The sequence below is a fragment of the Vicia villosa genome, linkage group LG2 (assembly GCF_029867415.1).
Source record: "Vicia villosa cultivar HV-30 ecotype Madison, WI linkage group LG2, Vvil1.0, whole genome shotgun sequence".
In the NCBI taxonomy this organism is placed as follows: Eukaryota; Viridiplantae; Streptophyta; class Magnoliopsida; order Fabales; family Fabaceae; genus Vicia; species Vicia villosa.
The window spans coordinates 127,203,762-127,275,850 of record NC_081181.1 but is presented as its reverse complement, the minus strand read 5'-3'; the positions used below and the strand labels follow the sequence as shown (position 1 = coordinate 127,275,850).

Here is a 72,089-nt window from a genome sequence, read left to right as displayed (position 1 = left end):
AATAGGTGTGGTTTTGTTGTTGAGATGGTTGTGTCAGTTGAATTTTCGAGGACGGAAATCTTTTAAGTGGGGGAGAGTTGTAACATCCCGATTATTTTATTAGTATTTTTATTGATTATATTTGTAATTATATTATTTGGTGTTTTTAATAATAATTTATTTATTTAGTTATTATGTGATATAATGATTATTTGAATATTTAATTGTATGTGTTTTTGTGTTATTTGGCTTAATTGGGTTATTAGAGAGATTTAATGAATTGGGCCTATATAGAATATAAGATTGGTTTGTGGGTCAAGCCCATTAAGAAAATAAAGAGATAGTAAGAATAGAGATTAGGGTTTTAGAGTCATAACTCATTTAGGGGAAAAAGAAGAGAAAGAAGAGAAAGAGAAGAGGGAAGTAGATTCTTGAAGAGGGTGGACTAGAGATTCAAGGTAAGGGTGTGAATCCAAGTCATTATAGGTTTATATGATTGGGTAATGTTGTGTGTAAAGATATGTTATGTGTATGATCTCTTATTCTCTCAATTTCATAGATTTTCACATGTTAGGGTTTATGTTCAATTCATGGGATTTATGCTATTAATTATGTTTGATAATGTTTGTATGTAAACCCATGATTAGGAACATGTTTAGGAGCCTTTTATGTGTGTTAAATTATGGTTGGAAAAAATCAGATTTGAGTTGGTATTGAAAGTACTGAAAACGTATAGAATTTTGCTGTCTGGTGTCTTCCGTCAGGCGAAGTATTTCTTCCGCCGGGAGAGCGTGCGCCGGGAGAGCACCGGGCGAGTGACCTTTTTTGTGGTCACGCTACTGCCTTGGAGCGTCAGGCGAAGGATTTCTTCCGCCGGGCGAAAATGCCCTATTTTATGAAAATTGAAATGATCATAACTTTTGATACGAACTCTGTTTTATGTGTCACTCGAAGCGTTAGGAAGCTAATGTAATTATCTATATGATAGGATAGAGTATGTTAGCATTTGATGAATTAATTATGATGTTGTTGTGTGAATAAATTATGTTTAATCTTATGTGTTTTGTAAATTAGTGAATAACGGTGTAATACATGTTATGTGATGAATTGTGGATAACATGTAATTAAGTTTGTGTGCATTATGGATTGATGTATTGTGGATAGAATTAGTGGATATGTTATGGGATATGATATTCATGACATGTATGCTTTCAAGTTGAACTGACCGTGTTATTTTGTTACTTGATTTGTGTAATATGATGTTTGTTAATAATATGAGAAATTTGTTGATGTTTGTTGTTAATGTGATAACGTTGATGTTCTTGTTGTTGGATTTCAATATTGATTATGTCGTTGAAGTTGATTAAGTCGTTCAAGTTGATAATGTCGTTTAAGTTGATTAAGTCGTTCAAGTATGAATGTAGGTGTGCATCATTGAGTCGCATCCATTGCATTGTATGAGACGACCCAAGTGGCAACTATTTGAGATGGCCTAAGTGGCAACGGTTTGAGACGGCCCAAGTGGCTAATGTTTGAGGCGGCCTTAATGGCAAATGTTTGAGACAGTCCAATGGCAATTGTTTGAGACGGGAGTTTTACTCCAACGGTACCGCATGCATATGCATAGTATTGAGTCGCATATTGAGTTGAATTTGAGTCATTGTAATGATGAAGTGGTTGCCATGATGCGTGAATGCATATTGCGAAGTTGAATTCATTTTACATGAATTGTTAATGCGTTGTGGATGTGACATGTGTGATTAAAAATATAAATAATGAGAATGTGAATATATATGTATTAATGATATAAGTGTATGTGTGGAATATTTGAATCATGTCGGTTGATGATAAGTACATGTGGTAAGAGATGTGATTACTTATATACTGGAAATATAATTACACTTATATACAATTGTTACTTTGTGAATGTGTTAGAAGGGTGATGTACTTAGAATCTTTATGTTGGTGAAATATGATTATGTACATTGTTTGGTAATTATGTTTGATTACTTGGAATTGTGGAGTTGTGTCGAATGAGTTAAACATGTGAATCCTAAGATATTGTATATGAATGCATGTTTATGTGAAGAGTGATGAATTATTGAAATGTATTCTTGTTGTATTTTACATTTCCCATATTATGTTTATTTATAATGATTTGAATTCTCACTCTTCTGTTTGAATGTTACCCTTTGTTGGTAACGTGTAGGTATTCGAGAATTGAAGGATTAGTTGTCGTTAGTCCAAGTCGGGTTGTCGCCCTGATACATAACACTCGGGGGAATGAACGCTAGTTATTTAGTTGTTTGATTTTGTTGTTGAATAACTATGTTGATACATGGAAAGTAATTGTTGATTTTAAAATGGTTTTAAGTTGAAAGATGTTATGTTATCAAAGCTGATTAATGTTATTCCACTACTTAATGTTAATAAAGTTGATTCGTGTGATTTTAGTTCATCAGAGTATTTGTTTTATGTATCTATGATGGCATGATATGATTGTTAAGTTGAATTGTAATACTCCAATTGTTTGTCGAAATAGAATTTTATAACTTTGATTTTCTTAATAATTATCGGGGTAGAATTGGGGTGTTACAATTACACCAACATTTCTCCTTATGGTGGACACACTGTCCTGGACATCCTCTTCAGCACCTGTCTCAGAGTCACTTGATTGTATAAGCTTTCTCTTTATATGCTTATTCTCTTTTACTCTATCAACATATTTTTCGACATAATCATCATCACTACCTGAATCATTCTTATAGTTCAAATTATCATTCTCCTTATGATTGAGACTATGTCTCCAACATGTCAGACTAGATGTCTAACACATCTGTATCAGCATCTTGTTCTCCTAGATCAACAATAATATTTTGATTGAGAAGATGGATTCTTACAGGCCTATACATGAGTGGGACATCAAGAACATTCTCACCAACAACCATATTAGACCCATCAAAATGAGGAATATTATGGGGAACAAGGTCTAAGACATGTTTCCTGGCATACAACTTATCATTGAAATTCAACAGACTAAGTTCAACACAATCTTAAGCGTTGCCAATCGTAATATCATGTTTCAAAATTCCATAAATATGAGAAGGTATCCCAATAGGAAGAATTATGCCATGATCACTAATCTTCTTCAGCTTCTTCTTCTTCTGAAATACCATTGGTTGTTCAATGTTGGAAGGACCTCAGCCCATCCATCGACCTTCCCTTTAAGGACAACTCCTTGCACGAGTCTCATAAAGTCCATAAGTGGTAATTCATAAACACATGTAAGATGTTGAAGCATCTTGTACGACATATTAGTTTTTTTCCCCAACTTGAAAAACGTCATAAATTTTACATTTTCACTTTTGAGATCATATATACATATGACAACTTTCTCTATACCAAAGTTCCTTGTACTCCCAAGCTTTATGCCATAACTTAGTTTATAAAAAATCACCCATGTTAACATGAACATGTTCTTCAACATTCTTGTGGGAGGAACAAGCAATAATATTAGGCTTGTCATACCAAACTTGTTGATGATGCCTTTGATACTTCTCATTCCACTTGAGATATATATTTTGATGATGTGGTTGTTTACCATACAATTTACAACAGTATGGTGGAATGGAGTAGAATAAATTAATGCACTGGTATTGATGTTTGACAGAATGTTGAGACATGTTACATGGCATTCTGCATTCTATTTTCTGGTAAACATGTTTCAAGGGATGCTGAGACTTGTTACCTGACATTCTGCATTATGTTTTTTTTAATAGGAGTAATACATAAATTCTTTGAATTTGATGGCTCACCAGTATGTATAACCTCTTTCACGTCTTTGCGAGTCACAACACTATTTGCTTGATCAAATCCACTTTCTTTATCTATCTTATCCTTAGTGACATGGTAGTATACCTAAAATTTCCGGTATTCTATGGTAAATTTGAAATTTCCTGTAATTTACAAATACCAGAAATTTCAAAAACACTACCGGAAATTCCATCTACTCTACCAAAAAATTTGTTTGGAAAAATTGTCCAATTCACATAAGAGCATTTTTGGAATAATTCAATATAGGAGGTGCGAGGTATAATTTGGGGGTGACAGGTTAAATCCTCCTTTGATTATATGTAACGAAAGGTGGAGATGAATGTAACCTGTGAATTATGTGTTTTAATTTGAATTTGAATGAATTTGGTTTGTTATTTGATGAAATGTTAAATGTTAATTTGAGATGTTTGAAATTGGAATGAAGTGTGAAACTAAAAGTATGAGTTTGTTATACTGTATGTGAAAACAACGAGTTGTCAAGTGACAAAATGGTCCCCAAATGACTAAATTTTGTCTTGAGTTTGGCTTGAGAAAACTTGATCATGGCTTGCAAAATATGGCTTGAAGATAAGGCTTCTAACTAAAATTGAAATATGGCTAAAAATGTGACTTAGAGAAAATGATTTTGGCTTGATAAAAATTCAAGTTAAAAAACCTCTTAAATTGAATCAGAATAAAAACCGAAACAAATTAAATATTGAATAAAAAGAAATGAAGAAAAACAAAGTTTGACCAAATAAAGAAATAAATGGAATTGACCAAGTTGACCATGGATTCCATCATTTGACTTTTGACTTATGAACACAAATGATGACTTTTAGAAAATGACCTAATTGAAACGATGCATGAAACATGAATGTGACTTGACTAAAATGGCGAGGACCAAAAGAAATGGTTAACTTTGACCCAAAAAAGTTTGATTTTTCTCAAAAAAAAGTAAAATGCGTCAGATGAATGTATGAAATGGAAAGGGACGCAAATGAGGTATGACAATCATCAATTTTTAAAACAAAAACATAAGCAATTTTAAATACAAAAATATGAGAGGAGATCAAAATTTTTTAAATTTTAAATAAAGAGACTAGTTTAGTTAATTATCTAAAATATGTCAACCAAAACTACGATCAAGCCTAAATTTTGAATAAATAATTTATATTATTTTTTAAAATGTAAAATAATATTATAAAATATTAAAAGTGGTATAATAACCTTTATTTATCATTTTAAAATAAAAATATTTATATTATTATTTTAAAATATAAAATTGTTCCGTTGAGGAACAAGAAATGGTGATCATCGCGGAAACTACGGCGAGACAGAGCTTCTGATGCACTATGTTGATACAACACCATGGATCAAAGATTGCGATCAAGGTACTTTTGGAATCTATGGTATCGAGATCGTTGTGAAGCCATTAATCAGTGTTTGTTGTCTCCAATATGGTGGACTCAGGGGAGATACCTGCATGGTTAGCACTCCAACGCCTAAGTTAGGCTAGGATTAAAACTTGAAGGTAGTGAAAGTGGATATAAGAGATTGTGTACCTGTGAACCCTATACGAAAGTATTTATACCTTGGCATTGACAGAGTAGGCTAGGTAATAGGCCTCGTGTCATTGTACCTTTGACCGATCGAGGAGTAATGGAACTAAGCCTTTGGTAGGCACGGATCCAAAGGTTCTAGATTTTGGTTAGTACAGACCGGTAGGTCCCTAGTCTTTGACTGACACTGAAAAATTTCCCTAAGACTCGTCGAGCATGTTTGATGTTGGGGGAGTCTTTCAATAATAGTGTTCGGCCTCAAATGAATTTCATTCTAGTGTCGGTTGGCATGTGCCCCTCTAGTTTTGTCAAAGCGTGATGAGAATGTGAATATTGAAAAGTTTCACTGTTTTTCTTTGACGTGTGACTTGAAAAGGTACGGGGTGACCCGACACAACTTTTTGAATACTTGAGTACACTCGAGTATGGTTTTCTTCCCCATATGAAATCTAGCTGTCATTTTGTCCTTATTACATGTTTTCAATCTGATCCATTCAATTGTCTTTGCATATATAAGGATATAGAGATGACGTGGGAAATATTTTTGCTCTTTCACAGATCGAGTTTCTCTTGTTTCTTTGAGCGCACTTACTTCCCAAAGTAACGTTGTTAGATGTTCATAAATTTAAAGCGCTAAAGCTTCAATTTTTTAGCTTCCTTCCGCGTTTCAGAGTCTTGGTCTTCATATTTCAAGGTACCTTGTATTCTCCTCAACTTTTACTCGATTCTTTATCACATTTTTATTACAATGACTGGTAACCCTATTATCATCGAGAATGACTCGGAGGGTAGTGCTTCTTCTTCAAAGAGGGGAATGATTTATGAGTCACATTCCTTCCCCTTTGTCAATGGGGGGTTTTGAATCAAGGTTAATCATTTTAAGTGATGATTAAGAGATGGAGGATTCGTCTGGAGAATATCTATATGATTAAACTCTTTCCATGAATACATTAGAATCCCTATTCTCTGTGGAATCAGGTGGGGGTGAAAACCTTACCGAGAGAATGATGTCTACCCCTATTTTGATCGAGGCAAAAATAGAGGTTGCTCATCAAAGGAGGGAATGTGTTGGTCACTTTGTTCAAACATACCGGGAGTCAATTGGCTATGATCCTAACGATGCAGAGATTTCCCGTCACCCGGAGTGTGAAGGGTAACATGATGTTGTGTCTTAGGTCAATACCAGCGATCATCATAGAGTTGTCATGTTAGCCTGTAAGGGTATTCTGTTAAAAGAGCGGGAAAATGTAAGTAGGTACCATTGGATGGCTAATAAAATAGTTGTGACTCCTTCTGCTTTGATTACCATTAAAGTTGTAACCCATGTCGACATCACATTTAGCAATTCCTCAGATTAGACACTTCTACCGATAGGTCCAGGTGAGAGGGTATACGGCTCTTTAAAGGGTTGCTTGGTTCCCTTGCATGAGCGTCTATTTACCGAGTTAGGGGTGCATATACATTTCTTTTATTTTGAGTTGCTTGTGAAGAACAACCTAAAAGTTGCCCCTTGCAACTTCATTCTGGAGCCTGTGCATTCACATTGATGCTTTAGCTTAGTGTCGGGTATAAGTCTTGGAAGCCTTTGTTAAGGATTTTCTTTAGCCTCTTCTTTGTGGCTCGTACTTCGTTTAACGATGCTCGTGATCAAGGACTCGTCTCTCTCCGTCCCCAAATACCTTGGTTCCGCCCTTTCAATTTTGATTAGAGCCATTTTTTAGAGCATTTCATATTGGTAAGATTCTTCACTCACGAGGCGTATATGGCCTTCTGCTCGGGATCTGGTGGGAAACACCCTATCTTTTTGATGCAATTTTTAGAAATATTGAATTAGGGCTCATTTTAACCATCCAATCCCTTTTTATCACTCCGGTTCAACTTCTCTATCTTTTGCGGAAGTAAAAATGAAGGAGGATTTGCATGCCTAGTACTAAGGGCTCATATATGAATAAGAGTTTAGTCTTAGTGAAGTGCTTTTCTTTCAATAGAACAAGAAGCATATAGATACCCATGTTATCCTTAGTGCTTCTGAACATTCTGAGAGACAAAAACTCTTTGGTGAGGACGGGGGTCAGAGAATATTTGTTTAACCAAAGTGATTTATGCTTTTGCATATAACATGAATCAATTGAGTCAATTGCATAAAGCTCTAGAGCTTGCGAATGACCAAAGTCTAGCTGCTGACCCGTCTATCCCAAAGACAATGACACCTGATGTTGCTTCTATTTTTGTCCCAGATGTTTAGGCTCCTGCTATGGTGAATGCTCCAGAGATAGTCTTGGTTTTGTCCCATGAATTTGGTCAGCCGGGTGGTGATGCACCTGATTCATCGGCTTAGGGATTTAACCTCCTTCCCTTTCTAAGAAGAGTAGGGTGACAGTTCATCCACTCCTGCTGAAGAAAGTTCTCCCAAAGGGGCTCATTTGGCGAAGGAAAGTGAGAGGGGTGATTTGAATCCTTTCTTTTAGTTTCCTATTGTTTTTCCTTCTCGGGTACCTACCACCCTGGAGGAATTTGCTACAGTCGTGGCCACTGAGGAACTAGATTTTATTTAGGGTCTATGTGTGATTGATAGGTGAGGCCTTTTTTGTAGATGTCTTATGTACTTTGTTCATGGATGGGTCACTTATTTCTATTGTATCTACCGATCAGGATGACGTTTTAGGTTCTAGCAAGCTTTCAAGGGAATGAGATGAGCTAAAGGAGAGGTGTGAAGTTCTCGAACAACAAAATTATGATGCTGAGAAGGAATTGGTTGTGCTTTTGGAAAATATTGTTGTTCTTAGATATTTGTAGGAGATGTGGATCGGTATGATCGACCGTTCATTTTAGATGCTCGGATAGAGGAGTTCAAGGCTTCTCTAACTGACCAAAAGAAACGTAATGTTATTTTTTATGCAGATGTGGCAGAAGCATGCATGTTAAGCGTTCGAAGCGGATTGGAATGCTATTTAGTTGAGGAATAAGGATCAGACCAATGCTTTGAGGAGTTTCAAAGAACAATATTTTTATATATCCATTTCAATTTTTTATCTTTGATTGTTTATGCTTTTCAATATGATATTGTTCCCTTCTCAGCCGTCGTAACTTTCAAGCTAGGATTCGAGGGAAATTTGGATTCGAGGATAGATAAGGGTTTCTTTTAGAATCCTGCAATTTGCATTATTGTTTGTTATAAATAAAGATAAATAATAGTTTCTTAAAGTGTAAATGACCTTAAGACTTTGCGGAGCCGTGTAAAACTGTTTCGCTCATAGGAAAATTGAATTAAAATGCATGTGTCGTGTCGGTAGAATGCTGAGATAGTAACGCATGGATATGCTCAGGATGTGCTTACACAAATTATGCATTTTTGGGGTCTGGAGTATTTGTATGTTGGACTAGCCTTTATGATATCATTTGTACCAGAAAGTATTTCGTGTCGAACCAACTAGACGCAGTTATGCCTTAATCATATTCACATGGCCTGTTAGTCGTGGCAGTGTTTTGAATTATACTTACAGATGAAAGGCATGATGTCTGCTAGATGTGACTCTTCTTTAAACTACACTCGGTGTAATAGAGGGTCTTACCCAGCTAGGGGTATTCAAAACCAAACCGGCCCAATAGAAAACTGCAAAACCGAACCAAACCAAACCGAAACCGCAAAAAATCGCATTTGGTTCAGATGTGCTTGGGCCATTTTTTAACAAACCGCGCGGTTTGGTTCAGTTTATGGTTTGTATTTTACAAACCAAACCAAACGAAACCAAACCACATTATGTTACAACCCCAAAACTTCAATTAACTTATATCCAACCCAAACTCAAACCTATTATGCTTTAGCCTTACAATTACGAATGATTTTCTCTTCCTCACACTTAAGGTTTTAGTTTAAGTCTTCTCAAATCTCTCCTAGCGGCACATTCTTCTCATCTTCTTTTTCAAGTACATATCACATAATATTTTCTAGTCTTTCATCTCTTAAGTTCTTTCTTTTTCATCTTATTATTTTTATTCTACTGTTCTCTCTTCCAATTACGTTTTTAATGTTCCTCTTATCTAATCGCATCGCATCTCTTCTGTTCTTTCTTTTTCATCTTCGCTAATATTTGATCTCCTCTTTTTTTCTATTTTAGTATAATGTTTTTGATATTATTTTATGCTACTATTTTATATTTTTTTATTCCACTTTTATCTAATATTATTTTTGTATATTAAATGGGAAGTTGTTATCCAAATATGATGAATTTCGTTGTTATTTGATAACACATAAATGACTAAATACAAAGTTATGTTGTCATCAATATGTGTATGTATGGTTCAATAAATTTTTGTAAAAAAAATCGAACCAACCGAATCAATCCAAACCGCATTGGTTTGGTTTGGTTTTATTTCTAAAAGTCAACCGAACCAAACCGAACCACACACTTTTTCCTCTTGCAGTTCAGATGATTTTTCATGTCAAAACCGCCCTAACCGCACCGCGAACACCCCTATACCCAGCCAAAGGTAGAGAGTCCTCGTCCCTGCCCCCGAGGCTATGGCTCGGATCAAGGTGGACGTCACCAGGCTTGAAAGTGTGTAGATCTATACACTTGAAAGTGTGTATTTCTTTGACAGAGATTATTGGAATGTTGTAATTTGGACGAGCAAAGCGCCTCCGATAGCTCCCTTAGGGGAATTGGTTACTGCAGTTGGAGGTGCGAAGCATCTCCGACATCTTTCTTGAATTCTAAAGGCGTGCCGGACACTGTGGGGAATTGATTTATGTAGTTAGGCGCACGAAGCGTATCCAAAGCACCTTGACTTCTGAAGGTGCATGCGGCACTGTGGGGGATTGATTGTTGAAGTCGGACGCTCGAAGCATTTATGATAACACCCGTGACTTCTGAAGGTGCACGAGGCGTCGTGGGGATTTGATTGTTGTAGTCAGGCGCTCGACGTGTATCTAACAACACCATTAACTTCATGCATGCAAAGTGCTAGGAGTTTTGATTGTTGTAGATGGAATCTCGAAGCGTATTCGGTAGTACCCCCGGATTCCAAGGACATGCATCAACTATATCGGTTGTTCCTTGATTCACTGCAACATACATTTGCATTTTGGTGTCCTAAAAAAGGAACAATACATAAAGCACAACAATAACTTCTCTTGGATGTGGTATTAAGGTGACTTGGTGCTTCCTTGGCCCTAAAGAGAGGGACCCTAGAAGATCGAGCCTTTGGTTCGAGATGCGTTCGAACCCAACTGCATATTTTTGACTTTTCTTTTCCTCGGGGTTGGGATGATCCGGTTTGCTTGGGCTCAGATTCTTTTGGAATCTTCCAGACACTCCCTCGACTGATCGCTCTAACTGGAGGTCTGTGGCGAGATCCAAGTCTTCGTGGTTTGTTCGGCCGATATGCCCGTCTGGCGGCAATGTTTGGGCCCTTCTTGGCGGTCCATTTATCCTTAGAAGTTTTTTCTAACCCCGCGTCACCTGCCCCGTCCATTTTTTGTAACGTTGGGCACTGTCTCCCTGCTGGTAACTTGAAGTTTGGATCTGCCTTACCTTCGTCACGATTTGTCTCTGGGATTGTCTGTGATCTGATACCAGACGATGTCGGGGCCATCAAAATATATTTACGATGATGATATACTCGACACTAATTGTCTGGGGTGGTGTCGGACCCAACACGCTTCCTTGGGATGAATATTTCCAACCTAGCCTGTGCCCGAGATTTATTTTCCCTCAAATTTGATGAGACCCGGGTGTTTGTAAATGGTGTGTTTGGCAAGGCCGAATCCATGTTTTTTCTTGGCCGAGGGCGTCATAGACCCATATCGACTTCAGATTTATGAATTTGAATCTAGATATGAGGGTGTCCCTCGACCAACTTCCTTTATCGTTCGAGGATGATGCCCTTGTCGACGAGGGAGTCCCTGGATGAGATCATGATCCGAGGCTTCCATTGACGTTGTTTCGATGTGGCTCAAAATAGACGTAACATTTTACTCGGTGTTGAATCGGAGTTCAATGGATCCAACTGTGTAGACTTGAGATTTTGGCTTTGTGAAACTTCGATTTCTTCGTCAAAGACCTCTTCGGAGCTCATATATGAGAATCAAACACGAAGTCGTGAAAATCGCAGGAATTAGAAGTCGATTTCCACAGACGGCGCCATTGTTCCCGTTGCAAAACCAAAAATAGTGATGATTGCAAAAACTACGGTGGTACGAAGCTTCCAATGCACTACGTCAATGTGACACCATTGGTCAATGATTATGATCACGATGCTTCTTGAACATGTGGTAGCGAGATTGTTACGTAGCTGTTAATCTATGTTCATTATCTCTGATATGGTTGACTCAATGAGTACCTACATGGTTAGAAGTCTAATGCCTAAGTCAGTTTTGGGTTCAAGATTAAAGATAATGGAAAAGGAGATTAGAGATTGTATACCTGTGAAATGTGAACCTTTTACGAATGTATTTTTACCTTGAGCTTGACGGAATAGACTAGATAATAGACCTCGTGCCATTAAACCTTTAACTAGTTGAAAAGTAATGGAGTTGAGTCTTTGATCGACACTGACCAATAATAATATTATAAATATCAAAAAGTGATCAAATATAATATTACTCATTCCGTCTCACAATATGAGTCATCTTTCTTATTTTTATTTGTCTCAAATTATTTGTCCTTTAGAATAACAATGTATTATTTATTTCAAAACTTACTCTTATTTATTGTATTTTAAATCATGTATTTACTCCACTACTTATTATTAATAAAAATATTTTAGTAAATGACATTTATTTTATCATTGAAACCAACACAATTAATCATTATCTTAAAAAGTATGAAAATTTTAAAGAAGACACCTATTGTGACACGGAGGAAATATTTATCATTTAAAAATATTTATATTATATTTTAAAAATGCAAATAGTATTATAAATATTAAAAAGTGGTCAAATAAAATATTATTTATCATTTTAATTTTTTTTATTATTTGTAATTCTAGATAAAAAAATTGTTTAAAAAGGAATAAAATGAAAAGGTGTTTTTTCCATAAAAAAGAAATACTTTTTCCATAAAAAAAGAATACTTTTCTATTAAAAAAAAGCATTCTAGAAAGAATGAAATCAAATTAGTTGAATAATTTTATTAATTAGTATTTATTTTCCTAAAATAATAGTATATAGTAATATAAAGTAGAAGTATACTAGAAGAATAGCTCATGAAATGGTCGGCAAAGTACAATGAATCCAAGTAGATTTTAATAGAAGTATTATCTATTATCTATATTCTATACAATATATAAAATAAATAAATAAAAAATCTAAAAGATAGTTTACCTAACTACCACTAGTGGGAAACGCAAGACCAAAAAAATATAGTACTCCTAAATAGAGAAAGAAGGGTATGATTTGGATCATGTTTATGTCGTGGATGAAAATAGAGTAGTGGGTCCCGCATATGTTGAGGGTGTGATCTTTCCTCTGATGACAACTAACCACGTGCATTTCGAGAGACCCAGATTCGGACACGCTCAATCCTCGCCTTTCTCCACTCATTCAACTGTTGTCGTTGTTTTTTTGCAAATTCATCATCATTATTACAAACAGTTAAGATATTAGAATATTATATTTTTGTTACAAAAGGTAAAAAGATAAAATACTTATACACTTTGACTATGTATGATAAAAAAGTGGAAAATTAAATAAGGTAAGAAAGAAAAATAAAAAGAGTAACACCAACATGTTTTGTTACATCATCTGCACTTAGTCCATTCACAAATTTCGATTTTATTTTAGTTTCCGTGTTGTGTGTCCACTACTTGCTTAACCATATCAGATCAAATCAAATCGCCGATTCCTAATTATTAGGGTTTTGCTTTCGCAATTCAATTCAATTCAACTCGTTTTCGTGAGTTGTGTTGAATTTTGTTTTTGTGAGTTTGATACTTTCGATTCGGAGAGAGAGCATGACGGACGAACAGCAGGTGCAACCGATTTCGCAGCCGGTGACGGGAGATGTTAGGGTTTGTGAGAATTCTCAAATGATCGGAGTCAACGTTGTCAACAGTGAGGCTGATGTGACGGTGACAGTTGAGACAGCTGTGAAAAGGAAGCGTGGTCGTCCGCCTAGAGGCTCTATTCCGAGAACGACACAGCCTCCTAAGAAGCAGGTGAAGGATGAAGAGGATGTTTGTTTTATTTGCTTTGACGGTGGTTCGCTTGTTCTCTGTGATCATAGGTGAGTTCGTGTCGCAATCTTGATTTTCTTAAAGCAAATTCAGCTATATACTTGGTTTTAATATATTTGTTTGTCTTGATTGTTTCAGGGGTTGTCCTAAGGCCTATCATCCCGCATGCGTGAAGCGGGGTGAGGAGTTTTTTCGTGCTACCGAGAGATGGAGCTGTGGTATGTAGATTTGTTCAATTTCCGGTCTATCATGAAAATGCAGTTTAATGTAGCCATTTGCATGGTTGTTAATGTGTTCCAATTGAAGTATATTTATAAGTGGGATAATGTTATAATGTTTGTTTGTCTAAATGATATAAGAGAAATTTTATTTTGAATGTTCAATGGTATTGGATTGTTTTATCACTTGAAATGAAAGCTGATCATTGTTTTTACTAAGTATGAATCTGATCATTGTTTTTAATGAGCATGAATCTGATCATATTTTTTGAGTTTGAAATCTGATCATTGTTTTTACTGACATTGAAATCTGATTTATAAATGACTTATGAATTCTCTCTTTTTGAAACTATAACTTTTGTGTCTCTGTCTTGGTGGCTGAACTGAATTGATAAATTGTTCAAAATTTTCCTTTTGCTTGTGTATTTGAGGGGTGGGGGCTTGGTTTCCCCTCTTTTGGTATTCACTGTTTTGTTGTTTATGTAAACTGTTGAGGATCAAGGAATTGTGATTGTAGTTGGGTGGTGTAGCCAGCCCTATTTATCTCTTCCTTGTTCTTAAAGTTTGCTTTTCAATGTTTCTGCTCTTTTCATGTCTGGTGTACCTGTCAAGTATGTTGATCCCGGTGAGTACTAAAACACGTAATGAAAAGTAGGGTTGATTGATTGATTGATTACATGTATAGGTTCACAAAACCTGAATGAAAAATTAGGGTTGATCAAATGATTACATGGCTGTCGAGGGTGCATTAATTTAGAAGAAAAATGATGAATGTGCTGGTGACATTAGATCCCTTGCATAGATTGTAGATTGTGTTCTATAGAATAGATTCTTATGCATGGCTTATTAGTGTTTTTTGCGAGAAACGCGTGGATAGATTCTTAGATTATGCAGAATCAATTCGATATTTCCTAATGCCATTAATTTATTTTCTCTCTTGCACTGGAATCTCGAGATTATTACCTTTGCTAATTAGTGCTTCACTTCCTTTCTTGCAGAATTTTTTTTTATCGAGTGTTTAGCGGCATTAACTAAACTTTATTTTTGAACTGCTCAGGTTGGCATCAATGTAATGATTGTGGAAAATCTTGCCACTACATGTGCTATACTTGTACATATTCCTTGTGCAAGGGTTGTACAAAAAAAGAAGTTGATTTTGTTAGTGTTAGAGGAAACAAAGGTTTGTGTGGAACATGCATGAGGACTATAGTACTGATTGAAAACAGTGCCCGGGGAATTAAGGTAATGAATGGCTTGATGAACTTTCTTATTAATGCAGATTAGTACTAATTTTCCCTCCCTCTTCCATTATCCTGAATGTTAGGGAGAGAAGGGAGGTGGGGGGATAGTGTGGCACTAAATGTTAATGATAGATGAATGCTTAATGGTCTAACTTTTATCTTTTTATGTCCTTGTGCTACTTTTTTAGTGCGAAGTGGATTTTGATGACAAAACCAGCTGGGAGTATCTTTTCAAGGTGTATTGGATGTACTTGAAAGGAAAACTATCTCTGAATTTCGATGAGGTCCTTCGCGCTAAAAGTCCATGGCAAGGTGCTGTTCATGTAAGTTGCATGGTTCAACCTCCCCAAAATTTGTTAGGAACTCGCAAAGTTGACAACGGTTATGGTTCCGAGAATTCCTGTATAATAAATTCAAATAGTCCAATAAACAAGAAAGCTAAGGGAAATATTGGGGACAGTGGATCGTCTAGTGTTGGACGCAATGTACAAGACTTGTCCACTACCGATGAGCTAAATGAGAATAAATATGTATTAAGGAACCAAATCACTCCTAATAAAATGGCAATCCATGGTGACACTAATGCGGGAGATTTGAGATTAGCAGAGTCTAGTGTTCCAAAAGACATTTTATTCTTACTTCACTCTTCAGAGATGGAACAGGCACTTTGGCATTATCAGGATCCAACTGGGAAGGTTCACGGTCCTTTTAGTATGTCGATGCTGCGCAAGTGGAAAGGAACTGGATATTTACCTCCAAATCTCAGGATATGGAATGAAAAACAAGAGAAATCTATATTGTTGACGGATGCACTGAATTGGAAGTTTTCCCAAAATGTATCATTGCCACTCAACCATGAACAACAGTCTTTGGGGGGCAGTGTTTCATTGGAAAATAAAGAAAATAGTCAGGATGGTCTTAACATTGCAACAAGAAGGGAAGTTTGTGCTAACAACCAAATTGTCAAGCTGATTGGGGATGAAAAAGTTGCTGATATTCGTACCCAAACTAATGACAAAGAATCCGTTAAGAGCAATGGTGGGCACACTCCGTCTCCTGGTTTGACTATACAAGGGGATGGGAATATTTGTACCCAATCCAATGGTAAAGATGAATCTGTTAAGAGCAATGGTGGGCTAACTCCGTCTGCTGGTTTGACTATACAAGGGGATGGGAATATCACTAATATTTGTACCCAATCTAATGGTAAAGACGAGTCTGTTAAGAGCAACAGTGGGTACACTCCGTCTCCTGGTTTGACTACACAAGGGGATGGGAATATCAGCAATAGCGGGTACACTCCATCTCCTGGTTTGACTACACAAGGGGATGGGAATATCAGTGATGGCCAAAGTGGTCATTTTGAAAGAAGGGAAGAGTCTCCCAAATGTGAAGTTTCTTGTCATGATGCTACTAACGTGCAACCTGCACTACCTTCAACCGTCTTTAATGAGAATTTGAATGAAAAACCGTCTTTGGATAAAGTGGTGGACGGTAATGAGAAGGAACAAAAATTGGAAGAGAATGTAAATTTGGGTTCCAATAGGTCTTCTGAGGATCCGAGTAACAGTGGGCAAAGTGATCAAAAACAATCTGACAATGAAGTGAATTCAGGGCAATCTTCTGGTCAGAACTGGAGAGCATATGATGTAATTCACTCTGATGTAAATCACTCTGATGTAGTTCATCCACCAATGGACGCACCTTCATGGCTGGCCGCGATCTTTGGCGAAACCGATTGCTCATTAGCTGATGACTCAGTTTCAGATCTGTTGGAACAAGTAGAGGCAAATGAGAAATGTGGTGAATTGGAGTCTCCCGCAGAGTGGGATGAAGAGTTGACTGAGGGTGTTATAACTGATTGTTTTAATTTTGCTAATGCACTAAGCCCAATGCTTGATGGAGGTGCTAAATCTGATACTCTGACATCCTCGAGTGATTTACATTTACCCTCGATTGATTTACATTTATCATCTCAACCCCTACATTTACCCTCAATTGATTTACATTTATCATCTCAACCCCAACCCATCGTACCAAAGGAGCCTTTTCAGCATGTTGATGTACATAATCATCAAGTTACAAGGGGAGAACAATCTTCAAAACCTCCTGAAACTGCGGTGCGTACAAAGAATATGATTGTTATTCGTCTGTCTTTATAAAATATACTTTGAAAATTTAGTTAAAATTTACATTTGGTTTGCTTCAAAGGAGAAACTAATCTATCAGTTGTTTGCAGCCTACTTTCTCAGGTATTAGCTGGAATCAATTTTCATGGGATCCAACTCGTAAGCGGTTTCTCGACCATCTTCATTCATAACTATCTTTTCGAGTACTATCATATCGTGTATATAATTACTATTAGTCTTCATCAATTCAGAGTTCATTTAATTTGGATATTTTACGTCTGTATTTTCAGGTTGACATGGCAGATGATTTACATTGGAGGCTACTATATTACTTTAGTCATTAGGCTGAAACAAATTTTAGACCAACTTGAATCGGATACTTAATATCCTGTTTATAACAACATTCTTTTACAACACAGCGACCTCTCACCTTCCTTCATAGTTGAGGAAGAAATGGAAGAGTGTCGTTCTTCTTCGTAGTAGTTAAAACTCTATTTCGCTATATAATTTTTTTGAACGTTTAAATGCGAGAAACGGATCTCGATAGTTTACTTATAATTTTGATGTGGAAATTTTATAATTGGCGGTATATATTTCTTTCTCTGCTCTATATATCAGATATATTATTCATCCTGCAGTGACATGAGCAACACTTGATGTGTTGTTAAACCTAAGTGTTGTGCATTTGAATGTGCCAACATCTGCTTTTCTTAAGGGTTGGGAGAAGAAAACTTTGAAGAAAACCGAAGACGTTTTCTAATGTTGTCATTGTTAACTTTGTCTCACATAAAATCCTTAGAGTTTTTAATCCACGGTGATTTACCAAGTTCTCAAAGTTTCTTTTCTTTTCTTCATATACAAAAACATTGGCTTTTTTCTTCATATATACCATATTTTAACTATCGAGATTAATGCAACAAACGACATAAATAACACTACATGCTTCACTTTGTTCAAAAGGTAATCACTTACTTTTGCCAACCATTTCCGGACACCATTTTGTCTAGAGTGCAATTTTTGTCAAAGTTGTTTTTCATATTCATTGAAGAAGTATTGTATCTAGACAATATATAGATTAATATATTAATTATTGAATGAATTTAAAAAACAAATTTTTTCAAACCATATTATTAAGAAAAATATCACTACACCATATGGGGTGAGCTGTTTGAAGTTCATGCACATTATTTTGCAACCAGGAGCAGACAAACCTGCCTCTACTGATGATGATTTTGAAATATGGACAAACCTTGATTCCCCAGTGCTCAAATGGATTTATTCCACCATCTCTCTCGATCATCTTACCACTATTTTGGAAAAGGGATCCACCGTCATGGCTGTTTGGTAGGGTTTAGCTTACATTTTTTAGGACAACAAAAACTCACTCACGTGTCGTTGCTCTTTAGTAGGACTTCTCATCCACCCGCATGGAGGATTTTCCTAGTGTCTATGCCTATTGCCAACGTCTCAAGCAACTTTATTATCAATTAAAAACGTTGGAGCACCTGTTAGAAATCACTATTTAGTTCTTCAATTAGTTTCTGGTCTTTTTGAGTCGTACCGTGGAGTTGCTACTACCATGATCTGCCAAACATGCAAAAGCAATGTTTCTTAGTCAAAGTATCTACGCCAATCACATTATTGCTCAAGTAAGCATGACCTCATGCAAACCATCCGCTACTTCAATTGACACCAAATAGAAGCTCAGTACCTCTGTCGGTACTCTATATGATGATCCTACATTATATCAGAGTCTTGTCGGTGTTTTGTAGTATCTTATATTTACTCGTCATGACATCTCTCATGTTATCCAGTAGGTGTGTCTTCACATGCAAGCTCCCTGCACTGAGCTCATCTTGCACTGAAATGGCTCCCACGTTACGTTCAAGACACCTTACAATATGGTTTGATTCATTTTCCTATTTCATAGGACGCTCTCGTATACTATGACAATATTAGTGCGATCTACCTATCTAACAAGCCAATCCAACATCAGCGTACAAAACACATTGAAATGGACATTCACTTTTGTTATTTCTATGAAATTATGATTGACATGAATTTTGGTAAAATTAATTTGGCAGCAACATGTTGAAAGAGATGTTTCATGTTGCAGACTCAACATGTCGAATGCGATGTCCTAACCAGAAGTATAGGACATATGGTATGTCACAATTTACAGTTTGGATGCAATTGTTTACTTACAGATTATTGAATATTTTATGAATATTAATAGATCCTATGTGGCGTCCAAGACTGATGAATCAGAGACTTTTTTTGTTTATTTTGTTTTCTAAATGTTGATACATTTTAGGAATGTTGAGACATTTTAGGAAACTCTAGATTGAAGACATATTTGGTTGCAGATTCCACTGACTAACATTTCTGCTAATGTCTCTGATTGTGTGAAATCTCTGGTGTATGTGTGTTCTTAGCTGGGCGGAGAATTATATATGTTTGATTTCTTTTCAAACACATATGGAGAAACATGTCGAGTGAGATGTCCTATGCAGGATCATACGACATCGTGTCTGTGTACAATTGGGCTTTGGAGTCTGTTTAGTTTGTTATAGATACAAAATATTTTGGGAATATTATGCAATCCAATGTGGTGCGTAATTTAAGGATAAAATATTTTACCTGTTTTGAAGATGTATCCTTAGTTTCTAAATATTGAGAATATTTGGGAAACTAAAGATTGAAGACCTATTTTTATGGGGAAGCTTTATCAGATTTTTAGCAGCCTCCTTGATGCATTTTGAAGCCCAAATCCAGACTAAATGTGTGCTTTAAATAGAAGACAACAAACATAATTGAAGAGTAGAACTTACGGTGTAATAGGTTAGGGTTTGTGTGTTAATTGTGAGCCTCTCTAATATCGTTATTGATAGAAAAATAGGATTATTTTTTATGTTGTTGTAAGTTCTGTCATTCATTCACAAGCTTTTAATTATTGAATGTTTGTATATCACTTAGGTATCGTTGATACATAGTTCAAAGTGTGTTTTGCTTAAATCTCAAGCTATTGTTCTTGATTGAAGATTTTAAGCAAGATCAAGTATTATTCTTGATTAAGAGGTTCTTAATCTAGTATCGCTTGTAATTGAAGATTGAGGTAAAGAGCCGTCAATATCAGTAAGTTGTGATTGTTATTATGAGATATCACTGCGGTAATTGGAAGTGAGATAGATTTCCCATATCTAGGAGGTTTCTAGGTAGAAGTTGCATTGGATAGGGATTAAGTGAGAAGTTGTAAATCGGAGGTTGTTTAGCTTCGAATTGATAGTACTAATAGTGGATTTCCTTCCTGGCTTGGTAGCCCCCAGAGTAGGTGTTGTTGTTCACCGAACTAGGTTAACAATTCTGCGTGTTTAGTTACTTTCAAATATCAACTACCTAACTAATAATAAAACATACCACCAAACACCCAAAATTACCCTTAATGAAAAAATAAATTACCCTTACAAAAGCCCTTTTATTGTAATTTGGTAAATCAAAGTTTTATTCCCACTAATCACATATCTCCATTCTTCCAAATGAGACTCTCTTTTCATATTCCTTTTCATTATTTCTTAATATACTTATTAACTATTGGAATTTTGCCTCCAACCTTTCAAAATCCAAAAACTTTTCCATTTCCCACACTTCTCATTCTCTCCCCCTTCTCATATATAGTTTTGGTTTCATAGTAGTAGGCTAAGACATATTCTTTTTTATTTTCATTTGAAGCTATTTGCCATATAGGAAGAAATAAATGAATTAAATTATGCTTGTTCCACGGGTTTCTTCATTCCGCCTCGGTTATAATAATATTACTTGACAATGCATGTCACATTATGGACTCCAATATATTTCAGCAATATGTTTAACAGTTGAACAAGTAATAAAAACTATTGGATAAATAATTAATTTAAATTTATTTCAGTTTAGAAATTTAAGTATCTTTCTTTGTCAGAGATATTCGAATCAAAATAAAATATGAAGTTTATAAGATTGTTTATGCTAAAGACAAATTATTCAAAACAACTCACTGATTATACTTTTACTTGCTTATTATAATGGCCAATTTCTTATTAAAGTTTTTTATTCAATATATTAAAGTCTTTGACTTTTGAATCTGTATAATGTTCATGACATGTCGTAACTTAAATGTAATAGTTCAAGCATAATTTGCTAAAACGTGATATACAAAAATTCATTTAAGTCTCACGGCTATATTAATTTCTGAATCTTGCTGCAAAACTGATAGAAAAAGACCCTGCAAATTCCATGAAAATTGTGAGGTTCATGTGTTTTAAAAGTGGGACATAAAGCTTTCATGCAAGACAACTCAACAAACTTCCCTTGAGGAGCTTAGGTTCTAATAGCATCAATAAAAGAATGATATATTATTTTTATCATATAGGCCTAATCCAAGTCATTGAAATTTTTTGTTTTAACGGGTCACTATCATCCCAATACCTTTTTTATTTTAATCAACAAAATGTTTAAATATTTATAGTTATTATACATACTGGATTTATCATGTTGGTGATTTACTATATATTTATTTATAAATATTTACATTTATTAGTGATTTTATAATAACAATTATATATCAGCAACAACCAAGCCTCATATGAAAACACTCTTCACTATTGATTTGTGGTTCATATGCAAATATTCATCACAGATTTCTACTTCTTCTATTGCGTTACTAATATACTGTTCACCTTATAAGGTCAACTGATTCCAAACTTCGACTCGATCATAATCGTACTTGTCTGTGCAATCGTCATTTGAAGCATACTTCGTATTACACATCGACTCAACATTCCCGTTACTTTTCTCACCATGCAAACTCCAAACTGTATAACTTCTATCAATTCCAAACCGTAGTAAATGCAATGCCAACTGATTCTCGTCAACCTTACCCCCATAACAGCAACCCATGCAAGGACACGCCATTCGAATCGGATCTTTGGAGTGCGCAACCGCAAACTTAACGAATTCCCGTACCCCTTTCTCGTACTCTTTCGACAATCGGTTTGAATTCATCCATGTCTTATCCATGTCTTAATTAAGCTAAACAAAAACGATCAAACTTTCACTCTTCACAAGTAACCCCTATAGCGAATTCACAAAGTTAGTAAGTTCATCACTTAACGATTAACGAAATTGACATCAAGAATATTCCACATGTCGGAATAATGAGCAAAGCTCTTGAGCCTCTTTCATTTCTTCTTTGAAAGTAGATAACATGACTATAGTTTATGTTTGTAGTTTACCATTAAACAAAATATTAAAATCAAGTGGTTACAAAAAGTAGGTGCATGTGATCATATTATAAGACATCATAATGTCAGTATAATGCGTTTCTGTCAAAACGCAAAGTATAAACGGAATGAACCCGGAGTAATAAAACGCAACATATATAATCACACAATTTCAGACAAATTCATCATAATACCAGTAATTTGAGAAAGACAAAATCGATTGAAAGAAATTTGAAATACTAACTTTCCTTTTAAATTTCAATCCAACAAAAATAAATTTATATGTATAATCGATTGAAAAAGCATTATAATCGATTAAGCATCACTATTATATGAAAAATATTTTTACAAGGTAAACTGTTAAAACAAATACAAAGCAAATACAAGATATCAATAATAACTCACCTTTCAACAGAGGAGCTATATAAGAGCCAATGAACCTGTATCTACGAAAGAACCTGCAGAAGACAAAGAAATATGTCAAAAATTACTAGTTGTGTTGAGTTGTGTTGAACTTAATTAGTGTATATGTTTGTGGAAAATTTCACAAAAACATATACTATTATAAGATATAAATGAAAAATGGAAGTTTGAGTTTGAAAGTTCTTTTCTCAAAACTTTTTCGAAATTTTGTTTCGGTTAATGTTTGCAAGCAAAATCTAATTAAATTTTTTAAGTAAGTAATGCATGGTTAATTATTTCCACATCCTATCAATTCCGAAAACTAGTCTTGAACTTATACAAGCTATCCACTTAATTAACCACATAGAATAAGTCATGCAGCTAGCATAACATTACTCAAGAATCAAGAACTTAAATAAAAGAAACAACAAATAAAGTTAATCATAAATTTGGGAACAAGCTGTCCATTGAGAAGTCTGAAATTTTTTCCTTAAGACTCAAATAAAATATAGAAACATATGGCATAAATTAATCATAAATTTAGGAACAAGGTAGAGATGGTAGACTTCTATTAAATAAGATGTTGATTGTCAATTTTTAAAATTCATAACTTGAAGCTTTTAGATATGTAAGGGTGCACTTCAAAATTTGTTAATGCATTTCATCAAGAGCTAACACTACAAGAGTTATTCAAATGAATATTCTTTTAGATTTTAGATTTTAAACTATAGACTTGAACAATAGTGCAGCAACTACTTTGAAGTGTCCATGGTTCTTTGTCTCTTACACATGCAAGAAGGCTGTTAAGATTAAAAGGGCTGGTTGTGAATTGTTTCATTGGTTTTACAGTGGCAAGTATTGCAAATATTAGTACGAATTGTGCAAAACATTGGTCTAGTTTTATAGATTGTTCAGTTTCTTATAGGCTATAGCATAATATCATATTATATGTATTCAAACTAATGATAGAGCTGTTTACCAAGAGCTCAATGCATTGATCATAGAGAAATAAAAGTACAATTTTTCAAAATAAGCTGTTGAGGCATGACAAGTCATTTGTACTAAATCATAAACATGTCTAATTTCCTCAATGTTCATTAAAAAATAACATGATTCCTTGTTATATAATCAAATTTATAACATGTATAAAGTTGTTGAGGCATTTTCACAAACAACTTGTGAGTGCACATTGCAATCTTTCAACAAAACTACTGGAGTACTGACAACAACACTGAACTACAACAGAACCACAACAAAGACAACAGAACCACAACAACAGTAATAACAACTAGAATCCTTAAGAAACATACCTCTAACGTGGCTGAGATGGTGAATCTTCTTCCACAACAACAGAACCAAACGATATATTGAGTCTTCTTCTCCGGTGGCTCACGGTTTTCTGATTTGGAATGGTGGCAACGAAGACGGTGGGTTTTCTCCAGTGGCTCACGGTCTTGGTCTTCTTCTCCGACGACAGAATTCTGGGTTCTATGAGAGAAAGAGGGAATTAGGGATTTGTGAGGGGCAAACGCGCGTTCTGTCTAATTTTGTTTTCAGAAATTTTAATTTTAAAACATCTATGAAAGTGATTTTGAAAAGCGCCTTAGTACACATGGCTATACCAGCGCTTTTTAGGGTATAAGCGCTCTTGTACCCAACCCCCTGTAGCAGCGCTTTTGAAAGCGCTTTCATAACCCACCTATAAGAGCGCTTTTGAAAAGCGCTTTCGTACCCGTCCCTTTACCAGCGCTTTTTGAAAGCGCTTTCGTAACCCCCTATAAGAGCGCTTTTTTTGCGTGTTTTTTAATTTTGCTTTTAGCGAAACCTATACCAGCGCTTTTTCCTAAAAGCGCTTTCGTAGGGGTGCTGCGAAAAGACAAATTTGACATAGTGTTAAGAACGGTCTTACCCGTGCGAACGCACGAGTCACTATCACCACAATACATTTTTTTATAATTTTAAACAACTAAATATTTATAAATATTTATAGTTATTAGTGATATTTGTTATTAATTATATAATTGCATTTAAATAAATTATATACCAATTAAAATTGAAAACTATTCATCTAAGAAGTTTTCACGGGACCTAATCACCACAATACCTATTTTAATATCATCAACAAAATATTATAAATATTTATAATTAACATAAACTCGCTATTTTCACGGGACACTATCACCACAATACCTTTTTTTAATCAAACAAAATATTGCATTTGTAATAAATTATTCACCTTAAGATTTAAATTACCCGTGAGGACGCACGAGTCTTCTACTAGTTGTTTTAAATAATGCTTATCCTACCATTGCATGTTGCTCAGAGATCAATCTCTCAACATCTCTTAGGACATATGAGATATGAATACCAGAATTTCAACTTTGTTTGGGAGAAGGTCGCTCGTGGTCAAGTCCGCGTTCTTCACGTTCCTTCCCAACACCAGATTGTTGATATCTCCACCAAAGGCCTCATCAGAGTTCTCTTTAATGATTTTTGGACCAGTCTAAGTGTCTGTCAACCTCGCGCTTCGACTGCGAGGGTATGATATAATACATATTTATTTGTTAAAAGAATATATATTTGTATATAAGTTCCACATCGGCTATAATATGTAATGAACTGTAAATCTCTCTCTCTCTCTCTCTCTATATATATATATATATATATATATATATATATATATATATATATATATATATATATATATATATATATATATATATATACAATCTCTATAGTGCTATTGCGACACAGTTGGTCTCAATATCTCTCAATATCTTACAAGTTCATTTAACCTCACTCTGATCACTTATAAGCATATCAAGAGGCATCGCTAACTTACCAAATAGGATTTCCTGTAGATACTTAAAATCGGTAAATTTCTGAGTGGTTTCCGTCTCTTTTCTTACTCTACACTCTTACACATCAAGAATACAAGTAATACACATATTGTACGCATTGACATACTATTATAGTTCAAGTTTTCCTATGAACAAGACACAACGATTATACACTTAGTTCCAATTTTCCTAGGAACTAAACACGTTGACCTTATAGTATCGATTTTTTTAGGAACTTAACACCTTTAGAAGGATAATAAACATGCGTATCAAGGCATGCATCAAGTTTCCTAACATTCTCATAGCAATCAAGCAGCATCAAGCATGAAATCAACAATTAAGCAAAGCATGCATTGTGGTTGAAGAAGTCACAACAAACGTATCCGTTAGGGCTCCTAGGATTGACTGTAATTAAGTGTCACATAGTCACAAGATTCATCATTCAATAAGTGTTAATACTTACACTAGAAGCATTACATGAAAATTCAAATTCTTTAACAAGATTACAACATACAAGCATTATTTTTAATCCACCATAAGATAGAGCATTGAACTAGCTTTCCAACACATTCAACCACATCTCAATCAGAATTACAAAATTCATTTTATGGAGATTTCAAGGAGCATAATCGGTTAACAAAACACGTAACCGGTTACACACCAATTCTACCTCATATTTTAGACATTCTTCATTCATTTGGATTACTAAAAGACCATCTAATGAATAATGATATGCTTAGAGAAATTAAGGCATTACACCAACATGATAGATAATGCATTAAGAAGAAGGAGAAATAAATAAAATATTGGAGTGTTTCAATAAATAAAAGAAATGAAGATTATAATTCTTGCTGGAGAGAATTATGCATCTATCTAAAAAAAAAGAAGCTAAATTCACACTATTTGTGATTCTCAAAGAAATAAAACTTTTTTATTGTTTTAAAAGAAAACAAATACCCATAAAAATAGAAAGTACAGAAAAACCAAATACAAAAATATACAGAAATCAGTTAAGAGAAAAAAACAAAAAGCTACTAGTAAGTTGAATTCCGAAACCCACCGCGTTAGAAAGTTGCAACTGCAAGATCAGAATCAGAATTCAACTCCGATCACCACCAAAACCACGATCACACCGCACGAACGCGATGGTATCGCCAACGCCGTCGTCGTATCTTACGCCGACGCAGAGGTACGCAGCCGGAGCCTTATTCAGCCTGGCTCTACACCAAGCCCAACTTCACCAGACTCATCCGTTAGGTCTATCAACCGACGAATTTCCTTCTTCGAGTAGTTCCACCACCCGTGCGGTTTTCGAAGATCCCGACCTTTGGGTTCACCACACCTCCGGTTTGCTTCGCCCTATTTTCATGTGCGTCTCTTTCATCTTTTTCATGTTCGCATTTTCCGTTACACGATACCTCAATTGCATTTTTTTTAATTCATTGCAATTTTGTTTTGGAAATGATGATTTTATTGATGTATAATTATTGTGAATATTGAGATGAAGCATATTACAGAGAAAATTGAAGAGAAAGATTGAAGAAGAGAAGAGAAAATTTCATTATGCTTCACTGCTTATCACTATTGCAGGGGATAAGCTTTTATACATTTTGAATGATTCCCGAAGGAGGGAAATCTTACACGAGCCAATAGAATGAAAGCATGCTAATCTATCATAAGCTGCCACTTGTACATGTTAGTAATATTAGACTAAATCTAATTAGAAACTATATTTAGTTTAATATTCTAATAGCCCCTCTCAAGCTAAGCATGATGGATATTGATCATGCCAAGCTTGGAGACAAACTTGTTGAATGTTGAAGTAGGAAGAGCCTTAGTGAGGAAATCAGCAAGCTGTTCTTGAGTAGATATAGGTAAAAGACGCAGTAATCCTTTTTGAAGCTTCTCTCGAACCAAGTGACAATCAATGTCCAAGTGTTTAGTCCGTTCGTGGAATACCAGATTAGAGGCAATGTGCATCGCACTCTGGCTATCACAATAAAGAACAGGGGTTTTTGAACATGTAATATGTAGTTCCTTCATCAAAGCAATCAACCAAAGGAGCTCACATGTAGCAAATGACAGTGCACGATATTCAGCCTCCGAGGAAGATCGAGATATCGTTTGTTGCTTCTTTGCACGCCAGGAAATGAGGGAAGATCCAATAAAAAAACAGTAACCCGATATAGATCTTCTAGAGTCAATACACCCTGCCCAATCAGCATCAGAAAAGCCAGAAAGTTGAAGCTCAGAACTTCTACGAAACAATAAACCTCTCCCAGGACTGCTTTTTAAGTACCTGATTACTCTGCAGGCGGCATGATAATGAGCCATAGTAGGGCTGTGTATGAATTGACTCAGCTGCTGGGTAGCATAAGTGATGTCTGGCCGTGTGGTGTTCAAATAGAGTAAACGACCTATGAGTCTTCTATAAGCTCCAATGTCTTCAAATGGCTTTCCATTGTCAGCATGGAGCTTGACTGAAGGATCAAGAGGAGTGGGAGCCGGTTTTGATCCAAGGAGACCAGATTCTTGTAACAAGTCGAGACAATACTTGCGTTGTGATAGCGAGATTCCTTCCTTGGAATGAGCAACTTCCAACCCAAGAAAATATTTCAGCATACCAAGATCTTTGATGCTAAAGTTCTTGTCTAATGACTGTTTGATTCGAGAGAATTCGCACATGGAGGTGCCAGCTAGGATTATGTCATCCACATAAACGAGGAGAGCCGTAAAATCATTGTCAGTTGTCAAGGTGAATAAGGAGTAATCAGAAGTGGATTGAGTGTAGCCTTGTTGTAAAAGTAACGAAGTTAACTTCTCATACCATTTTCGACTAGCTTGCTTCAAACCATAGAGGCTTTTCTGCAGCTTACATACTTGATTAGGTTGACAATGCTTAACTCCTTCAGGTATAATCATATACACATCTTCTTGTAGCTCTCCATGAAGGAATGCGTTATTCACATCCAGCTGATGCAAAAACCAGTTGTTGATGGCAGCAGTAGCAAGCAGAGTCCGGACTGTAGTGAGTTTTGCCACTGGGGAGAAAGTGTCAAAGAAGTCCAGCCCTTCAATTTGGTTGTATCCCTTAGCAACCAACCTTGCTTTATATCTCTCTATGGTGCCATCAGCTCGATGTTTAACTTTGAACACCCACTTGTTACCAATAGGCTTAACATTGGATGGCAAGTCTACTATGGTCCAAGTTCCATTCTTGTCCAATGCTTCTAGCTCAGAATCCATAGCCTTAACCCAATGATCAGATAAACATGCTTCTTTGTAGGTTCTTGGCTCATGAATGAGGGTGATATTAGAAGTGAAGACACGATGAGATGCAGACAAGGGAGTTAATGAATCATAATGTGAAATAGGATAGAGGACTTTAGTATTACCTGAAGATTTCTTGTCTGCTGAAGCATCAGAGGCACTGCACACATAATCTGAGAGATAGTGAGGGGTGGTTTTAGTTCTGGTAGGTCTATTTTGTTGAGGAACAGGGTCAGTATTAGTTTCAGTTTGTATGGGTGATTCATGAGGATTGGAATTGTCTTCATGAGTCACATCAGGCTGTACAGAGTTGTGGTTGTGTTGATCTAAGGTATTATTTGTGGTGCCTTGTGGAGGATGAAGGAATTGTTCATGCTCAGGGGAATAACTAGGATAATTTTCTGGTTCAAGAGAATTAGGTACTTGTTCACAGTTAGTAGGAGAATTTGATAACTTTGGAGGAATTATGGTTTTTGGATCATTATAGGAATGATATTCCCATGTGGCAGAATTATCACTGGAATATGGAAAAATATGCTCATGATGAATGACATTCCTAGAGACAAAAATTTCATGATTGTTAATGTCATATAAGACCACACCCTTCATGCCCATTTTATAACCTAGAAAAAACACATTTTCTGCCTCTTGGCTCAAGCTTAGTTCTATGCATGTGAAGAGTGGATGCATATACTAATGAGCCAAAAACCTTAAGGCTATGCATGTCAGGAGATTCATTAAAAAGTATGTGATGAGGAGACAAATTATTTAAGACTTGTGTAGGGAGTTTATTGATGATGAAAGTAGCATGTAAGATAGCATATGACCAAAACTTCTTTGGAAGTTTGGATTGAAAGAGAAGGGCTCTTCCTACATTTAACAAGTGTTGATGTTTCCTCTCCACTCTACCATTTTGTTGTGGAGACTCAACACAGCTTGTTTGATGTATGATGCCTTTTGAAGCATAAAATTCAGGCATGCTAAACTCAAGACCATTGTCAGATCTAATAGTCTTAACAGTAGTGCCCTTTTGATTTTCTATGAGTTTAACAAAATTTATAACATGCTGTCTAGTTTCAGCTTTGGATTTCATGAGTGTTATCCATGTAAACCTACTACAATCATCCACAGCTGTTAGAAAATATGCATGGCCATGTATGGACTTGACAGCAAGAGGACCCCATATATCTAAATGAATTAACTCATAAGGGTGAGCAGCTCTACTTTTACTAGCAATATAGGACAGTTTTCTATGTTTAGCATAACAACAAACATCACACACATCTTTATTATTGATAGTAATGAAAGGGAATTGAGATTGTAAGTACATCAAACGATTTTGGGATAAGTGTCCCAATCTAAAATGCCATAGGGCTTTATCAGGTAAAGAAAAATTTGTAGCTAAACTATGAGCAGAGGCAGGATAATTTTGTGTGTGTGGAAGTGATGTTTTGGTGTGTGCCTCACTATCCCTTAGTGTCAAGTAATACAGTCCATTCTTTTGCTCAGCAGAACCAATCATCCTCATGGTTGGTTTGTCCTGTATAGTGCATTTGGAATCAAAAAAGGTCACAATGCAATTAGATGACATACATAATTTTGATGCAGAAATAAGATTTAGACAGAATTCAGGTATTAACAAAACATTATATGCAATGAGGGTAGAAGAGAAATGAACTGTACCAGAATACTTAGCAAGTATGCAATTTCCATTTGGCAATTTTACACTAATAGGAGTAATTTTCCTATATGAATGGAACCAATGAGTGGAGCTACATATGTGGTCAGTAGCTCCTGAATCGATTATCCAAGAACTAATGTGAGATTGATGCAATGCATGAGATGTGCTACCTGCTGATGAATGACCAACAGTCACTTGATTGGAAGAAGCATGTCCTGACCCTTGTGCAAGGCTTGATTTCTGAAGTATCTCCATTAGGACATTGAATTGACCTTGAGTCATAGGAGCATTGTCATCTCGTGTGTCAGTATTATTGGTTCCAGACCCATCATCATTGGCATCTGAAGTAGTATTGTTGGCTGTGGATTGGAAGCGATTCTGCATATGAGGTGGAACTCCATGCTTCTTGAAACAATTTTCTACTGTGTGATTGGTTTTCCCACAGAATGTACATACACGATTGCTACCATGCTTGAAATTGACTTGTTTCCCCCCAAATTTCTTGGAATCAACAGCATTGATCAAGGTTTGGGATTCATCTGCAGCTATGGGAATATGAACTTGGCGTTCGTGTTGAATAACCATAGAGAAAATCTTGTTCATCGGTGGCAGGGGATCCATTAGCAAGATTTGTGACTTAACAACAGCAAATTGATCACTTAATCCAGTGAGAAAACGAATGATCTGTAAGATTTGATGATTAGATCTTGCACTGCACATTGCAGCGCAAGTGCATTTGATACGACATGTGCACATAGGTAAAGGCAAGTAAAGATCCAGTTCTTCCCACAAAATTTTAAGATCAGAAAAGAATTCGGTTACCGATTTTGATTCTTGCTTGAGATTGTAGATTTCTTGTTGTAGCTCGGAAATTCTGATGAGATCACCTTGGGAGAATCTTTCTTTCAGGTCATTCCAAACATCCAAGGCATTCTCCATGAACACGATTGATTGAGCAATCGAATCTGAAACTGAGTTCATGATCCAAGAATGAACAAGCATGTTGCATCGATTCCACGCCCGCACGGAGGGATCGAAGGGATCTTCAGGCACCGGGAGCGATCCATCGATGAAATCGATCTTCATTTTGCCACCAAGAGCACGCTTCATGGATCGAGCCCAAGAATGATAATTCGAACCGGTTAATTTGGGAAGGACTGTAACAGAACCAGGACCATCGCTGGGATGAACGAAATACGGAGAAGTGGGATCCATGGCAGGGTCGGTAGGAGGATTCCGAGGAGGAGCCATGGAAGAAAAGAGTGATCAACAATGGTGGAGCAGCGGAAATAGGATCGAAATGGCGAATGATACCATATTGTGAATATTGAGATGAAGCATATTACAGAGAAAATTGAAGAGAAAGATTGAAGAAGAGAAGAGAAAATTTCATTATGCTTCACTGCTTATCACTATTGCAGGGGATAAGCTTTTATACATTTTGAATGATTCCCAAAGGAGGGAAATCTTACACGAGCCAATAGAATGAAAGCATGCTAATCTATCATAAGCTGCCACTTGTACATGTTAGTAATATTAGACTAAATCTAATTAGAAACTATATTTAGTTTAATATTCTAATAATAATGGTAAGAAACTAGCTTAAGTTAATTTCATTCTTGTTTTATTTGGTTTTTCCTAATCAATGTTTTGAAGTTAATTAATCACATTATTATTGTGCTAAGTTTGGTCCTGTTTTCTCTGAACAGATATCTAGATATTGATTCTGGAGCATGGTCTGGACTTGAGGAAACTTCTGGATCTTCTTTGGCTAGTCGTCATGTCGGACCAGTATGTAATTCTACTATTTCCTCACTTTCCCTTAATATCGTGATGTATACATCCTCATAGATTAATTATGTACTAATATTTTAGAGTTAGAGTTTAATTTTGATACATTGCTAGTGTAAATTTTATCATATTGTCAGCAAATCACATAGTTTTTTTGTATTATAAAGTATTTCAATGATCTGATGAGACGGTGATGATTGATAGATAATGTAAAAGATCTATACCAATGATGTATATGAATTAAATGTTTTGTTCTGTTATGCCTTCTTATGCTTTGATGCTTTAGGTATGTTTCTTTCTTGTTTTTGTTCATTTGGGTAGGGGTTTATGATATTGCACTTGTTTGTTCCTTGTCTTCCTATTTATACACGTGTAATTGGTTTGCCTCTTAGCTCTTATTAGGAATTGGACTCTTACAACGAGCAAGATCGTGGTTGAAAATGATATCTCATGAATATTTGGATTGTATTTTTAAACACTGCTGTCGATAGAAAGAATTTCCAAAAGATACTTAATATATAAGTTTCCATTTTGTTCAAGAAGAGCTTAACAACACAAAATGTTTGACCAAAAAACCACCAAGCTATGTTTATTGTTAATATTATTAATTACTCATGTTACCTGTTCCACACTTCCACTGTTGTTTTTTTTTTTTGTCGTCTTCTTCTTTACCTACTATTTCATTGGAGTCAGTGTATTTTGTTTATAGAGTTTGGTGCTATGTGACATAACTTTTTGTTTATTGTGTTCATATATTTTTTTGTTGATTTTCTTTTTACTAAATAAGTCACTTAAAAATAAAGCATGTGAATGTTGCAGTTCTTGAGATTATTGTCAGAAGAATTTGATAATGATGATTCTCAAAGGTTAGATCAAGAACTTGCTTTATCAGAAGCAGTTGATGCATTAGTTCTTAGCTTGGAAAAAAATTCAGAGTCTTCTAGGTCAAAAAGAGAGAATTTGCGTGAATACGAGCATCAATGTCGTGAGAAGTTTTCAACTGCTGATGTTCAACCTAGCTCTGAGAAGGTAGACACGCATTTGGAAACTCAGCAAGAGGAAGATACTCTTTTCTTTGAATGTGAAGATCCACAGGGGTCTTCTAATAGTAATACTGATGGAGGTCCGGTTGAAGAGGTAATGATGCTCAGCTATCAGAGGAAAATGACAGTTCTCCATCAACTTCTTGCTGCTTGTTTGTCAGATATAGGTGAAAAAAACACAAAATATACTCGTAGAAGAAAGGGGTACGATGCTCGACATCGCGTGGCTTTACGGTTGCTTGCAACTTGGCTCGATATCAAGTGGACAAAATTGGTTTGTTCAAATAAATCTTTTGATTAGTAACTTTATGTGATTGTAAACCAATTTTTTTAAGTTGAAGTGATCAAGATATATGACAATAAGAGTTGTTTTTACAGTTTATAATCTATTAAAAAGCATACAGAGTATCAATTCTCACACTGGTGAATACTGCCAATAAATTCATCTTAATTTTAAAGATACATGTTGAGCCTGATTCTACCTTATTACTATATCTTATAAATTATCCTTTTTTTAAATCTCACATTAACTGACCCCATAGCTCCATATCTTCTACTTCTAATAATGATAGTGAAATTTCACTTTGCAGGAGGCAATTGAGATGATAGTTTCTAGTTCTGCAATGGCTATCCTTAAAGAGCAAATATCAAATAAAGAAACCCAATCAAATGAAAGCAGTTGGGCTAAATGGAAGCGGGGTGGCATTATTGGCGCTGCAGCATTAACGGGGGGAACTTTGATGGCTATTACTGGTGGTATAAATGAATTCCTCCATAACATATTTTCTGTGTTTTGATTTGAATTGAATAACTTTTCTTGTGGATTTGACTGTTTTCACTTTTAAGCATAAAACAGGATTAGCTGCCCCGGCAATTGCCGCAGGACTTGGTGCTTTGGCTCCAACTTTAGGTACTTTGATCCCTGTGATCGGAGCAGGTGGATTTGCAGCAGCTGCTAGTGCTGCAGGAACTGTTGTTGGTTCTGTTGCTGTTGCCGCCTCATTTGGAGGTATGCGCGTGTGTTTGTGTATATATATTTATGTATGCCTATGTGTGATTGGATTTTTAGAATCTTCTCATGCTAAGTAGGTCTCTGTGATTTCTGTGTTGTTTAATGATACTATCAGCACTACCAAGTCATTATTCATATGCTTGTGTGTCTTATAGATTTAGACTGGCATCTTTTTCAATTTGGAGTTTCGGAATGATCCCTGACGTGGTTGTTTTTGTGCTGCATTACTGATCAATTTATACATTTTGTTGCTGCAATTTGTTGATAACTTGTTTGCAGTAATTTATTGAATGAATAAGTTTTTTATCAACCACACAAACTGTAAAGGGAAATGTTTAAATTTCCTTTTCAGAAGACGAGTTATAAAGATTATATGGGATTAAAAATGGCATTATTAGAGAGAGTGTTGGGGGTAGCACCTATAGTAGAAAAGATGGTGGAAATTAGATTTAGATGGTTTGGGCATGTAGAGAGAAGACCTATGGATTCTTTAGTTAGGGGAGTAGACCAGATGAAGGGTAGTCAAACTGCTAGAGGTAGAGGAAAGTTTAGAAAGCCTATAAGAGAAACTATTAAGAACGATTTTGGGATAAATAAGTTGGATAGAAACATGGTTTTTGATAAAACATTATGCTGTAGTTTAATCCCTGTAGCCGACCCCACATAGTAGGAAATAGCTTGGTTGTTGTTCTGTTTTACAGCTCTTTAACATTCAATGTACAATATTTTTTTGTAGCACTACTACATATTATTTTTATTTGTTTTAGAACATATTTATGACCGAAAACAATTTTCTTTTACCTTGAAATGATGTTCCTGTTAATGATGTTCCTTTTCTAGATAACAAAAATATTTATGTATCTCTTTGTTCTACCAGCTGCTGGAGCAGGGCTTACTGGAACCAAAATGGCTAGGAGAGTTGGGAGTGTTGACGAATTTGAATTCAGAGCTATAGGAGACAATCATAACCAAGGCGTAAGCATTTATTGATTTCATATTCTTACTTTTTGGTGATATTTTTTGCTTGATTGAGTTATGATCTATGTGCATGCAAGGACATGTATGCATGGACCTTTTCTAACCTTTCTTGTATTATATGACAATACTTTTGCACTTAGTTCATTGTTCCATATCAGATTTTTGTTCGACTAATGCTTGCAGATTCTGGGGGTTGAGATATTGGTCTCCGGATTTGTCTTTGAGGAAGATGATTTTGTAAGGCCATGGGAAGGGCAGAATGACAATTTGGAGAGGTAGAAATTTTTTCATTTTCAATTTCCTAAACATGCTCTTTCTATAATCTTTATTTAGGTAAAAGTAATTGATATTGTTAAGATACCACATCAGCTTGGTATAATGCAAAAATAATCCTTCTGTTGACTTTGATAATCCTTCCCTCTTTAGCTAGTATGGCTGATTTCTTGATTCTTGCCTACTGTGGAATAGTCACAGATATTTCATGTGAATATTTCTTTATGTATTAAGTTAAAGAGTAATGCACCATGAGTTAATGCTTTTTTTGTCTTTTATTTCGAGTTTTTTTAGAGTTTTCAGTTGTTTTTTTAACAGTTCATTTGGTTTGGTCTGGTCTTGGAAATATTTAAAAGGATGCACTGTAAATAGATTTCTTTCTTGTCTTTTATAATTTTATTTTGACTCTTGTAATGTTTATCACTTTGTTTTGAACATTTCAACTTTTGGGCTAGTATTTTTTCACCATTTGGTCTGGTCTGTGAAATATTTCAAAGGATGCACAATGAATGTAATTTATCTCTTATTTAAACTTTTTTAATGTTTTCAGTATTTTATTTTGAATGATTCAAGTTAAACTTTAACCAATATATGTAACCTTTTTTTAAAGCTTTCTTATGCAGGTTTTGAACAATTCTTGTAAATTATTGCATAGCTTTTTTTAATACATATAGCTGATTTATTTCAACTGCTATGCAGCTTATACTATTTGACTACAATTCTATCAACCATTTTATATAGCAGATTTTTAGCTTTCCGTCATTTTCTGCAATCTGTTATTGATAACAATTATAACGAGTTTACTTGTGAATATTATTGCTTAATATAGTTTTTATTAGCCAAGTACATGTCAATACAACATGCTAATTAGATATTATCTTATGGAAGTGTAATCTCATATTTTCCTGCTGATTCCGTTACATTTGGAAAAATGCAAGTTAATACCCTAAAGACTTATGATCCTTGCCAAAAGTTAGGTATGCACTGCAGTGGGAATCCAAGCATCTAATTGCCGTGAGCACTGCAATCCAGGATTGGCTAACTTCAAGTAATTGATTTGGGTTTGAGGCTACTAATGTTTTTTAATATTATAAAGTAGAAGTTTGTATGATATCAGTATTTTTGTAATGCGTTAGGACTTGCGATGGAGTTGATGAAGCAAGGGGCAATGCTGACTGTCTTGAGTGCACTTTTAACTGCATTGGCTTGGCCAGCTGCATTGCTTTCAGCGACTGATTTCATAGATAGCACGTGGTCGATTGCTATTGACAGGTTACATTTTATCTCTTCGTTCTAAGGGGAATAGAACTTTTGCAAAGTCAAGGAAAATCATCTACTTGTCTTTTGTTACTTAACAGGATATAGGCAATTCATGGAGTTTCTATTGTTTTTTGCTGGACAATATACTGTGACATAATTGATCGTCGCTGGATTATGATAGAATATGCTTTAAAAACTGTCATGGAAGTTGACAACTGCATGTTGTCATATGTGCAATTCCTAGCTCTAAGGCTTCATCATATCCATGAAATATTGCATTTTAATTATTTTTTGTTTGTCTAATTGCAAAAATATCTAGCCAAAACCATTTAGTATATGAATTCTGAAAAGTCCATGTGCTTGGGGTTGCTAGGATATATATGTGCATGTTTCTATTTTTTTAGGTAAACGGCATAGTAAAAAGGGATGTTTCACTGTTTCAATTCCATTTAAAGTTTATCATTTATTCTGCCTGTCTAAGTTATTTTACTTTTCAGATCAGACAAGGCAGGGAGGCTGCTTGCTGAAGTATTATTAGGAGGATTGCAGGGAAATAGGTATTATCTTGTTTAGAAGTTTCTTTAAAAATTCAGCTCCAATAAAACAATGGAATATGCAATATTTTTAATCTGAGTTTCAGGCCTGTGACACTTATAGGTTACTCACTTGGAGCAAGAGTTATTTTCAAATGTTTAGAGTGTTTGGCTGAAACAGAAAACCATGGTAGGTGTTTCTAATTTGTTTCTTTTAAATTTTTGTCTTCAATATGATAGATTATTTTCCTTTCTTTGCTTGGGGATTTTTAATCTTATTAGTTACTGGTCAATGGACAAGCTTTCCCCCCTTTAAAGCTTTTCAACTCTGGTGATGTGTACATTACATGAAACTTCATGTCTATGTGGGTTTCATGTTTATGCGGGTCTTTTGTGTGTTTATCGGTTTAATAAGATGTTACCTTTGTTATTGATTTGAAGGCACTTCTTCTGTTTATTGGCAGCTGAAATTAACAGTTAAATACGGTTTTACCTTTGTTATTGATTCAAAAGGTGCTCCTTCTGTTTATTTGCAGCTGAACTTGTGGAAAGAGTTGTCCTTCTTGGAGCGCCCATTGCAATAAAGGACGTGAATTGGGAAGCTGCTAGAAAGGTAGAAAGGAATTCAAATTTTCTCTTGATAGTGCATTCTCAGTCTCACATGTATGACAAAACTTTAGTTTTTTATTAGTTTGAATGGTACTTTGGTATTCTGTAGATGGTAGCAGGAAGATTTATAAATGCTTATTCAACAACTGATTGGATGCTTGGAGTTGCTTTCCGTGCCAGGTACGTGAAAATGTAGTGATAGAGTTTGTACTGCGCTATGAAATCTTCCAATTGGTCCACAGTTCATAGGCACAATTCTTGCAGGAACTCAGTTCAATTTTTTTGAATGGCTTGAAGTTGTATTTGTAGATCTCTCTACAAAATCTTATAGACCAGCAGTATATGCAATTATATGCATTAAGTTGCAAAATACGGGGCACTCTGATGCTGCAACAGTAAAAAGTATTTCATATTTTCATTGATAATGTTTCATGACTTCCATCTATTGATCTACCCAAAACCTTCTGCGTATGACCACAAGGCACCTTCTCAACTAATCCATTCAGAGTGTTGAAATACGAGAGACTAAGAGACATTTGAATAAACCGTGTGTTTTGTAAAGCACTACGGAGACTTTATTATATATAGAGAGATTACAACTAATTATATGATATAGTCGATGTGGGACTATTCTATATACAAATATTATTAACACTATATATTTACAAATATCAACACTCCCCCTCAAGCTTGAGCATATAAGTCGAATGCACCAAGCTTGCCACATATATAATTAGTTCTGGGACTTCGTAAAGATTTTGTAAACACATCTGCTAATTGATCATTGGAGTTGACAAAGCTTGTGACAATGTCACCTGATTCAATCTTCTCTCTGACAAAGTGACAGTCTATCTCAATATGTTTGGTCCTCTCATGGAAGACTGAATTTGAAGCAATATGCAATGCAGCTTGATTATCACAAACAAGTGTCATTGGTCTTGCTTCTTCAATTTGAAGTTCTTTGAGCAACTGTTTTAACCAAATGAGTTCACATGTTGCCATTGCCATGGCCCTATACTCTGCCTCGGCGCTTGATCTTGCAACTACATTTTGTTTCTTACTTTTCCAAGATATAAGGTTTCCTCCAACAAGTACACAATACCCAGAGGTGGATCGTCTATCAATGGGTGACCCTGCCCAATCAGCATCGGAGTATCCAACTATCTGAGTATGTCCTTTATCTTCATACACGAGGCCTTTTCCCGGAGCACGTTTGATGTATCTCAGAATTCGGACAACAGCATCCATGTGTTCTTGGCAAGGAGAATTTAAGAACTGGCTTACCACACTAACTGCAAAAGAAATGTCCGGACGAGTGACTGTGAGATAATTCAACTTTCCAACCAATCTCCTATACCTTCCCGAGTCAGATAGGGGCTCCCCCTGATTGGGTAGGAGTTTGACACTTGGATCCATAGGAGTATCAGCTGGTTTAGCGTTCAACAAACCTGTTTCTTCCAAAATATCCATAGCATATTTCCGCTGAGAAATCACCAAACCATCTTTAGATTGGGCTACCTCAATACCCAAGAAATAGCGGAGTTTACCAAGACCTTTTGTATGAAATTGATTCGAGAGATGTTGTTTTAACTGGAGTATTCCCTGCTGATCACTGCCAGTTATGACAATATCATCCACATATACAATAAGATAGACACACCCTTGGGTAGAGTGACGATAAAACACAGAATGATCAGCTTCACTACGGACCATACTAAACTGTTGTACGACAGTGCTGAATCTGCCAAACCAAGCTCTCGGAGATTGCTTAAGACCATAAAGCGACCTGTGTAGCCTACAAACCATATCTGAGGACTCCCCCTGAGCAACAAATCCAGGTGGTTGCTCCATATATACTTCCTCTTCAAGATCACCATGTAAAAAAGCATTTTTGATGTCAAGTTGATGAAGAGGCCAATGTCGAATGGCTGCAATGGCTAGAAGAAGTCTAACAGATGCCATCTTGGCTACAGGCGAGAAGGTATCACTATAATCCAACCCAAAAATCTGAGTGTATCCTTTGGCTACCAAGCGAGCCTTAAATCGATCAATCTTACCATCTGGACCAACCTTCACTGTATAAAGCCAACGACAACCTACTAAAGATTTTCCAGGGGGTAGAGGGACCAGTTCCCAAGTACCACTGCTTTGAAGAGCACACATTTCGTCAATCATTGCTTGCCTCCACTCAGGTTGAGATAATGCTTCACCTGGAGTGTTAGGAATAGAAACAGAAGACAAAGAAGACAAACAAGTATACTGCAGAGGAGAAAGACGATGATAACATAAATCAATATAATGTGGAGAAGGATTTCGTGTTTGACGTATACCTTTTCGAAGGGCAATCGGAAGATCAGACTCAGGTTGCGGGATCGGATCCAATGATGGCGAAGGCGTTAGAGGAGAGTCTGCAATGACCTCAGGGACATATACTGTATCAGGGATAGGTACTACCTCAGGGATAGGTGTGACAGACGTGGGTTGACGACGCTGATATGTTTGAAGTGGGCGAGAAGTGGGGGGGTCAACCGTAGGGCTAGAGTGATGGTGGATAATGGGAAATGGGACATCCGGAAGAGGTGTGGGAGTACTATCCTGAAGGGGTTCCGGAGTTACTTGGCTGGACTCGAAATATGGAACAGACTCGAAGAAAGTAACATCGGCCGATACGAGGTATCGTTGTAGAGTATGTGAGTAGCAACGATAACCTTTTTGGGATCGATGATAACCAAGAAAGACACACTTTAGTGATCGAGCTGATAGTTTATCAAGACCAGGAGAGAGATTGTGTACAAAACATGTGGACCCGAAGACTCGGGGAGGAATTGGGTGAAGTGGGGAATTGGGAAAACGGATTGAATGGGGGATTCTATTGTTAAGGACTAATGAGGGCATGCGATTTGTAAGGTAACATGCCGTTAGCACAGCATCCCCCCAAAACCAAAGTGGAACTTTACCATGGAGAAGTAGGGTCCGAGTAGTTTCTACGAGATGCCGATTTTTGCGTTCGGCTACCCCGTTTTGTTGAGGTGTATGAGGACAAGATGTTTGGTGGAGAATACCATTGCCGGACATAAAAGTTTGAAATTGTTGGGATAAGTATTCACGAGCATTATCACTTCTTAAGGTACGAATAGACACACCAAACTGAGTTTTTATTTCTTTATAAAATTTTTCAAAAATAGAGAATAATTCAGATCTATTTTTCATTAAAAATAACCACGTGCAACGTGAAAAATCATCAATAAAGGTGACAAAATACCTAGACTCAAGTGTAGAGACAGTACGCGAGGGACCCCAAACATCAGAGTGAACTAAAGCAAAAGGGGATGAAGCTCGTTTATTGACTCGATTTGGAAATTGACTACGAGTGTGTTTCCCTAACTGACACGACTCACAATGTAAATTAGACACCTTCGATAAACTTGGCACCAACTTCTGTAGTTTAGGAAGACTAGGATGACCTAACTGAGCATGGATAGTGAGTGGGGAATCTTTGGCTGAGCATGCCTGAGATGACACTGAGAGGTAATAAAGGCCTTGAGACTCACATCCGACGCCAATCGTCCGTCCCGAATTCCGATCCTGCAGGGTAACATTACTATTAGTGAAAGTGACAATACAATCAAGAGACCGAGTTAAACGACTGACTGAAAGTAAATTAAATGGACAATTAGGTACATAAAGAACCTAAGTAACAGAGAGAGAAGGTAGAATTTGAACAGTACCAATCCCTTCAGATCGGGTTTGAGAACCATTGGCAGAAGTTATAGTAGGTAAGAAACCCGAGGTAGAGAGGGAAGTGAAAAGATTTTTATTACCAGTAACATGATCAGACGCACCAGAATCAAGGACCCAGGATCCAAGAGAAGATGATTGAGAAAGGCAAGCAGATGAATTACCAGTGTGTGCAATCGAAGTAGTATAATCTGAGTTCTGATAATTTTGATACCACTTGAGAAAATCATCGTAGTTTGGCGTAAAGTTCTGAGTAGCCATGAGTATCAGATCTGGAACAGTTGCACGGTGGCAAGTGGGGCGATGGAAAAATCGTCGGGATCGACCGAATTGGTGGAGACGTTTCTGCCGGTAAGGTTAGTTAGCCGGAAGGTTGCCGGAAACAATAGCAGCAACAACGAATGGCGGCGGCGACCGGAGAAATTTGAAAACAGATGCCGAAATGAGTCACGGCAGTGTATGGAAGGCAAACCGGAGTTATGACACGGTTTGCCAAAAAATTTCTCACCGGACGACAGTGGGTCAACCGGGTAAAGCACGGTAAAGATTGTCTCTCAATAGGCTCTAGATACCATGTTGAAATACGAGAGACTAAGAGACATTTAAATAAACCGTGTGTTTTGTAAAGCACTACGGAGACTTTATTATATATAGAGAGATTACAACTAATTATATGATATAGTCGATGTGGGACTATTCTATATACAAATATTATTAACACTATATTTACAAATATCAACACAGAGAAAGGTTGAACTCACATCACATGACAGTTGGCACAATTATTTCTTACTAATTAAGTGCATGCTTAGGTGATTTGAATAGATTTTTCTATTAACATGTTTTTCAAAAAAAAATTGGACTACTTGCACACTTTTAGTTTACAGAAAGTAGAAACTAATCTAAAAGTTTTGTGCAGCCTACTTTCTCAAGGTTTAGCTGGGATCCAGCCAATTGATATACCTGGGATCCAAAATGTAAGTTTTTCCATCCTCTTCACTACACAATACTACTTTTTTTTTTTGGATATTCTAGAGCTCACAATTTATTAGATTTGGACATTCTGCTAAAATGGTTCGGTGGATTTTCAGGTTGACGTGACCGATCACATTGAAGGTCACTCGTCTTATTTGTGGGCTACACAGCATATCTTGGATGAACTTGAACTGGAAACGTATTATCCTGTATATAACAGCAGTCTTCCTAAAGAGTAAACCCATCCCAATTTCACCTTTTTCTTTCTTGTCTGAATATAAGGAAGATAAATTTCTAGCGTCACTTTTAAGAGGATTTGGATTCCCTCATGCATGAGTTGTGTATTGTTGTCAATTTGTCATATAACTAAGTCTCCCTCAAACATGTAATCATGGATTTAAATTTAATATATCATGTTCAACCATAAATGAAAGCTTAAGATGGTCCATTAAGTTTGTTAGTTACATGGATCCGTGTCTGACGGAGAGGGAGAATCAGAAGGTGGTCTGAGTTGGAGAGAATGAGATGCATGCACGTGATTATTGAGGAAGTTGATCTGATGCTGGGGTTAGAATCATATTATAATATGATTTAAAAAAAGGTTGTGAAAATGATTTAATAATAAAGTCAGATTTGTATTCTTATATTGTACTATTATATTGGTGTAGTGTTATGTTATTACTCTCTATATATGAATCAACTCGATGCGGGATGTGCAGTTTAACCATCTAATACCAAACCATTCTATATTGAGCTTTAAAACTTCCACACTACTATACCCAATATGGAAAAATCAAGTGATGAAAACTCTCTAGTGCCAAAATACTTGCAAGAAGTTGACTTAACTGGAGAATACAAGGAATTGATATCCACCTTACCATTAGAAAAAGGGTGGATTAAAACCCCTTTTCGTCAATATCAAGGATGCTGGATTGGCTCAAGAACTCTCCAAAATGTTTTATCTTGTCAACGACACTTTCAAGCACTTGACACTGATATCCTCTTAGTTACCGTTCCCAAATCAGGTACCACTTGGCTTAAAGCCTTAACTTTTGCTTTGCTAAACCGTAATAAATATCCAAATATTCATCTTAACCATCCATTGCTTAGTTCCAACCCTCATGATCTTGTTCCATTTTTTGAACATGATCTTTACATTAATAAAGAAATTCTTCCTAATCTCAACTCATTATCTCATCCAAGACTTTTTTGTACACATCTTCCTTATGATCTGTTGCCAAAATCTGTGAAAGAGTCAAGATGTAAGATTGTGTATCTTTGTAGAGATCCTAAAGACAACTTTGTCTCATTTTGGCATTTCATAAACAATCTAAGACCACAAAGTATGGAAAAACTTGCATTAGATGAGTTGTTTGAGAGTTTTTGTAGAGGAGTGAGTCCTTTTGGACCGTTTTGGGAGCATATACTAGGATATTGGAAGGAAAGTTTGATGGAAAGATCAAATAAGGTTATGTTTTTGAGATTTGAAGAAATGAAAATAAAGCCGAATTTTTATTTGAAAAAACTTGCCGAGTTTATGGAGTCTCCATTTTCTAAAGAAGAAGAATCCAAAGGTGTGGTTGATGATATATTAAATTTGTGTAGTTTTGAAAAGTTGAGTGAATTGAAAGTCAATAAGGTTGGAAAAGTGGCGACAGGTGTTGAAAACAAATATTTTTTTCGGCGCGGCCATATTGGAGATTGGAAAAATCTTCTTACAACTGAAATGGTGGAGCAGTTAAACACTATCATTGAAAAGGAATTGGTTAAACATGGACTCAATTTTTAGATTTTTATAATTCTATTTGATTAACAGGATGAGTAATGGCCGCACTTGCCTAATTTCTTTCCTGTACTATCCACCACCAGTATTATTTAGTCTAAGCTACTTACTATGTTTGACAACCTCTACTTTTACAAGATTGTTTTTTTATGAGATTACAAGATTGTTTTTCCATTCATTCTATTGATTATTACTACTAGTTCACATTAAATAAAATCTAATTAAAAATTGAGTAAATGGTAACAGAAAGTATTCTCGAAAATAGATGTATATTTAAATTACAAAATCATTTAGGATCAGTTGTTAGTGACCTCACCCATAGTAATGATTCCTTGTTAAATTGCTGAGACAATGATTGTTTTGTAATACTAGTATTATAGATGAAAGGTTGATGTAATCAGCCGAGACAATGATTATTTTGTAATACTAGTATTATAGATGAAAGGTTGATGTAATCGGCCTCTTTGGTACTTGTTGAACTAATGCAATTAGAGTAGCTAATGGAAGTAGGGGTGGCAAAAAAGGCGGTGGCCCGCCGGACCGGCCCGCGCACCCGTCTAAAAATGGCGGGTTGGGTTAGGATTTTGGGTCCGCCGCCCACCAAAGTTCACCCCGTCAAAACCCGCCGCCCGTGTAAGCTCGCCCTACTAAAACCCGCCGCCCGCTAAAGCCCGCATCACCTATTTATTAAGCTCGTTTCGCCTTAAGTCTGTCATTTTTCAGTTAATTCTAGTAATTCAAATTTTTGATGTTTTTATTTTATACATTTATTTGTAAATATATGCAATATTTTTTATGAAAATTTTATTTAAAGATGCTTTAACAAAAATTGTTATAAAAAATAAGTGAAAATTTAATTGAAAGGTAAAAAAAAGACTATTAATCTATTAAAAAAATGAAAGAAAAATAAATTAAAAAATAGGCGGGCAAGCCCGCCGCCCGCCAACCCGCCAACCCGCCACCTTAGCGGGGCATACATGATTTTTATGTCCATTTTACTTTGCGAGCTTGCCTGCCCCGCTCGCTTTTTGGCGGGCATTAGGCGGGGCGAGCGCGGGGCGGACGACCCGTTTTGCCACTCTTAAATGGAAGCATTGGCAGAGAATTTATGTTATTTCACGAAGTTGAATGATTTAACGGGGAAAATTCTATTTATACAATTGATTTTAAACTGAATAAAGGTAAGAAAATACAATATCTGAAAAGTAGTTATAAATAGCTACTAATTTATTTAATTAAGAATTAATTATCCCTAGGCTTTATATCTTAACAATTTCTCTCAATCAAAGTATGGTAGATGTTTATCATGCCAAATTTGAAAATAAAATTATTGAATTGAAGAGTAGGTAAATATTTTATTAAGAAATTTGCGAGATGCTCTTGTGATGGGATTGGAAGTAGGTGCAACAAGCCTCGTTGAACCTTTTCACGCACAGATGACAAACAATTTTTAGGTGTTTCGTTCTCTCAAGAAAAACTGGATAGGAAACAATATGCATGACACTTAGGGTGTCATAATATATGACAAAAATCTTGGAACAAGTGATATAAAGATCCTTTATTAGAAACATCATCCAAAGTAATTCTCAGGTAGCCAATGGGAGTGTCATGTACTTAGTTTCAGAAGAAGAACGAAAAATAGTTTGTTGTTTCTTTGCATGCAAATAAAAAATCAATGAAGATCCTAAAAAGAAGCAATAACCAGAAGTTGATTATCTATAATCAATACACCCAATCCAATTTGCATCTAAATAACCAAGAATTTGCAATTATGAGTTTCTTTAGAACATGAAACCTCTGGTAAGGATGTAGTTCAAATATTTAATAACTATGCTGGCAACTTGGTAATGAATCATGGTAGGATTATGGAGAAATTGACTTAGTTGTTTTGTAGCAAAGATAATGTCCTGCCTAGTGGTGTTTAAGGAAATCAATCTACCAATTATTCTTCTATAAGATTTAATGTCATCAAAAGGTTTTCCATCTTCATCATGGAGCTTGATAGAAGGATCAAGAGGTGTTGCAGCTGGTTTAGAACCAAGAAGACTAGATTCATATAAAAGGTCTAAGAAATATTTTCTCCGGGACAGGGAAATTCCTTCCTTTGAATGTGCTTCCTCCAAACCCTGAAAATACTTGAGTAATCCTAAATCTTTGATGTTGAAACTTGTGACAAGTATAACTTTAATTCCACCAAACACTTGCATTGAATTTACAAACTAGTATAATGTCATTAATATATATAGGATAACTATAAATGTGTAAACATGTTCAACGAGTGGAAGAATCATTGAATACTAAGAGGCTCTGGTCTTCGGACGACCTCAAATCTTGTTCCCTTAAGCCAATCTCTGTGAAAATTATGAACTAGATCGAGTTGTAAGAACTTCCTTCTTGTACAAGGATCCTTGAGACAAAATTATTAGTGACGGTAGCGGTAATGATTAGTGGAAGTGTCACATTCAGAGTCCCATCCACTTTCGCATGATCCTAACACCCTAGGATTGGTCTATCATTTTTCTGTTTCTCTTTTAAAGAGACTGATTTATCGGATCCTTGCAGTGGGGTTCTAATTGTCCAAACAGATCTCTTATACAGAGTGGCTTAGTCTAAGCCATTATGTTTGACAACTTCTAATTTTACGAGATTTTTTTTTGATGATATTACAAGATTGTTTTTTCATTCATTCTATTGATCATCACTACTAGTTAAATTATCCCACTCACATTAAATAAAATCTAATTAAAAATCGAATAAATTTTAATAGAAAATAGGTGTATACTTAAATTATAAAATCAATTAATATCGTGGTAATCAATTTTAGTGAGCTCACCCTTAGTAATGATTCCTTGTTAAATTGCTGGGACATAATGTCTGTTTTGTTCTAGTATTAGAGATGAAAGTTTGATGTAATCATGAGGCTAATTATTTGGTGCTTGTTGAACTAATGCAATTATAGAAGTTAATGGAAGAATTGACACATAATTTAATTTATTTCATTAATTAAAATGAATTTAACGGAGAGAAATTTTATTTATACAATTGATTTCAAATTGAGTAAAGGTATGAAAATGCAATAACTGAAAAGTAGTTACAAGTAACTACTAGTTTAGTTATTCAGTACTGACTAAACTTAATCAAGAACTAGTTATTCTTAGGCTTTAGATTTTAACATTCTATCTCAACCCGAGCATGGTAGATGTTTATCATGCCATGTTTGAAAATAAAGTTATTGAATTTAGAAGTAGGTAAAGTCTCTGCGAAGTTTGTGAGTTGCTTTTGTCATGAGATTGAACGCAGGCACAACAAGCCTTGTTGAACCTTTTCACGCACAAGACGACAATAAATTTTTAGGTGGTTTGTCATCTCATGAAAAATTGGGTTGGAAGCAATGTGCATGACACTTACGCTGTCACAATATAGGACAAAAGGCTTGGAACAAGTGATACAAAAATCCTTTATTAGAAACACCATCCAAAGTAATTCACAAATAGATGATGACAATGCCATGTACTTAGCTTCAAAAAAAAGATTGAGAGATGTTTCGTTGTTTCTTTGCATGCAAAAAAATCAACAAAGAATCTAGAAAGAAATAATAACTAGAAAATGATTTTCTAGAACCAATACACCCAACCTAATATGCATCTGGATAGGCAATGATTTGCAATTATGAGTTTCTATAGAATATGAAACCTCTACTAGGAATATACTTCAAATATCTAACAACGCTACAGGCAGCTTGGTAATAAGTCATGGTAGGATTATGGAGGAATTAACTTAGTTGTTGTGTAGCAAATATATTGTCCAATCTAGTGGTGTTCAAGGTTTAAGTACATCAATCTACCAATTATTCTTATATAGAATTCAATGTCATCAAAAGGTTTTCAACCATCATCATGCAGTTTGATAGAAGAATCAAGAGGTGTTTTAGTCGGTTTAGAACCTAGAAGGCTAGATTCATGTAAAAGGTTCGGGCAATATTTTCTCTAGGACAAGTAAATTCCCTCCTTTAAATGTGCTATCTCCAAAACCAAGAAATACTTGAGCAATCTCAAATCTTTGATGTTGAAACTTGTGTCGAATATGACTTAAATTCTATCAAACTCTTGCATTGAATTTTCAACTAGTATAAAGTCATCAATATATTCTAGAATAACTGTAAATATGAAAATAGTTTTAAGAGTGAATTAAGAAAATATAAAGTAGATTGAGTGTAACCTTGCTGAATAAGTAATGTAGTCAATTTCTCATACCATTTTTCAACTACCTTTTTTTAAATCTATGTAGACTCTTCAAGAGTTTACAGACCTGGTTAGGCATAACACAAAGAACAAGTTCGATGATAGTCATATACACATCTTCTTGAAACTCTCCATGCAAGAAGTATCGTTGACATTCACTTGGTGCAAGAACCAATTGTGAATTGCAACAACGGCAAGAAGTGTTTTGACAGTTGTATGTTTTACCACAAGAGAAAATGTGTCAAAAAATCCAAATCTTCAATTTGGTTGTATCCTTTGTCTACCAACCTATCCTTATATCTCTATATATTTCCATCGACCTTGTATTTAATTTGTAAACTCTTTTACTGCCAATAGGGTTCACACAAGGTGGTAAATCAACTGTGATCCAGATTCCATTTTTGTTCAATGCTTCCAATTCAAAAGCCATAACCTTAAGCTAATGACCGAATATACAAGCTAGATAACATAACATTCTCATCATTTGGAAAGTAGTAATATGCTACTAGACACATGCCATTTTTTATAAGATTAAATAGGTGATTACAATGAATAAATAATAGATTAAAATTAATAAAAATCATTTATGATTTCGTGGTGCGCTCTTTCAATGCACCAACACAAACTATAGAAATACAATTTCCCTTTAATGCGCATAAATGATTCTATAAATAGAACCATCATGTTGAGGTGATAGTAACTTATTCACAAAATCCTAGCCTCACTAGGTTCTAAGTTCACGTTCTCTGAAATCTTTTGTTCGATCACAACTAGTATTATATACAAAAAGTTATCTTGTTTCAAATTCAGATTGCGTGGACTGAGTAGAGGCATTGTTATTTATGCAAGGCTCGTGATCAATCCACTTTCTAAATTTTTTTTCTCTCTCAAAGAGTTAATCCATTAATTTGTGACTCATAAACATTTGTAAGAATCTATTGAAAGATGAATTTAAATATTTATCCATTGCATTTACTCTTTATTATTCATAATTTCCATTCTTCACCCCTTAAACCCTCCACTGCTATCTTTATCTCTATCTTCCATAAAATAAACCTTTTGAGAAGAATTGCTTACATCATTGTTGCTTTAAATATCGTGTGCAAGTATACACAATCAAACTAGTGGCAAGTGATAAGAAAAATATCGATTCAACGAGAATGGAGATTAAACACTTTTGATAATTCATTTGAAACCAATAAAATAATTCATGAGTTAAAAAGAGTATAACATTGATTATAATGTAATAAAGTTATACAACAACATAAATTAATAATGAGTTTGAATTAGTGTAGATGTAGAAACTGGACAATGATCTCTTCCATAGTTTCATCTAATGAGTGTGGTGATGTCAGGGTTAAACATTGTGGTGTTTGTCAACGACATGAAAATATGCAACAATTCACTATGACAATCTTATGCATAAGTCTTCATTAAAATCATTACACTTTAAGTACAACTTACCCTGTTTACCTCTATGGCCCCACTCCTCTATGTATAAAGTGATTAAGTAAGCAATGTATACCCACTCTCTACTTTATCGTATTAGTTCTTAAAGTTTATTTATTAAGCACTACTACTTAATAAACTTTTATTTAACCCTAAGATGATCAAATTTAGAATTAAACATATGGAGATATAATACAAAAACTAAACTTATACTCATTCATAATCAAAAGATGGTAAAGGATCAAATTTAGAATGAAACATATGACAATAAACAAAACAAAAACTTTATTCATTCACAATCAAAAGATAACTTTTTCATGAAATTTCACGTCATCCAATAAAAATGGAATTAACTCATACTGAACGTAACGAATACATAATATTGATATATTAGATTACACATTCTTAGACAAGTGTGAATACAAATGATAAATATAAAGCGCCCCATGTCAGCTTGAACGTAACTGGATGTCGGGGAGTCCAGGGAGCGCCAAAAGTATCAATGTGCTAAACGTTCAGGATCCAAGAGACATTGACATCACACATCCTCTTAAAACCTTAAGGCAATGAGGATATAACTCATATTGAACGTAACAAATACATAATATTAATATATTAGATTACACATTCTTAGACAAGTGTGAATACAAATGATAAATATAAAGCGCCCCATGTCAGCTTGAATGTAGCTAGATGTCGGGGAGTCCAGGGAGTGCCAAAAGTATCAATGTGCTAAACGTTCAGGATCCAAGAGACCTTGACATCACACATCCTCTTAAAACCTTAAGGCAGTGAGGATCGGTGTTTTAAAAACCAGACCGAACCGGCCGATCGGACCGGTTGAACCGGGAACCGGTCAGGTAACCGGTCTAGTTCAATAACTGGATCGGGAATGCCATTGAACCGGTGTGAACCGGTCAAAACCGGTGTAAACCGCTAAAACCGGGAAAACCAGCGGTTTAATTGCATTTTTTTATTTTTTTAAAATTTTTTTATTTTAAAAAATTAAAACAACGTCGTTTTGACTATTTTAATTAAAATTTAAAATAAAAAATTAAATAAATAAAATAAAAAAATAAAAAAATTGTTGCAAATGCGGCTGATTTTATTACCGATGATTTTGATATTGAAGAAAGAGATCCCAACATTAAAACAATTTTTTTATTCAAATTAAGTTTAGTAGACAATGGAATTAGTTTGTTATAAATTATTCAATTAAATTATGTTGTGATTAAACTTTTGTTTGCAATTATATTTTATAATTATGTACTATTTTATTGTGTGATACTTATGTGTAAAATTTAAATTTAAATTATGAACTTGTGAATTTTTTTATAATATGATTTTTTCAAAAAATTTAAGTGCTAGTTATACATATATAATTTTGTTATAACGACCGGTCTATTCAACCGAGTTATCTGGTTTAACCCGGTTTAGTCATGCGGTTCGACCAGTGACCCAGTGGTTCGACCAATAAACCAGTGACCCAATACCCTCACCGGTTTGATGTCCGGTCCGGTTTTTAAAACACTGGTGAGGATATGTTCAGGTCAACAATTATCTCAAATAAAAGATGTAACACTCGACACCACATATCCATCCAAGACCTTAAGGCAATGAGGATATGTGTCCATTCTCTTATATATTCAACATTTTTTTCATTTCTAGTCGATGTGAGACTTTGACACTCATACTTGAATCTTAATACTTAACGTGTAGGCCTTTCTTTTTGGAGGAAGTACTATATAAGTACACTATACATGGTGAAAAAAACTTTCACTCCTTCTTACAACTTTTTATCCTTTTCCGTTTCTTTCTAGGTCAACAATTGGCACAACTTTTAGAATATCTAATTCTACTATTGTTCAAGTGTCACAGCCAGTATCTAATTTTGTGATGGTGCTGTCTAATTTTGTAGTATTCATTTGCACCAAGAATATTTATCAAGTTGACTTGTATTTGGATCTCTTGGAAATCATAAGGAATTATATGTGGTTCACATGATTTTTTTTAAATAAAAAAGTTGTCAATTTATAATTATTAGTAATTTGTTTGTATTAGTATATTATAAAAAATACAAAAATTGTTGTAAAAAATTGAATTATAGACTAGCATCTTACATTCATCTAAAGTTCATTTTTAACGATGATTTAAAGCAAAATACTTTGCTTTTTTCTTATTATTTATAAATGGTGTTTTAATCTTCCGGGTGATTTTGAGATGTTTGAATTTTTAAAAGTATAATTAGTTCAACTTGAAGTTAAAATTTATAATTTTAAAATTAATTATGGGTGATTTTTATACTGAAGTTAATTGTTGAACTCACTTTTTCATAAATGTATCCAAACATAAATCAATTTTATTAAATTCAATTCTATTAAAATTAATTCTACCAAACTCAATTATACCAGAATTAATTTTGTCTACCGTTAATCCAAACATACTCAAACTTATTTGTGTGTTTGACTTTTCCATTACTATAGTTTTAGGTGTATAAAATTAAATAATCATTAAATATATGTCACATGTTTTCGATATGTGTGTTGTTTACACATAAAAGTATAGTAATGGAGTAAATGGAGAGAGAAAAAAATGGAGAGGATTTTAACCCTTAATATATCATGTTCAACCATAAATGAAAGCTTAAGATGGTCCATTAAGTTTGTTAGTTACATTATTTGATTCTCCCTACTGTACATACTGGCTAAAAAATACATGGATCCGTGTCTGACGGAGAGGGAGAATCAGAAGGTGGTCTGAGTTGGAGAACATGAGATGCATGCACGTGATTATTGAGGAAGCTGATGTGATGCTGGGGTTAGAGTCATATTATAATATAATTTTTAAAAAAGTTGTGAAACTCATTTAATAATAAAGTCAGATTTGTATTCTTATATTGCACTATTATTTTAGGTCCAGTGTTATGTTATTACCCCCTATATATATATATATATATATATATATATATATATATATATATATATATATATATATATATATATATATATATATATATATATATATATATATATATATATATATATATATATATGAATCAACCTGCGGTTTAACCATCTAAGACCAAACCATTCTATATTGAGCCTTTATACTTCCTACACTACTACATCCACAATGGATAAATCAAGTGACGAGAACTCTCTAGTGCCAAGATACTTGCAAGAAATTGACTTAGCTGGAGAGTACAAAGAATTTATATCCACCTTACCATTAGAAAAAGGGTGGCTTACAACCCCTTACCATCAATATCAAGGATGTTGGATTGGGACAACAACTCTCCAAAATGTTTTATCATGTCAACAACACTTTCAAGCACTTGATACTGATATCCTCTTAGTTACTCCTCCCAAATCAGGTACCACTTGGCTCAAAGCCTTGACTTTTGCTTTGCTAAACCGCAACAAATATCCAAATATTCATCTTAACCATCCATTGCTTAGTTCCAACCCTCATGATCTTGTTCCATTTTTTGAACATGATCTTTACATTAATAAAGATATTCTTCCTAATCTCAACTCATTATCCCATCCAAGACTCTTTTGTACACATCTTCCTTATGATCTGTTGCCAAAATCTGTGAAAGAGTCAAGATGTAAGATTGTGTATCTTTGTAGAGATCCTAAAGACACTTTTGTTTCATTTTGGTATTTCATAAACAAGCTAAGACCTCAAAGTATGGAAAAACTTACATTAGATCAGTTGTTTGAAAGTTTTTGTAGAGGAGCGAGTCCTTTTGGACCCTTTTGGGAGCATATACTAGGATATTGGAAAGAAAGTCTGATGGAAAGATCAAACAAGTTTATAATGTTTTTGAGATATGAAGAAATGAAAATGATACCGGATTTTTATTTGAAAAAACTTGCCGAGTTTATGGAGTGTCCATTCTCCAAAGAAGAAGAATCTAGAGGCATGGTTGTGGATATATTAAATTTATGTAGTTTTGAGAAGTTGAGTGAATTGGAAGTCAATAAAATTGGAAAAGCGGCGTCCGGTGTTGAAAACAAATATTTTTTCCGACGCGGCCAAGTTGGAGATTGGAAAAATCTTCTTACAACTGAAATGGTGGAGCAGTTAAACACTATCATTGAAAAGGAATTGGTTAAACATGGACTCAGTTTTTAGATTTTTAACAATTCTATTTGATTAGGAGGATGAGTAATGGCCACACTTGCCTAATTTCTTTACTTTACCATCCACCACCAGTATTATTTAGTCTAAGCTACTTACCATGTTTGACAACCTCTAATTTTACAAGATTGTTTTTCCATTCATTCTATTGATTATTACTACTAGTTAAATTATCCCCCTCACATTAAATAAAATCTAATTAAAAATTGAGTAAATGGTAACAGAAAGTATTCTCGAAAATAGATGTATATTTAAATTACAAAATCATTTAGGATCAGTTGTTAGTGACCTCACCCTTATTAATAATTCCTTGTTAAATTGCTGGGACATAATAACTGTTTTGTAATACTAGTATTATAGATGAAAGGTTGATGTAGTCAGCCTTTTTGGTGCTTGTTGAACTAATGCAATTAGAGTGGCTAATGGAAGCATTGGCAGAGAATTTAAGTTATTTCACGAAGTTGAATGAATTGGTGGGGGAAAATTCTATTTACACAATTGATTTCAAATTGAATAAAGGTAAGAAAATACAATATCTGAAAAGTAGTTATAAATAACAACTAATTAAGTTATTTAGCTTACTTCTAATTAAACTTAATCAAGAATTAATTATTCCTAGGCTTTATATCTTAACAATTTCTCTCAATCAGAGTATGGTAGATGTTTATCATGCCAAGTTTAAAAATAAAATTATTGAATTTAAGAGTAGGTAAAGATTTTATTAAGAAATTTGCGAGTTGCTCTTGTGATGAGATTGGAAGTAGGCGCAACCAATGTAGTAAAAAACGAGTGCTAGATCGAGATCGGTTTTGGTCGTCGTCATAGTCAAGATCGAGTTTTTTTTAGAAGATCGTAAAAAAATAGTGCTGGGCCTTTTTCTGGTTTGGCCTGTCAAACCGGGTCGGGTTTTTAAAGTGAAAACCCAGTTTTTTTTAAACTAACCCTAACCCTAAAACAAAATAGAAACGACGCTCCTCTGTTTTGTTTCACGAACATTTTGCTGTTCATCCTCTCCGTCTTCAACTGATTTCACGCTCCTCTCCTTCTTTTCACGATTTTTTTCTCTTCATCCTCTGTTTTCTTACCTTTTGCTATTTTGTTTTTGATGAAAACTTCAAACTTCTTCAGTTTATCTTCTCCCTATCTAATGGCTTCAAACTTAGGATCACAAAATGTTTCATCAACTACTTCTGACCCAGCTCGGAAATATTGTGTTTTAATTGACCTAGCTTCAAGAAAAGTGAAGTGTAAGTTTTGTGAGGGTGAGTTTACAGGAGGTGTGTATCGTTTGAAGCATCATTTGGCCGGAACCAGAAACAATGTTAGGCCCTGTTTAGCTGTTCCAGATGACATCAAGATAATAATGCGGGACAATGTTAAGCCCGGTTTAGCTGTGAAGATTATTTAGATGTTTAGTAATATCTTAGATGATTAGACTTATATGTTATATTTATGTTTTTTGAGCTACTTATGTTGAACTTGATCTTTTAAGATTATTAAATTATGGAATGATGGTTATGAATTATTAATTAAATTAGTTGAAAGTTGTGATTTATAAGTTATTTTGTTCATGTATTATAATTTTCATGTTTTTGTTCATGTGAGTTTACCATTTTGTCCTTTAGTAAGATCTTAAGTGTCGTGCTACGATCCTTGCTTTAAGATTTTTCATAGGCCGTCCGATCCTACTTAAGATCCCGTGCTTGACTACCTTGGGTGCAACAAGTCTCGTTGAACCTTTTCACGCACAGGTGACAAATAATTTTTAGGTGTTTCGTCCTCTTAACTGGATAGGAAATAATATGCATGACACTTAAGGTGTCATAATATAGGACAAAAAAGCTTGGAACAAGTGATATAAAGATCCTTTATTAGAAACATCATCCAAAGTAATTCTCAAGTAGCTAATGGTAGTGTCATGTACTTAGTTTCAGAAGAAGAACGAGAAATAGTTTGTTGTTTCTTTGCATGCAAAAAAAAAAATCAATGAAGATCCTAAAAAGAAGCAATAATCAGAAATTGATTATCTATAATCAATACACCCAACCCAATTTGCATCAAAATAACCAAGAATTTGCAATTTTGAGTTTCTATAGAACATGAAACCTCTACTAGGGATGTACTTCAAATATTTAATAACTATGCAAGAAGCTTGCTAATGAATCATGGTAGGATTATGGAGAAATTGACTTAGTTGTTTTGTAACAAAGATAATGTTTTGCCTAATGGTATTTAAGGAAATCAATCTAATAATTATTCTTCTATAAGATTTAATGTCATCAAAAGGTTTTCCATCTTCATCATGGAGCTTCATAGAAGTATCAAGAGGTGTTGCAGCCGGTTTAGAACCAAGAAGACTAGATTCATATAAAAGGTCTAAGCAATATTTTCTCCAGGACAGGGAAATTCCTTCATTTAAATAAGCTACCTCCAAACCCCGAAAATACTTGAGTAATCCTAAATCTTTGATGTTGAAACTTGTGTCAAGTATAACTTTAATTCAACCAAACACTTGCAGTGAATTTACAACTAGTATAATGTCATTAATATATAGGATAACTATAAATGTGTAAAACTGTTCAACGAGTGGAAGAATCATTGAATACTAAGTGGCTCTGGTCTTCGGACGACCTCAAATCTTGTTCCCTTAAGCCAATCTCTGTGAAAAATGTGAACTAGATTGAATTGCAAGAACTTCCTTCATCTACGAGGATCCTTGAGACAAAATTATTAGCGATGATAGCGGTAATGATTAGTGGAAGTGTCACATTCAGAGTCCCATCCACTTTCTCATGATCCTAAAACCCTAGGATTGGTCTATCATTTTTCTGTTTCTCTTTTAAAGAGACTGATTGATCGGATCCTTGCAGTGGATGTTCTAATTGTCCGAACAGATCTCTTATACATAGTGGCTTAGCCTAAGCCACTATGTTTGACAACTTCTAATTTTACGATATTGTTTTTTTATGATATTACAAGATTGTTTTTCCATTCATTATATTTCTCATTACTACTAGTTAAATTATCCCACTCACATTAAATAAAATCTAACTAAAAATTGAATAAATTTTAACATAAAATAGATGTATACTTGTTAAATTGTAAAATCAATTTTAGTGAGCTCACCCTTAATAATGGTTCCTTGTTAAATTGCTGGGACATAATGTCTGTTTTGTTCTAGTATTAGAGATGAAAGGTTGATGTAATCATGAGGCTAATTATTTGGTGCTTGTTGAACTAATGCAATTATAGAAGTTAATGGAAGCATTGACACATAATGTAATTTATTTCATTAATTAAAATGAATTTAATGGAGAGAAATTTTATTTATACAATTGATTTTAAATTGAGTAAAGGTAAGAAAACGCAATAATTGAAAAGTAGTTATAAGTAACTACTAGTTTAGTTATTCAGTAATGACTAAACTTAATCAAGAACTAGATATTCTTAAGCTTTAGATTTTAACAAATCTCAACCCGAGCATGGTAGATGTTTATCATGCTAAGTTTGAAAATAAAGTTATTGAATTTAGATGTAGTTAAAGTCTCTGCCAAGAAGTCTGTGAGTTGCTCTTGTCATGAGATTGGACGTGGGCACAACAAGCCTTGTTGAACCTTTTCACGCACAAGACGACAATCAATTTTTAGGTGTTTTGTCATCTCATGAAAAACAGGGTTGGAAGCAATGTGCATGACACTTAGGCTGTCACAATATAGGACAAAAGGCTTGGAACAAGTGATACAAAAATCCTTTATTAGAAACACCATCCAAAGTAATTCACAAATAGCTGATGACAATGCCATGTACTTAGCTTCAAAAAAAGATGAGAGATTGTTTGCTGTTTCTTTGCATGCAAAAAAAATCAACGAAGAATCTAGAAAGAAATAATAACTAGAAAATGATTTTCTAGAACCAATACACCCAACCTAATATGCATCTGAATAGCCAATGATTTGCATTTATGAGTTTCTATAGAATATGAAACCTCCACAAGGATTGTACTTAAAATGTCTAACAACGCTACAGGCAGCTTGGTAATAAACCATGGTAGGATTATGGAGGAATTAACTTAGTTGTTGTGTAGAAAATATAATGTCCAATCTAGTGGTGTTCAAGGTTTAAGTACATCAATCTGCCAATTATTCTTCTATAGAATTCAATGTCATCAAAAGGTTTTCAACCTTCATCATGAAGTTTGATAGAAGGATCAAGAGGTGTTTTAGCTGGTTTAGAACCAAGAAGGCTAGATTCATGTAAAAGGTTCGAGCAATATTTTCTCTAGGACAAGTAAATTCCCTCCTTTAAATGTGCTACCTCCAAAACCAGGAAATACTTGAGCAATCCCAAATCTTTGATGTTGAAACTTGTGTCGAATATGACTTAAATTCTATCAAACTCTTGCATTGATTTTCCAACTAGTATAAAGTCATCAATATATTATTGAATAACGGCAAATGTAGAAATAATTTTGAGAGTGAATTTAGAAAATATAAAGTAGATTGAGTGTAACCTTGCTGAATAAGTAATGTAGTCAATTTCTCATACCATTTTTCTGCTACCTTTTTTAAATCTATGTAGACTCTTCAAGAGTTTACAGACCTATTTAGGCATAACACAAAGAACAACTTCGGTGATAGCCATATACACATCTTCTTGCAACTCTCCATGCAAGAAGCATCGTTGACATCCACTTGGTGCAAGAGCCAATTGTGAACTGCAACAACGGCAAGAAGTGTTTTGACAATTGTATGTTTTACCACAAGAGAAAATGTGTCAACAAATCCAAATCTTCAATTTGGTTGTATCCTTTGTCTACCAACCTACCATTATATCACTCTATAGTTCCATCAACCTTGTTTTTTCGTTTGTAAACTCTTTTACTGCCAATAGGTTTCACACAAGGTGGTACATCAACTGTGATCTAGGTTCCATTTTTGTTCAATGCTTCAAATTCAAAAGCCATAACCTTAAGCTAATGACCAAATATACAAGCTAGATAACATAACATTCTCATCATTTGGAAAGTAGTAATATGCTGCTAGACACATGCTATTTTTTTATAAGAATAAATAGGCGATTACAATGAATCAGGTGAATAATAGATTAAAATTAATAAAAATCATTTGTGATTTTGTGGTGCGCTCTTTCAATGCACCAACACAAACTAGAGAAACACAATTTCCTTTTAATGCGCATAAATGATTCTATAAATTGAACCGTTATGTTGAGGTGATAGTCACTTATTCATAAAATCCTAGCCTCACTAGGTTCTAAGTTCACATTCTCTCAAATCTTTTGTTCGATCACAACTAGCATTATATATAAAAAGTTATCTTGTTTCAAATTCAGATTGTGTGGGCTGATTAGAGGCGTTGTTATTTATGCAATGCTCATGATCAATCCACTTTCTCCAAAAAAAAAAAACAATTTTTCTCTAAAAGAGTTAATCCATCAATTTGTGACTCGTAACCATTTGTAAGAATCTATTGAAAGATAAATTTAAATATTTATCCATTGCATTTACTCATTATTATCCATAATTTCCATTCTTCACCCCCTCCTTAAACCTTCCACTGCTATCTTTATCTCTATCTTCCATAAAATAAACCTTTTGAGAATAATTGCTTACATCATTTTTACTTGAAATCTCGTGTGCAAGTATACACAGTCAAACTAGTGACAAGTGATAAGAAAAATACCGATTCCACAAGAATGGAGATTAATCAGTTTTGATAATTCATTTGAAACCAATAAAATAATTCATGAGTTAAAAAGAGAATAACATTGATTATAATGTAATAAAGTTATAGAACAACATAAATTAATAATGAGTTTGAATTAGTGTATATGTAGACGCTGGACAATGATCTCTTCCATAGTTTCATCGAATGAGTGTGGTGATGTCAGGTGAGGCCAGGGTTAAACATTGTGGTGTTTGTCAACGACATGAAAATATGCAAAAATTCACTATGACTATCTTAAGCATAAATCTTCATTAACATCATTACACTTTAAGGCTATGTTTGGGAGTTTGGAGGGGAGGGGAGGGGAAGGCTTCCGAAAACGAAATTTTAAAAAAATATAGAAAAATATTTGACATTTTTTGAAAAAATGATTTTGTTTAGAATGATAAAAGAGCCATTATCATTACAAAATTTTTAATTTTCAAAATAGTATAACAACCTAAAAGATATTTGGAAAATTTATGTAAGCCCTCCAAAACCCTCCAAAACCCTCCTTCAATACAATTTTTGAGTTTCCTCATTTTATGGGGTTTTTGGTGTTATGAATAAAATCAAACTCTTCAAAACCCTCCTACACAAAATCTTTTTATTCTTTTCACCCAATTCTTCCTATTTTCCAAAGCCCTCCCCTCCCTTCCCCTCCAAACTCCCAAACATAGCCTAAGTAAAACTTACCCTGCTTACCCCTATGACCCCACTCCTTTATGTCTAAAGTGATTAAGTAAGCAATTATACCTACTCTCTACTTTATCGTATTAGTTCTTACGGTTCGTTTATTAAGCACTACTGCAACTTAATAAACTTTTATTTAATCCTAAGATGATCAAATTTAGAACTAAACATATGAAGATATAATACAAAAACTAAACTTATACTCATTCATAATAAAAAGATTGTAAAGGATCAAATTTAGAATGAAAATTATGACAATAAACAAAACAAAAACTCCATTCATTTACAATCAAAAGATAACTTGTTCATGAAATTTCACGTCATCCAATAAAGATGGAATTAACTCATACTAAACTTAACGAATACATAATATTGATATATTAGATTACACATTCTTAGACAAGTGTGGATATAAATGATAAATATAAAGCGCCCACTGTCAGCTTGAACATAGCTGGATGTCGGGGAGTCAAGGGAGCGTCAAAAGTATATCAATGTGTAAACAAGGTAGTGAGGATATGCTCAGGTCAACAATTATCTCAAATAAAAGCTGTGACACTTGACACCACATATCCATCCAAAACTTTAAGCAATGGGGATCTGTGTCAATTCTCTTATATATTCAACATTTCTTTCATTTATAGTCGATGTGGGACTTTACCATTCACACTTGAATCCTAATACTTAACATGAAGACCTTTCTTTTTGGAGGCAGTACTATATAAGTACACTATACATGGTGAAAAAAAACTTTCACTCCTTACAAATTTTTATCCTTTTCTGTTTCTTTCTAGGTCAAGAATTATCGCAACTTTTAAAATCTCTAATTATACTATTGTTCAAGTGTCACAGCTTCAACCAGTATCTAATTTTGTGATGGTGCTGTCTAATTATGTAGTATTCATTTGCACTAAGAATATTTATCAAGTTTGCTTGTATTTGGATCTCTTGGAAAAATGAAACAATAGATTATTCAATCATAAGGAATTATCTGTGGATCACATGGTTTTTTTTTTAAATAAAAAGTTGTTGATTTATAATTATTAGTAATTTGTTTATATTAGTATATTATAAAAAAAATACAAAAATGTATTGTTGTAAAAAATTGAACTCTAGACTAACATCTTACCTTCATCTAGCTTAACTTATTAACAATATCAAAATTCATTCTTAACTATGATTAAAAGCAAAATACTTTGATTTTTTCTTGGCTTAATTGCAACTTTGGTCCCCCTATTTTATCTTTTTTTCGATTTTGGTCCCCCTATTTTTAAAACCACGATTTTGGTCCCCCTTTTGAGTTTTATGTTGAAAAAGGAACAACAATAGGGACTAATTTTGCAGAAAAAACAAAATAGGGGGACGAAAATTGCACAAAAAACTTTAAAAGGGGACTAAAATAATTATTTTTAAAATAGAGGGATCAAAATCAAGAAAAAGACAAAATAGGGGACTAAAGTTGCAATTAAGCCTTTTTTCTTTTTATTTACTAATGGTGTTCTAATCCTCTAGGCTGTTTTTTATTTTTTTGATGTTGTTGTTGTATAATATTTAGTAATGAAGTGTACAATTGGTAGCTAGAATCGATTCTTTTGTGATTATGAGAAGTTTGATTTTTTAAAAGTAGAATTAATTTTACTTCCATAATTGATTCTACTTGAAGCTAAAATTTATAATTTTAAAATTAATTCTAAATGATTTTTATACTTAAGTTAATTATTCAATTTATTTTTACATAAATATATCCATGAATAAATCAATTATATTAAATTAAATTTTATAAAAATTAATTCGACAAAACTCATGTATTTGTTAGAATCAATCAATCCAAATACACCCAAACTTGGGATTTTTTATTGATTTTGCTAGTCTGTGGCACCTTATATTGATCCTCATTTTCTTTATTTTTTTTTCTTGTCCGCTGAATTTGATTAGACATTTATTAATACTATTTTAATGTATTAAAAAATGAAAATAAATTTAGATGAAGGATCTGTTTGGTAAAAATTGCGGTTGACTAATAAGTTAGTTGATAGCTTATAGCTTATGACTGATGGCCGATGACTGATGACTCATAGCTTATAGCGGATGGGTGAGACTGATAGCTTATAAGCTCATTGAAGTGTTTGGTAAAATTAGAGATTCAATTAACTTATAAATGTAAAATGACATAAAAGATATTTAATATATAATTATTTTATTTCAAATTAAAAAAAAAAGTAATAAGCTATAAGACATAAGTTAAAACGTTATTTGAAATAGTGTTTGAAAAATAAACTATAAGCTAATAAAATAAGCTATAAGCTCGTGATGAAAAGACCGTTACTAAACGAATCTAAATTATCTTATAAGCTTATAAAACATAAGACATAAACTATAAACTCAAAAACATGTCTTACCAAAGAGAACCGAAAGCTTTTTTTTCATAAAACTAAAATTTTAAGGAGTTACATAAATCAATTTTAGAAATAATAACCAATATGGTTAAATTAGTTAAGTTCTTAAAAATAAAAAACATATAACAAGAGGAAAAAAAAAAAGTGACAAAAACAATTCCCACATGGGCATTCTCCCTTTTGTTTGTGACCAACAAAACGAAACCATGATGTCGTAATCATTTTTTGATTCAAAATAGGATGAACTAGGAAAAGAACCAAACCAACCAACCACGAAATCCTTCTTCTTCATTCCAATTTCCCTCCAATTTCTTCCTTATCATATTCCGATTCAGGTAACTAACTCTAACCAATCAAGCAAAATCGTTTAATCGTTTGATTTTATTTTTTTAAAAGGTTCATGATTATATTTTTCTTTGTTAGAATTGTTGCTGCTGCTATAAAGTTTCTGTGATCATCGATTTGCAATTGTTGGAGAAATTTGGGGCTTTCAAAAAAAGCTTGCTTTTTTGGTATCAAATGGCCGCCGTGGCGGCTTGCAGGCGATTAGGGAAAATAGGAACCAATTTTCCCCTTCCATTGACTGGCTTTGGAATTGGATATTCCAAATTTTCCCCTTACATTTCTGGTTCTATGCATTATTCCCAATTTATGAAATCAAAGGGAAAACAGTTATTTCTTGTTGACACATTAGCCCTTGTAATTTACATTTCTTTATATTTCCCTTTCATTTTCCTTATTTCAATGTCTTAAAAACCGAACCGGATGAATGAAAAGACATCTTGGTTATAGTTCAAGGTTCAATTCTAGATAAACGGTTCTGTTTTTAAAACACGAACTTATTCTGTTGTAGTGGTTATGGAGAAAGGATTAACTTTTGTACCCTTTGTTGCTGTGTAGGTTAAGAAACTTGAGGCGCAAGGTGTGCCTTCAATGCAAGCTGAGGCGATAACTGCTGCTATAACTGAGGTGTTGAATGATAGCTTGGAGAATGTATCTCAGTCATTGGTATCAAAAGAAGAAATGGAGAGGGTAATGCACTTTTGAAACCTATTTACATTCCTTCTGCTAAGATACAATGATTGTGTGATTTGCATTTTGTTGCTATATTTTGAGTTTTGTTGCTTTTAGAATAGTGGTACAAAAGTTATGTACTGATATTAGCTGTTTTGGTTTTTGGTTTTATCTTAAGACTGAGATGCTTCAAGAAGCCAATCTTTCCAAATTCAAAGCAGAAGTGCAGAGTTCACAGGTACTTTCTCTGGTCTTGATTAAAAATAGTAGCTAACCTCATTTAATCCAACCCTTTTACAACATAAGTCCTGCAGTACTGTTCCTCACAGCTCTCATCTTTGAAGACAGTACTGTTCCTCTATAACCAAATAGAAACCTTACTACTGTGTGCCAAGTGCAATAAAAGGATCTTCTTGATTTTTTACCGCAACTACCTGCCCAAACTGAGAGCATAATTCCAATGTAAAGGAAGGAAAGAGAAAGAAAAATTTTGCTAGAATTACAGAATATGCAAGAAGCCCCTGCAGAATTAATAACAACACCTCTCTTAGAGAGAGCATGTCTTGTGGGTAATCTGTCCAAAATCAAACACCAATAAAATATTTTCAAAGGAAACAAACTTTTCCAGAAACCTTAAAAAACAGCATCAGCAGAAACCGAAGAGGGTACCATGCAGTGATTTTGAAAAACACGTATGCAGAACAAATAAAATATTTTTGTAAAATTATACCCCTTCCAAACCCAGTAGTCCTTTCCACCTTAAGAGGAATTAATGGCAGCAACCAGCGGGATTGGTTCACTAAACAAGTCATCTTCCCATACAAGAAAGGATCTTCTCCACCTCCAAGACCAATGCAATACATCAACCTTCCACTCTCCCATGTCAATAATAAAGGCCTCCATATTTTTAGATAGTCGGAAAAACCTCGGAAACAAAGATTGCAAGCTACGCGTACCAAGCCAAGTATCTGACAAGAGTTTAATACTATTCCCACTTCTAATTTTGCTTGTTACGGCTAAGGAAAACCAAAGAATGAGGAGATCCTAAAAAAAGTTCAATTTGAACTAGATCTTTCGACAAAGTTGAGATTTCCTTTTCCTTACATCTTGTTGATATGCTACACATTAGGAATTAAGTGTGTCATGCTTCTCCTGTTATGATTAGGTAAATGCAAACCATACATTCGTTGTCATTGTTTTGTACAGCAATATAACATTCTAATTCTGTTGTTTGGATGAGTTCTCTGAATATAATTAGCTCATTCTGTAAAGTCAAACTTTTGTTCAAGTGTAGCTCTTAGTTACCTTCGCCTGTTCCCTATCTTATAATGTTTTGACATTTTTTTATATCTTTTTTTTCTCTTCTTTCCTTCCCTTTATTTTATTGTATGGCTGCTCTTGGCATGATGTTGTACTGGCATGGCATGCATAGTCTCTCCCTGGCCGGTGTACCTTTTGATATTGGTGTTACTTATGCATAAGACAAGTGCAAAGAGTGATATAAATTCTCGAAGTAACTATACCAAATATTTGTTAAACCAGATTGTATGAAAAGAAATGGAAAAGAGATGGTTCTCTTTGGTCTTTAGGATTCGGTTTGTTAAACTGCATTTAGTTATGAGATTTATTTTAAAAAATGGTTCTCTTTGGTCTTAGGATTTGGTCTGTTAAACTGCTTTTAGTTATGAAATTTATTTTAAAAAAACCACCCCCTTTGTGTAGCTGGCTTGTGATCGTCAAACTAAATATAAATAGGTGCGTGTGTTCTAGAAATTTGTGTGGTTATTGAAACAATCCTGTGATGAACAATGCATATAAATTCTATTAAATAGGTTTGGTCGGTATTGGTTGCAATATTTAGGAAATTATGCAAGGAGCTGACCCATCTTTCTATTGGAATTACTTTGTTTCTTTTTTCTATTTTTCTTCGGTCCTTGTTTTCCTCTGTTTGTGCTTGTATTTTTCCTCAATTATTGAATTGAGGTTGACGTTTGTTTGCCTGATGTGGTCATATTAATGAAAATATTATAATGCAGGGACACCACTTTTCTCTACTTCAACATGAAACTGAGAAGCTTAGGAATGATATAGAGAAGATGCGTAGTGAATTGAGGTCTGTTTAATCACACTTCATTCATTTTCCTTGATCAACTACTAACTTCATTTGTCAGGTTATAATATTTATGATGCTTTGTTCTGGGTTGTTGTGTAGGTATGAGATAGATAAAGTAACGGCTGGACAGCGGTTGGATTTAAACCTTGAAAGAGGGTAAGAATTTTGAATAAAAAACCCTTTATCGAGCATTACAGAACTCGTGTTTCATGCAATATCATATTTTCCACCATGATTCTTGATGTTTTCCTTCAAGCGCAGGAGAATAAGGGAGGAACTAGCCAATCAGAATGCTGAAACTAACAACCTGACTAACAAACTTGATAGAGTAAGCAAAATAGCGAACAGTAGTAGTTTTCAAGTTATTATTGTTCCATGCCATTTCGATTTTCTTTAATATTAATACAATGTTCAGGAGATCCATGCATTAAGGGCTCAGCTAGAAGCAGCCAAATATGATGTGATAAAATACTGCATAGGAACACTTGTGTCAATATCCGCTGTTGGCCTCGCCGTTCTTCGTATCTTGATGTAAAGCAGAATGTATTCAGATTAACACTGACAAAATTAAGGTGAAGATAACTAGATCAACTGTTTGGAAGATGTTGTATGATCTGTAAAAGAAACAATTCCATTGCAGTGCTGGTGGAGTGGAGCTGAAGTAGTTTCCATTAGTCATCAAATGGGCCCTTTTTTTAAAAGCCCTTATTATTTACAAATTCTTTTGTTGATTTCTTTGTCCTTTTTTCTTCTTCTTTTCAATATAGTGTGACAGGAGGCCAACTCTTTTACTTGCCTTGCCGTTGCTTATGAGTACTTGCACAATTTGTACCTAAACATATAATTAATGAACATAGTTACACACATTGGATTTGTCTGTACTTGTTATTTTTAATGCATTAGTTTTTATAGTTTTAAATCTTTTTAGTTTGATTCATTATAAACAATTGGTATCAGCAGCACTGGTTCAGATTTAGGCACGACAACGGCGAAAGTTGGTATTGAAAAGTTTATTGAAAAGAATAATTTTGACATTGCGAGGTTGAAGATGATGGTGATCTTGGTGAGTCAAGAATGTACAAGACACGGAAAAGAAATTATCCAACACTCTTACAAAGAAAGGGAAGAAATATATCATAATGCTTTGATCTTTAAGCCTTGGAGATAGGATGGTGAGAAAAGTGACAAATGTATATGGAAATTCATTTTCACTTGAAATAGAAATTGTTCACATTCAAGATGCTGAAAGGAACAAAGATGGAAAGATGGATTGGCTGAAATAATGAACTACAATGAAATGTAAAACTTTCCCCTCAATTTTGGGGTGAAGTTGTTCACACATCTTGTTACTTGGTAAAGAACACCATCAACAACAATTAAGTTCATACTCCATAAGAAAATTGATTAAATAAACCATGAATTATAGCACTTGAATTTTTTTTCGAAGTGTGGCATACTATCATATCATGAGAATGAAGGGAAGTTAGTTACTAAAACCCAAAAATGGATTATTTATGGGTTATTTAAATGTGGTGAATGGCTTCAGAATCTAGTGCTTGTAATAAAAGAAGTGTTTTATGTATTATAAATGGAGATGTGACTCAAAAAGTTTGCTCAAAAGAAAATGAATGACTCGAGTACAAAGCCGAGCTTAAAAGCCTTCAAATAAGTTTGAAATTTATGGTGAAACTCAATTAAAAGATTGTTAATGACAATCGTTGCATGCTTTTAAATATTCGTTTTAAGTATTTTTCTTTTAATTATTTTATGTTTTTGTAGATTTTTGTAGTGATATATTTGTGAGGATCCACACGGGAGAATGAGATCATATTGCCTACAAGGGGCGACTGGATCATATCGCCCACGAGAGGATGAAATCGTCCGCGATACGCCCGATTCGTCCAGGATAGAAAAACATGAGAAGTGATGTGTCTTGGTCAGAGATAATGCGGAAAAAGAGCCAAGGTAATAACCCACGTCTCCCTAGGAAATAAGGATTTTACAGTCCATTACCATTAGTAGGATGGGCGGTTGCTATTTTTGAGAAACCTTAAACCCAAACCCATAAGCTCTATAAATATCTCAACCTGAGGGTTGAGAGAGGACAATCTAATACACATACAGAAACACAATCCTAAAACAGAGATTCTCACCCTCGTGAACATGCTTTAATCCCACAGACTAAAGTCTATAGCAACCCCTACTTGCTTAGGGTTGCTACCCATATGTACCTTTTTTTTTTATCAAATAGAGAGACGCTCAACACGGGGCCCTAATAAAACTGACTTATGCCACACCTTTCATTATTACCACTTTCTCTAAAAAATGTCCAAGAAAGACCCAAACTTCACGGTTAACACCATTGCTGGAGGTTTCGCCGGTGGGGGAAATTCCAACTCCTCCTAGAGGAAATACGCCAGAAGGTGTTAACTACGAACATAATATCCCCCGACCTCTCCAAAGCCACGCGGAAAGGGTCAGGGTTCATAATCGTTTTCTCTGGCTGTGACGTCATCAAAGTCTATCCTCATGATAACAACTTCATGGTTATCACTGTCCAATATGATAACTAGGATATCAAGCGAGTCTTGATGGATCCGAAAAAACTCAATAGACATCTTATTATTTAGCACCTTCCAGAATCTCCAACTCAATCCCGACAAGATGACATTCCATGGCTCGCTAGTAGGCTTGTCAAACAAGCATGTGCAAGTAAGGGGTCCACTACTACAAAATACACGTTTCAAATTGGTTGAAACAAACTTATAATCATGGTTGATGGTATGTGGTAAAGTATGGTATGGTAGTAAGTGGTCTACTTACCACCACGAACTATTGGTCGTGGTAATAAACTGAAAAGTGAACTACATATCACCACTGTTGTAATATACAACCGTAGAGAAAAACTAAAAGGTCCTAGATTCGATACTCAACAACACTATTTTTGGCATTTATTAATTTGAGTAGCGCGTTACATATAACCACGATTGAAAGAACCAACCGTGGTGAAATAATTTTTTTTAATATAATGTTTTTGATTTTACATATTTTATATTTTTTTAACCTGTATTTTTGTGAATCATAGATATACCACAAACAACAACACAAATCATTTATGACCCACACCCATAGTTGACAACTTTTAAGAACAAAAATTGTATTACATCAAAACCAAAATGGCACAAAACAACATATAATTTACACATCATTACATCAAATAATATCTACAACGCGAGGAACAGAAACATTGTATATTTTGCCAATTTCTCAAACATAAACATTTAACCACAAATATTCATTGTTTACACCAAATGCAAAGTTAAAATGGCACACACCTTATAATTTTACAACGAAACAACAACAAATTATTAACCAACAAAAGCAATAACCAAAATGGAAAATTTTATAAGTTGTTCAAAAGTTCTATGCTAGGATTTGTCACCGGTCGTTAAACACTTATAATTTGAACAACATTTGAAACCAATTAGGATAATCAATAATATTTTTGAATCTTTAGTAAAAAAGAATAAAAAGAGTAAAATGGATAATTATAAATTACTATAAAATATTGGGATAATAGGTATTTTTCCCCCTACCATATAGGCGAGATTCGATTTACCCCCTATTAATATTTTTTTTTGGATTACCCCCTTGAAATATGAAAAGTTCTATGATTTACCCCCCTAGGACCCCCCTGTAAACTTGTTTTTTTGATTTACCCCCCTGGTTTTTCACTGTTTTTTACACGTTTAGGAGGGTACGCTAAAAATACAGGGGGGTAATCCAAAAAAAAATATTAATAGGGGGGTAAATCGAATCTCGCTATATGACAGGGGGGTAAATACCTATTATCCCTAAAATATTTACTTACTAATTTTCCCATATCCCCTGTTTATGATCTCGACAAATAACATGCATATCATCTGAATCATTTTCTTTAAATGAATGACGTACATGTATTGCCAAATAAGGGGCCTCCTAGTTAAAATATTGATTTTCATTAGTACTATCAGGAAAATATTTTCTGTGAGGAACAATTGACCATCAAGTGTTAGAAAGATCAATGACATAAAAAACTTATTTTGCTTGGTTGTCATGATGAATGTTTCATTCTTAAAATTGCCTTTCGAAGATCAACCTATGTGGATCCAAATTCAATCTACACCAGTGTTACTGTAAATCCACTTGCACTTAAATAAAGGAACTTTACAAACAACATAATCAATCTCTGGAATCTCCTCAATGACCCCAAAGTACGCTCTAGATGCTAGTACAAGATTGTTATCTTTAGAACTAGAGAAATATATGAATTCACCTTCAACCATAACCCCACAATTTTGCATAGTGCTACGATCATCCTTTAATTTTGTATAGAATAAAAATTTAGTAATTTTGTATGTACTCCAAATAATTACATTAAACTTAGGCATACGTGACAACCATTTAATTGTCTCTGATGCACTACTCTCTTTAGAAACACTGGTAGAAGTTGTTGCATCAAGACATGACAATCATGAGATTTTAAGCCAACTAATTTGTGATCGTTCTCTGACATAAGTTTCGTCACATTTGATGAGTATCCTTGGGGAACTTTAATACCCTGCAAACAATCGTAAAAACTTATTTTTCTTTTTTTGACAGAGTGTGACATGCTAGGAGAAAATATGTTTTAGTTCCTATTTCTTTTGGGGATAACTCTTGTCGTATACCAATCACAACATATCTTCACGGGATTTCTTGGTATCTTTTGTCTTACCTTTAATGTTGAGAAGTGTTCCAATCAAACTATCACATACATTTTTCTCCACATGCATCACATCAAGACTAGACCCATATGGAACATCAAAGAAGACATACATCTCTTTCCAAACATTTTTCTCCACATGCCTTTTTTGTTTCTTTCCATAGACAATGTTAATGTGTTATTGTCTTTTATAGACTTCCTTCCTGATTAAGGGCTTTGGAGCGATATCAAACTCATGTTCTCCATTAAAAGCCTCCTGCAATATATGGTATGAATGATTATGTCTTAGAAAATTGTGATGCCCAAGATAAATTTTCTTTTTTCCTTTTTGTAATTGGTGGTGGCATGTATCAAATTCACATAAAGGACACACTTTATGTCCATTGACGTTGTACCTAGACAAATTACCGTATGCAAGAAAGTAATTGATTGTGCAAAACAACATGATACACAACTTAAAGGTATCATTTATATACACATCATTAAAATCAACACTTTCCCACCACAAAAGTCTTAAATATTCAACCAATGGTATTAAATAAACATCTATGTCGTTTCCCAGTTGTCTTGGACCCAAAATCTTCATTGAAAACATCATATACTCGTGCCTCATGCACAACCATAGAGATAGGTTGTGAATTATTAGAATAACATGCCATGACATATGGTTAGTACTCAAATTACCAAAAGGGTTCATTTCTTCGGTGGCAAGTCCAAGCCTAAGGTTCCTCGACTCAAGGGCGAAATATGAAATAAGGAGTTAATTTTCTTCCATTGCAATGAATCAACTACATGGAAATTTTTTCCATCACACACTCTTTTATCTGCATGCCATCTAGTATTTTTTGTGTCATTAACGTTAACGAAAAATCTCTTGAAACTTTGAATTATCGGTGGTACCACATCACCTTGTAAGGAACACCCTTTCTAGTTACACCATCATCATCTTCAACACCATTGTTCTTTTGCTTGTAGCGTGACTCCCCGCACCTTGGGCACTCCTTCAAGTT

General features: G+C 34.6%; 5 protein-coding genes across 8 annotated transcripts; all 5 read left to right on the top strand.

Moving 5' to 3' along the window:
- The first annotated feature begins 13,061 nt into the window (after positions 1-13,061).
- LOC131652037 (zinc finger CCCH domain-containing protein 44-like) lies at positions 13,062-17,708 on the top strand. Its single transcript, XM_058921804.1, has 6 exons — positions 13,062-13,579; positions 13,668-13,747; positions 14,805-14,989; positions 15,177-17,108; positions 17,228-17,276; positions 17,408-17,708. The coding sequence occupies exons 1-6, from the start codon at positions 13,308-13,310 to the stop codon at positions 17,410-17,412; spliced, it is 2,523 nt and encodes an 840-aa protein (XP_058777787.1). The 5' UTR covers positions 13,062-13,307; the 3' UTR covers positions 17,413-17,708.
- Positions 17,709-26,558: 8,850 nt separating this feature from the next.
- LOC131652035 (uncharacterized) lies at positions 26,559-43,354 on the top strand. Of its 4 annotated transcripts, XM_058921802.1 has the most exons (15): positions 26,559-26,983; positions 32,275-32,356; positions 33,176-33,673; positions 33,990-34,155; positions 34,256-34,408; positions 35,289-35,386; positions 35,573-35,664; positions 36,640-36,710; positions 36,799-36,934; positions 37,420-37,479; positions 37,563-37,645; positions 37,992-38,068; positions 38,174-38,244; positions 42,722-42,779; positions 42,894-43,354. In XM_058921802.1, the coding sequence occupies exons 1-15, from the start codon at positions 26,760-26,762 to the stop codon at positions 43,014-43,016; spliced, it is 1,992 nt and encodes a 663-aa protein (XP_058777785.1). In that variant the 5' UTR covers positions 26,559-26,759; the 3' UTR covers positions 43,017-43,354. The 4 variants fall into 4 exon arrangements, 1 of the variants encoding a protein (XP_058777785.1); XR_009298560.1 differs by lacking the exons at positions 42,722-42,779; positions 42,894-43,354 and having other exon boundaries at positions 37,580-37,645; positions 38,174-38,235; XR_009298562.1 differs by lacking the exons at positions 38,174-38,244; positions 42,722-42,779; positions 42,894-43,354 and having other exon boundaries at positions 37,425-37,479; positions 37,580-37,645; positions 37,992-38,062.
- Positions 43,355-43,546: 192 nt separating this feature from the next.
- Positions 43,547-45,029, top strand: LOC131652036 (cytosolic sulfotransferase 5-like). The gene has a single exon (XM_058921803.1). It carries the CDS (start codon positions 43,562-43,564, stop codon positions 44,564-44,566), a length of 1,005 nt encoding a protein of 334 aa, XP_058777786.1. The 5' UTR covers positions 43,547-43,561; the 3' UTR covers positions 44,567-45,029.
- Positions 45,030-53,336: 8,307 nt separating this feature from the next.
- On the top strand, positions 53,337-54,610 carry LOC131646758 (cytosolic sulfotransferase 15-like). Its single transcript, XM_058916721.1, has one exon. The coding sequence runs from the start codon at positions 53,383-53,385 to the stop codon at positions 54,388-54,390; it is 1,008 nt and encodes a 335-aa protein (XP_058772704.1). The 5' UTR covers positions 53,337-53,382; the 3' UTR covers positions 54,391-54,610.
- An 8,750-nt stretch (positions 54,611-63,360) lies between these two features.
- Positions 63,361-67,216, top strand: LOC131652034 (protein FMP32, mitochondrial-like). Its single transcript, XM_058921801.1, has 8 exons — positions 63,361-63,543; positions 63,632-63,907; positions 64,109-64,240; positions 64,401-64,460; positions 66,259-66,335; positions 66,435-66,491; positions 66,597-66,663; positions 66,751-67,216. Exons 2-8 carry the CDS (start codon positions 63,728-63,730, stop codon positions 66,868-66,870), a joined length of 693 nt encoding a protein of 230 aa, XP_058777784.1. The 5' UTR covers positions 63,361-63,543; positions 63,632-63,727; the 3' UTR covers positions 66,871-67,216.
- Positions 67,217-72,089: the final 4,873 nt, after the last annotated feature.

Bases quoted from the DNA above. Each gene is read 5' to 3' on its own strand.
- LOC131652034 (XM_058921801.1), top strand. From the start codon at position 63,728: ATGGCCGCCGTGGCGGCTTGCAGGCGATTAGGGAAAATAGGAACCAAT. The intron at 63,908-64,108 runs GTAATTTACATT...GTTGCTGTGTAG, and splicing joins TTGTTGACACATTAGCCCTT to GTTAAGAAACTTGAGGCGCA. The intron at 64,241-64,400 runs GTAATGCACTTT...TTTTATCTTAAG, and splicing joins CAAAAGAAGAAATGGAGAGG to ACTGAGATGCTTCAAGAAGC.
- LOC131652037 (XM_058921804.1), top strand. From the start codon at position 13,308: ATGACGGACGAACAGCAGGTGCAACCGATTTCGCAGCCGGTGACGGGA. The intron at 13,748-14,804 runs GTATGTAGATTT...TGAACTGCTCAG, and splicing joins TACCGAGAGATGGAGCTGTG to GTTGGCATCAATGTAATGAT. The intron at 14,990-15,176 runs GTAATGAATGGC...CTACTTTTTTAG, and splicing joins ACAGTGCCCGGGGAATTAAG to TGCGAAGTGGATTTTGATGA.
- LOC131646758 (XM_058916721.1), top strand. From the start codon at position 53,383: ATGGATAAATCAAGTGACGAGAACTCTCTAGTGCCAAGATACTTGCAA.
- LOC131652036 (XM_058921803.1), top strand. From the start codon at position 43,562: ATGGAAAAATCAAGTGATGAAAACTCTCTAGTGCCAAAATACTTGCAA.
- LOC131652035 (XM_058921802.1), top strand. From the start codon at position 26,760: ATGGTATCGCCAACGCCGTCGTCGTATCTTACGCCGACGCAGAGGTAC. The intron at 26,984-32,274 runs GTGCGTCTCTTT...TTCTCTGAACAG, and splicing joins TTGCTTCGCCCTATTTTCAT to ATATCTAGATATTGATTCTG. The intron at 36,935-37,419 runs GTTACATTTTAT...TTTACTTTTCAG, and splicing joins TGGTCGATTGCTATTGACAG to ATCAGACAAGGCAGGGAGGC.